This window comes from Alnus glutinosa, chromosome 2, assembly GCF_958979055.1.
Source record: "Alnus glutinosa chromosome 2, dhAlnGlut1.1, whole genome shotgun sequence".
Taxonomy (NCBI): domain Eukaryota; kingdom Viridiplantae; phylum Streptophyta; class Magnoliopsida; order Fagales; family Betulaceae; genus Alnus; species Alnus glutinosa.
The window spans coordinates 16,530,045-16,601,493 of record NC_084887.1 but is presented as its reverse complement, the minus strand read 5'-3'; the positions used below and the strand labels follow the sequence as shown (position 1 = coordinate 16,601,493).

At 38.8% G+C, this 71,449-nt stretch overlaps 2 protein-coding genes and 1 pseudogene across 12 annotated transcripts; all 3 read left to right on the top strand.

The window, feature by feature from the left end:
* Positions 1-3,464: 3,464 nt before the first annotated feature.
* On the top strand, positions 3,465-7,724 carry LOC133860319 (uncharacterized; annotated as a pseudogene).
* An 18,444-nt stretch (positions 7,725-26,168) lies between these two features.
* On the top strand, positions 26,169-56,946 carry LOC133861365 (serine/threonine-protein phosphatase 5). Of its 2 annotated transcripts, XM_062297148.1 has the most exons (14): positions 26,169-26,323; positions 31,788-31,957; positions 32,356-32,525; positions 32,610-32,681; positions 37,895-38,045; positions 52,641-52,847; positions 53,505-53,613; positions 53,709-53,826; positions 54,693-54,840; positions 55,245-55,493; positions 55,682-55,807; positions 55,905-56,005; positions 56,219-56,293; positions 56,391-56,946. In XM_062297148.1, the coding sequence occupies exons 2-14, from the start codon at positions 31,879-31,881 to the stop codon at positions 56,448-56,450; spliced, it is 1,665 nt and encodes a 554-aa protein (XP_062153132.1). In that variant the 5' UTR covers positions 26,169-26,323; positions 31,788-31,878; the 3' UTR covers positions 56,451-56,946. The 2 variants fall into 2 exon arrangements, with proteins under 2 accessions (XP_062153132.1, XP_062153133.1); XM_062297149.1 differs by lacking the exon at positions 52,641-52,847.
* A 1,268-nt stretch (positions 56,947-58,214) lies between these two features.
* Positions 58,215-68,787, top strand: LOC133861361 (protein MAIN-LIKE 2-like). 10 transcript variants are annotated; one of them, XM_062297137.1, is made up of 8 exons: positions 58,216-58,410; positions 59,185-59,343; positions 60,389-60,477; positions 65,527-65,652; positions 65,776-66,420; positions 66,525-66,692; positions 66,778-67,167; positions 67,259-68,449. In XM_062297137.1, exons 4-8 carry the CDS (start codon positions 65,545-65,547, stop codon positions 68,303-68,305), a joined length of 2,358 nt encoding a protein of 785 aa, XP_062153121.1. In that variant the 5' UTR covers positions 58,216-58,410; positions 59,185-59,343; positions 60,389-60,477; positions 65,527-65,544; the 3' UTR covers positions 68,306-68,449. The 10 variants fall into 10 exon arrangements, with proteins under 10 accessions (XP_062153128.1, XP_062153121.1, XP_062153120.1 ...); XM_062297136.1 differs by having other exon boundaries at positions 59,180-59,343; XM_062297142.1 differs by lacking the exon at positions 58,216-58,410 and adding an exon at positions 68,456-68,787 and having other exon boundaries at positions 58,453-59,343; positions 67,259-68,336.
* The last annotated feature ends 2,662 nt before the right edge of the window (positions 68,788-71,449 follow it).

Here is a 71,449-nt window from a genome sequence, read left to right as displayed (position 1 = left end):
GGGCATTGGGCAAAATTTCTGGATTTTGTGATTGTTGGGTTGATTTTTTATGTTTTTTTTTTCTGGTGAAATTCTGGGTTTGTTGAGAAGAACAACCAAATGGGTTGAAAAAAAAAAAAATGAATGGGTACAAAAGTTTCTTTGAAAATGTTGGATTTCTAATTGTGATATTTTGTTAGATTGTTTTTAGTACATTAAGTATAATTTTTAGGCTTGATTTCTTGATTTTTGTTTTGATTTGGGTTGTTTTGTGAAGATTTTCGGTAGAGAATCTGAATGGGTATTGTAAATTTTTTTGGATCGTTTTGTAGTGTTTGGGGTTAACTCTAACCGACTGGGTATTGAAATTTCTGAAGGATATCTTGTGGTAGTTAGAAATTTTCATGTACAAAACAATGCTTCTGATTACTGCTTGATGGATTTTAATATAAAGTAAAATGCCTAAATCTCAATTATCTTGGGTTGCTAACTGAATCCTTTTTTGGCCATTATGCACTATGTTGAAAATAATTAAGATTTTGAACTATCCTTGGTTTGTTTCTTTGGCTACAGCGTGGCTAGGCAATTTTTTTTTTCCTATTCAATAAGGGAAAAGGTTACAATAAAGGAGGGCAATTGGTTTAACATATATTAAAATGAGCTTTCTTTGGTGATTGTCCAATGTGACTGTTAATGGAGGACTATAAGTTGCCTCTACTAGACATTAGGAATTGTAAATGTACATAATTGTTCTGGAATAACTACTCAAATGGATATAAGCTTGCAGTTATTGAAGTATCTTATAGGAAAATGATGGGAACAAGTTGTTGCATCTCTTTCTTATTAAGGCACTAGGCAGGGTCTGAAAAAGAGGAAGAAGAAAAACAAGGAGAGCTGAAAATTTTCATATAGAAGAAGTCTGTTCAATGTTAAAATTTTATCTTAACTTTGGCTTGCGAATCCAGTTTATTTTCTTACTCCTATGTACTAATTAGATTTTTGTATGTCAATTATCTCACAGATTGTAGCCATTCTTTTCTCTTATTTTCTTTTATGGTGCCTTATTCATAGTGTTTGTTTTTCTGGGCGGAGGGGGATGGGGTCTTGATTTTGAGTGTTGGAAATATTCCTCTAGTATTGAGTTTCATACAAATATAATATTGCTGGGAAGTGTATCCTGTGGTTGTTGCTGATTTGTAGAAATTACAGGAATATATATTTTAGCTTATTGATGATGAAAATGTTCATTATTCCAAATAAGTATATCTTTTGACTTGTAGGTAAAGTGGACGTATTCTATTATGATCTCTGAATTAAGAGGAAGTAAAGGTAGTTTCACGCTCCTATATTATATAGCTTGCTGCTGCTTTTTGAATATATAGGGTTGACATTTTAATTGGTATTGAATTTGAGTGTGAAAGGCCTTGTCGTAGATGCTTGTGATCTAAATTAATGTCCCTGTCTGTATGTTTATTTCGTATTTTGAATTGTTTACTTTCTGCATTATCAATGTTAACATTTAGTTCTTTTTCCCTTTTCCCATCAGACAAGCTCTTTCACTGTGGGGGAAACTTTTGTTTCTCTCTTATTAATTTGATTACTTGGTTTAAGGACATAAGTAATTATCAGATATATGTCATTCATGTCTTATTTGGAATTCTCTGTCAATGATTTCATTAGTATCTGTACCATGTCTGCCTCTGTGGCACTTTGATTATAATTAAGAATTTTTCATTATGGTTGAAGCTAGTCAATACTTAACCACCACCACCACCACCCCCCCTCCCCCTAAAAATAAAATAAAATAAAATAAAGGAGAAGAAGCTGGTCAATGAGGAGCTATATTCGAAGTTAGGTTGGGGCCCTCATACATTAGAACAAAGTTTGGAGATAAACTGGGAACTAATTATCAGATATATGCCATTCATGTCTTATTTGGAATTCTCTGTCAATGATTTTATTAGTATCTGTACCATGTCTGCCTCTGTGGCACTTTTAGTATAATTAAGAATTTTTCATTATGGTTTAGGTCTTTATACATTTGAACAAAGTTTGGAGATAGTCAAACCACTGGGAACTACTTATTTCTCTTGCTGGACTGAAGCTGCTATTATCTCCACTGAAGAAGCATGTTCTTGATTTATTTGTAGTGTTATTTTCACAGCAAAAACAGATAGAGGATTACATGCTTTAGGATCTCTTTAGTGATGTTGGGATTATATTTATTTCTAATTAGTATGCAGACAATCCTCTGAGTCTGTCAGTATCTTGGAAGGCAAAGAGAAAGAATGAGGCAAACAATATTTTTGTTTATTTATTATATTGCATTAAGTTTATATTTAAATTGAAGCAGAAGTGAAATTTATATTTGATTGGACTTTTTTTATGATGATTTTATTGGTTCTTTATATGTTATCTGGACAATACATTGTATTGACTGTATTTACTTTGTTTGGATGTTATTTTGTTATTATTTCACTCTTCAATGCTCCTAAATTGAACTTTAAATCGAACTTTACTCCACATTGTTGCAGGGGAAATCTGAATCTTACAATTTTGCCAACATCTGATTTGCGCCTATCATTCATTGGGGATGATGGTCGGACAGAAAGATTGTTTACCTTAGGTAGTAAATCCCAGTGCGCTGCTGTAGCAGTGGATGAGATCCCAACAGATAATTCTGGCCGATCCTTCCTTATAAAGATTCCAGATGGCCAGGTTTTCTACTTCTGACATTTAGAATAGGTCACCATTTCGTGATTTATATCAAATGCCTTTTTTTTTTTTTTTTTTGGGTATCATAATAATTTATTATACTCTAGTTATATATAAAGTGTGCTTTCTTCAACTTTACAGAAAATTTTTAACGACAAGAAAGCAAGTACATGGATCCAAGAAGAAGAAGAAGAAGCAACTATGTATCAAATAATGTGGAATAATGTGTAATGATTGAGTGTAATTTATGTCCAATGTGAACTTTAGTTGCTAGGCTTGAACATATATATATTTCTTGTAATTCGTATTTTTAATTAAATGTAAATCATATTTTACTCAAAGAGAGTGGAATATTTTGTTTGGTGTAGGAATTTAATGGCAAATTTAGTATTGATAATAATATAAATAAAATTAAAAATTTAACAAAAATAAATAAATAAATATTATTAGCAACGATCTGAGATTGTTGCTAATAAGTTGTAATCAATGTGGATTATCAGCAACCACATAAGTGTCGTTGCTAATAACCCACTATCAGCAACGACATCAATGTCGTCACTAATAATTCACACTATTAGCAACGACATTTAACTCGTTGCTAATAAGTATACAATATCAGACAATATCAGCGACGGCACCGATTGCGACGACACCAAGCTTATTAGTAACGACAAAAAATCGTTGCTGATAAGGAGTTATTAGCGACAACACAAAGTCGTTGCTGATGAGTAACAAGGACCATCTTCTTGCAAGGACTTATCAGCAACGATATGGCGTCGCTAAAAAGAATTAGCAACGACTTGTACACTATTAGCAACGACAAATTGTCGTTGCTAAAGACCAAATTTCTTGTAGTGCCTAGACTTGACATCTCTAGATCCCGAAATTGAAAGAACTCTTAGGGAAAGGTTTAGAAATTCTGTTGAGATGGGAGATAACATGCATGCGGATGAGAATGAGAGGAATCGGGGAGAAAACGTTGATCATACTAGGACACTTAGCGATTTGTTTGCACCCGTTGCAACAAATTCTCCTTCATGTATAGTATTACCCCCAACCAATGCCACTCACTTTGACCTCAAGCCTCATGTCATCCAACTCCTACCCGCATTCCATGGCTTGGACCTCGAAGCCCTAGTTGTTAGCAAATCCCTGAATGCTGCCAATCCATTCCATGTTGACTGCTGTTCCATCTGTGCTAGTCCCATGCACTTAGCACAGACTTGCCCATCATTGCCGGCTTTTGTCAAGTCACCAATGGAGCAAGTGAACACTTTCAACGCTATAGGAAGCAAGCCAATGGACCTTTCTCCGAATCATACAATCCAGGGTGGCGGAACCACCCTAACTTTTCTTAGAAGCAGAACCAGCCTATGACTCAAGAGGGAGTTCCTCACCAATCCCATACTCAATACCCCCTAGATTTCATCAGCCGATTCACCATCAAAGCTGTCCATCCCACCAGCACCATCATACCAAGCCCCTACTCAAGCCCCTGCCTCTTCTTCACAGTCTTCTTTGGAAGACACTCTTAAAGCTTTCATCCAGCTCACAGGCCAATCCATCAATGACGTGAAGAATGCTACCATGGTGAACACTCAAGCTATTGCCAAGATGGAGACCCAGATCGGGCAAATTGCTAGTCACCTGGGGGAGAGAGAGAGAAGGGAAAGCTCCCTAGTCAGCCTGTGCCAAATCCAAAGTTGCAGTTCCATGAGGGAAGTTCATCCAATGCAGTGCATGGGCTAGAGCATGTGCAAGCCGTTGTCACACTGAGGTCAGGGAAACAAGTAGACAACCAAGTGGTTCACCCTGAGGAGAACCCTACTGCACAAGAAGAACAAGGAAGCGGGAGCATAGAGAAGAGAGATGTCGAGCCATCTACATTAGCTCCAACCATAGAGACTCCTCCTAGGTCGTTCATACCTAAGGCGCCATTCCCTGATAGACTTCTCGCGCCAAAGAAGGGAGGAAAGTTCGAGGACATTCTGGAGGTGTTCAAACAAGTGCAAATCAACATCCCGTTCTTGGATGCCATCCAGCAAGTGTCGTCTTACGCTAAATTCTTGAAGGATTTGGTAACTGTAAAATAGAAAACCAATGTCCCGAAAAGAGTTTGCTTGACCGAGCAAGTCAGCTCAATCCTCCAATGTAGGCTGCCTATCAAGTATAAGGACCCCGGATGTCCCACTATTTCCTGCACAATAGGCATCAGCCACATTGAGAAGGCACTGCTAGACCTTGGAGCCAGTGTCAATCTCCTGCCCTATTCAGTTTACCTGCAATTGGGGTTAGGAGAATTGAAGCCCACCTCCATGACACTGCAGTTGGCTGACCGGTCAGTTAAGATACCACGGGGAATAGTGGAGGATGTTTTGATTAAGGTGGACAAGTTTTATTTCCCCGTGGATTTTATAGTGCTAGATACTGAGCCGGTATAGGACGTTGGAGTTCAAATACCGGTGATCCTCGGGTGACCATTCTTAGCTACGGCTAACGCCCTGATCAACTGTAGGACGGGGGTAATGAAGATCTCCTTCGGCAATATGACAGTGGAGTTGAACATCTTTGACATCAGCAAGAGGCCGAGGGAGTGCGATGAAATTGGAAGTGCCTGCTTGATTGAGGAAATCATAGAGGAAGAATCAAGCACCAAAGATCCCCTGGAGGTATGCTTTGCTCAGTTCGGAGAGGATCTGGACTTGGATGAGTTACTTGAGCAAGCAAATGCTCTTTTAGAGTTTGCTCCTCTGGTGAGCAAGGAAGAAGAGGAGGGAACAGTACCTGAGCCTCCTAAGAATGAACTTAAGCCCCTGCCGGACAATCTTAAGTATAAATTCCTAGGTCCAGCCGAAACTTTGCCTGTAATCATAGCTTTGGATCTACATGCTTCTCAGGAGGAGAAATTGTTAGACGTGTTGAGAGAGCACAAAGAAGCTATAGACTGGACCATAGAGGATATTAAGGGAATCAGCCCCTCGGTGGTTATGCACAAGATATATCTGGAGGAAGACACCAAACCATCGAGGGAGCCACAGAGAAGGCTCAACCCGACCATGCAGGAAGTCTTCAGAGGAGAGGTAATCAAGTTATTGGATGCAGGAATCATCTACCCAATCTCTGACAGCAAATGGGTGAGCCCCATTCATGTCGTGCCCAAGCGAGCTGGAGTAACAGTCGTGCAGAACAAGGAAGGCGAGTTGGTCCCAACTCGAGTACAGTCTGGATGGAGAGTCTGCATCGACTACCGCAAGCTGAACACCGCCACCAGGAAAGATCACTTTCCTCTTCCGTTCATTGATCAAATGGTGGAGCGTTTGGCCGGGCACGAGTATTACTGTTTTTTGGATGGTTATTCTGGATATAACCAGGTCCCTGTGGACCCTGAAGACCAAGAGAAGACGACCTTCACTTGTCCGTTCGGGACGTTCGCCTACCGACGCATGCCCTTTGGCTTATGCAATGCACCCGCTACTTTTCAACGGTGCATGATCAGCATCTTTTCTGACATGGTGGAGCGTTTCCTGGAGATATTTATGGACGACTTCTCAGTTTTCGGGTCATCTTTTTAGGAGTGTTTGCACCACCTCACGTTAGTCTTGGTGAGGTGTAAAGAGAAGAACCTGGTGCTCAATTGGGAGAAGTGCCATTTTATGGTACAACAAGGAATTGTGCTCGGGCACGTCATCTCTCGTCGGGGGATAGAGGTAGATAAGGCGAAGGTAGACCTAATATCCAACCTTCTGCCCCCACGGACGGTGAAGGAGGTTTGCTCTTTTCGGAGCCATGCAGGATTTTATCGGCGATTCATCCAGGACTTCAGCAAAATCGCCCAACCCTTGTGCAAACTGTTGGTGAAGGAGGCCCCTTTCATTTTTGACGAGGACTGTAAGAAGGCATTTGGGGCCTTGAAGGCAATTCTAACGTCTACACCCATCATTCAGCCCCCGAACTGGGGTACACCTTTCGAGATCATATGTGACGCGTCCGATTACACCGTTGGAGCTATGTTGGGGCAGCGCATTGACAAACTTCCCCACGTCATTTACTATGCAAGTCGAACTCTGAACGATGCCTAGCTGAATTATTCGACCACTGAGAAGGAGCTGCTGGCAGTCATCATCTACTCAGATCATGCGGCATTGAAGTATCTTTTCTCCAAAAAGGATGCTAAATCTCGCCTCATCCGGTGGATTTTACTCTTACAAGAGTTTGACATTGAGATTCGGGACAAGAAGGGTTCTGAAAACGTGGTGGCTGATCATTTCTCGAGGATTACCGTGGACTTCACGGAAGAAGCCGTCCCCATTTCTGAGACCTTCCCTGATGAGCAGTTGATGCATATTGCTCATGCTCACTCACCATGGTTTGCTGACATAGTGAACTATCTTGTCACCGGTCAAATGCCTTTGCATTGGGGGCGGCAAGATAAGTCCAAATTCATGTCCGTGGTGAAGAATTTTTTCTGGGACAATCCTTACTTGTTCAAGTATTGTCCCGATCAAATCATTAGGAGATGCATTCCCGAGCCTGACCAATCCAGTGTCATCTCCTTCTGTCATGATCATGCCTGTGGAGGCCACTTCAGTGCAAAGAAGACAGCTGCAAAGATTTTGCAGTGCGGTTTTTACTAGCCAACCATCTTTCAAGACGCTCACACTTATTGTGTTTCATGTGAGCGCTATCAGAAGCTAGGGAGTATTTCACACCGAAATATGATGCCCCTCAACCCCATTCTTATTGTCGAGATCTTTGATGTGTGGAGCATCGATTTCATGGGACCTTTCCCACTCTCCTTCGGCTATCTGTACATTCTGGTTGCAGTGGACTACGAGTCCAAATGGGTGGAGGCGGTTGCCTGCAAGACCAATGACCACAGAGTTGTGGTTCAGTTTTTAAAAGACACTATATTTGCTCGTTTTGGTACTCCTTGAGCAATTATTAGTGATGGTGGAAAGCATTTCTGCAATCGGGTCTTCGAGCAGCTGATGAAGAAATATTGCATCACGTACAAGGTTGCCACTCCCTATCACCCTCAGACGAGTGGACAAGTGGAGGTTTCAAACAGAGAGATCAAGAGGATTTTAGGGAAGACGGTGAACCCGTCAAGGAAAGATAGGTCTCTCCGGTTGAACGATGTATTATGGGCGTACCGGACAACTTTCAAGACACTGATTGGCATGTCACCTTACCGTATCGTGTACAGGAAAGCATGCCACCTGCCTGTGGAGTTGGAGCACAGAGCCTACTGGGCCATTAAGCAGCTGAATTTCGATCTCACAAAGGCTGGCTCACAGAGGAAGCTCCAACTCAATGAATTGGAAGAGCTGAGGAACGATGCTTATGATTGTGCTAGGATGTACAAAGCACGGATGAAGAAGGTTCACGACTAGAACATATTGAGGCGATTCTTTGAGCCCGGTCAGAAAGTCCTTCTTTACAATTCACGTCTGCATCTGTTTCTAGGGAAGCTCTGATCTCGATGGACAGGCCCTTTCATAGTTGATCAGTGTTTTCTTATGGGGCCATTGAGATTAAGGATCCAAAAAATGGCAGCACGTTCAAGGTAAACGGGCAACGACTGAAGCCATTTTTGGAGTTACAGAGCTTGGAGGTTGAGACGACCCTTTTAGAGGATCCGAGTTACTCGGAGTGATTGTCGTCAGGATGGAAAGTTTGGCTGAAGACTGAAAACTTAGCGCTTGTGGGAGGCAACCCTCATCATTTTTCCTTATCATTTGATTTTATTCCTTGTGTTTTAGTTGTGATTTTCAGGACAGTGTCTGCCATTCAAGTTTGGGGGAGCGCTTCTCTTGTAGTGTGCCCAGCTTGCATCACCATTTCGGTATTGTATCTCTAGCCACATTGGGGACAATGTGTCATTCTAGTTTGGGGGTGGGGTAGATATTTCTGTCTGTTTTCATTTATGTTTGCTTTGTTAATACTTGTTAATATATATACTTTATTGTTAGTTGAGCATGGTTACATCTTACTATGGTTTGCATCTCATTGGTTTGTTTAACATGTTGAATTTTGCATATCATTAAAATCTGAGATCTTTTGACTCATCTTTGGATTAGAGAGACTTGACATGTTTAAATTGTTTATCATAAGCACATTAGCATTGTTTCTGTGGGGTATGAGATTTGAATTAAAAATTGTGTCTTGAGATTTGTAGGATGACTTGTTGATGAAACCTTGGCTTATTGTTATATATATATATATAAATAAGGGGTAATTACCTTTTTCCCCCATGAACTACCAAAAAATGCGCAATGCCCCCATGAACTACCAACTCGACCAAAATAGAGCATTCAACTACCAAAGACAACCATTTTCCCCCCTTCCGTCAGTCAAAGGGGTTAAAACAAACAGTCAACGGGTCATGTGCCATTTTATATGGGGGCACGTTGGAAGATGATGGTAGTTCATGGGGGGAAAAGAGGAAGATGGTAGTAGTTCATAGGGGGAAAAGAGGAAGAAAATGAGGGTAAAACGGCGTGTGACTGACGGAAGGGGGGAAAATGGTTATCTTTGGTAGTTGAATGCTCTATTTTGGTCGAGTTGGTAGTTCATGGGGGCATCGCGCATTTTTTGGTAGTTCATGGGGGGAAAAGGTAATTACCCCTAATAAATAAATAAATTTGCTTAGAATAATATCACCAATTTGACTTCTCATTGAGTAACCGGGCCCCTTGCCTCATTAAGCATTGGGTGTTCGCGTAAAAAGATGAGAATTTCAGCTTGGATGATTGTTTGGCTAGTTTGACTTCGTAGCCTTTTTGACTTGAGTAATTAAGCCCTTAGGGATGTTTTTACATCTAGTGCCCTAAAACCATCTGGTTTGGGAGTCACTGGCCCAACACTCGTTACATGGATCAATTAGAAAGCTTAATGGAGTCAAGCATTGCACAGCCGACACAAAAATAAATAAACAATAATAAACATAAGATAAGCCTTGGTTATTTGATGGAAGTCCTGCGAATTTTTGGATATATGTGCTTTGAGGAAAATTGAAACCCCATGACTCTATGTTATTCACACCTTACACTTTTGAACATGTGTTGTCTCAATTTTCCATCTATGAGTTGATCGATTTTTGATAATATGATAATATGATATTCATTTTGTTAAATATACTCATGATGTGTGAACCATGTGTTTGAATGATGATTTTTGCTCAATTGATAATTCAGTACTTTAATGTTTGTAGGTATCATTTCTGGCAAACCCTCACGAGACTTCACTCGTCCACTAGGGAGTCCTAGGGGTTTAAATGGCTTGTTGCATATGCTAAATGCAATCATTTCTCCCACGAAAGAGGATTTATGTTTCATGCTTTGATTTTGTTTTTCATTTTGTTTTGCTAAGGGACTAGCAAAATGTAAGTTTGGGGGTATTTGATGAGTGCCAAATATTGTGTATTTGGACCCCTTGATTTACATTAGTTAGACCTTTAGCCTTGTTATTTTCTGATGCTTTGGTTAGTTTTTGTGTTTTTATGTTTTGTAGGTCAATAAGTGAGGAATGGCAAAATTCATGAGGAATTGCTTGGAAAATTCGGAAGTTCTGAAGAACTCGATAAGTTCGATCGAATTTTGCCTGAAGTCGATCGATCGAAATTTCCCAGAACTTACTTTTGCAAAAGCGCACCAGAATACCCAATCAGGAGCTTCTCCATGACAAAAAACAGTTCTCCCTCTGATTTTCGTAGCAGAACACGCTGGTTTCGTGACCTTGGTTGTCTCTAGCAAGAGAGGAACCCTAGAGGGGGTTAGAGGAGTCATTTTACATGGGTTTCTAGCCCTAATTTCCTTCTATAAAAGCCATAGCCATACCTTCTTGTTGAGAGAGTTCAGAGAACAGTAGCTAGGTTTAATTTCGTACATTTTGTAGTGTATTCCAGTAGCTTTTGTTCTTAGACAATTTCTTTTTGTAAAGCTTTCCTTTTATTTCCATGGTTGTTCTTCATTTTCTTGTAGTGTTCTTAGTCATAGAAGGCTAGTAACCTCAACTAAGGTTGATGATGAAACTTTTCCATTGATGACACTCACACTCTTGTTATAATACTTGTACATTTGATGATATATCATATTTGTTATTCAAGTTCCATTCATTTAAATGCTTTATCTTTTGCAATGAATGTGGTTGTTGGTAGATATAGGACATTTAATGTGTTTCAACCGATGGATACATTATTTTATCGGTTTGAATGATGATATCCATTGTGATTTGTTCATTGAATGGATACATTGGATGATTTGATTTCAAATGGGTACTCTTTGTGATTTATCTTTGAGTTAGATTCATTTAATGGTTCTAGAGTATGTGGTTGAGAAACTTGAATGACACCCTAAACTTAATGTTCTTTGGGTGTTCAAGTGGAAACCAAGAGTGTGAGTTGTTGGATTTGGTTTGGTGGATTCCTTAGCCTTAGTTCCTTTAATTTGCATATTTCATTTCATCTCTTTTGTTTAGTCTTTTACTCTTGAATCAATCCTCCAACCTTTGGAACTAGGTTAAAATGAGGTTGATTAAACAAGACACTAATATTTGACCATTTCCCTGTGGATTCGACCTCGCACTTGCACACACTATATTGCAAACGATTCGTGCGCTTGCGAGTACTCATTAAAACACACATCAGGAGGCATTCCAACACCCTATAGACCATATTCATATTGCTATAGTCCTTACCACCATGTTAGAGATTGTTCTACTGATGGACAAGTTTCTAATTATTCATATGTGCATATGAATACATTGTTCTCTAGACTAAGGAATGACCCTTACTTTGATTCCTATGACCCAACATGGAGCAATCAGTCCAATATCTTGTGGCATACTCAAGTTCCTGAAAATTATGCTCCACAATTTCATTAACTGTACCATCAGGCATATCCGCAGTTCTATGATCAATCATATTCTCCTCAATATCAAGCAACTCCACAGCAGCAGTCTCAGGCTACACCATCTCCTCAGTCAGATTTCTGACGTTCAAGCTCAGATATTGAAACTTATGGGTGAGATCAATTAGAAATTCACTCAGACAATAAACTCTCACTCTTAATCCATTGCCAAGATAGAAGCTCACGAAGAGGAGCCATCACCTATCTACTAGCCTCCACAACAACAGTTTCAACAGGAACACTATACTCCTCAATTCTTCGCCGAGATAGGTGCCAAGATAAAAGCTCACATTGAACAAATCACCAACCACCTAAATAGAGAAGAAGAAGAAGAGCTTCAAAGTCAGCCGGTGGCCAATCTTGATGGACACTACATGATGGATGAGAGTACTTCCCATCACCACATTGAAGAATGGAGAAATGGTCGAAACTCACGTAGAAAGTAGGAAGGAGGAGCAAATTATGGCCCAAAATCTTTACATCGGGCAAAAGGCGAGGAAGTGAGCATTGAGGCTCCTTCATCATCCACTCTTATTCTCAAGACGCCATATGAACCCTAAGCCCTATTCCAGATAATCTAAAAATTTCATTTTTAGAGACAGATAACACTCTTTCGGTCATTATTGCTTATGACTTAACAAGAGGCAATGAGAGTAGTTTGTTAGGGCTGTTAGAGGAGCAAAAAAAGACCATCGAGGTAGAAAACTTCCTTGAGCATTCTCCTCATTTTACTTCAGTTCATAACTCCCTTCCAGATGATAAACTGTTTAAGAATACTAAAAGGGATCTACCTCGATATGCAGACATTCAGAATTACCTTTCTATAGGTCAAATTTATTCTCTTTGGTCCAAGAAAAGAAAAGATTGGTGCTTCAAATTTAAACTTAAGGGTCAAAGAGCACTGAGCACATCAAGGATGTGGATTCTGTTGGCTTGACAGATCCCACATTGTTAGTTTGTGATTGGCTGCATTCTGTTTGATAAAATCACTTTTATGTAATGTTGCTACATAATTAGGGATGTCGTTTATTTCAGAGTCTTTATTTCAGAAAATTATTTCAAGATGCTCAAAAGAAGATCTGTGCAGATTCCAATTCAGAGAAGTCGGATCCCAAGATTCCGTTAGGACGGCCTAGACATGCGTCCGGACGCCCATCAGTGTCTAAAAGATTTGAACTGTTCAAGGTTACATCCGTCTGGACGTCATGGCAACACGTTTGGACGCTCATCAAAGTTCGATAAGAAATCAGAATTCCTTCACACACAGATATGAGAAAGACAGCTGCATCTGTCCGGACGACTGGGCAACACCGTCCGGATGCTACCCTTGATAAGGCAAGACATAGAAAAGAATTGCAAAAGTCCGGACGTCAAGGCAACACCGTCTGGATGCTGTCCTTATTATGGTATTTACGTACATCAGAAGTGCAACCGTCCGGACGCTAGGGCAACACCGTCCAGACACGGCCCTATTATGGTATTGCGTGAAGTGTGTTATGGAAAGTCGGTTGCACAGTTGTCCGTCTAGACGGCCTCAACTTGCGTCCAAAGGCTGCCTAGAGAAAATCGAATTAGTGTCGATTTAGGTCTTTTGTAGCGTATAAATAGAGGTCTCCAGGCATGTATTATTTACAGAATTCGGTATTGAATTTTTTAGAGCTTAGAGAGTATATTTTAGGGAGAAATTGTGAAGATCTGCTAACTTTTTAGCCGTTGCCGTTGTTCTGTTGCTGTGCTCATCATTGAAGTCTATCTTAGGGAGGAGCCCTAAGGTAAAGAAATCCATAAAAGACCCTTTCAAGTAGGAGACTTGGTTGGGAGGCGTTCACATTGGGTTACGTGTCAAAGTGCTAGATATGATTGCTGCATCAGGTATATGAGTTTTACTGTCTATGTACTAGCTTTGTCTTCTAATAGTGGATTTCTTGGGTTTGGCTGCCCCGGAATTACTTATTTATAATATTTTGTTACACATTGTGCACACACACAGAGTAAAGCATTCAAAACTCAATAAATATGGATAAATAAAAAGATCCGCTGCTTATTATGCTATAAATTTGTTCTTAAACTTGTCCCTAAAGAAACAGTCAATAACCAAATTATTGCAAAAACAGACGGTCATTAAAGGACTAAGTAAAAGAAAAAGTGTTGCAGCTTAGGGGGAGTGTATCAGATGAGGGTGGCTAGGCCCTAGTAAAATAAGGTTTGACTTTTGACTGATCTATCATTGATTTTCTCTCTTGTTTATAAAATTCAGCTGCTTTAAGTCATATCATTTCAGTGAACTTCATACCTTATTGAGAAAGCTTTCACACACACACACCCATTGCATGAGTTGAGTAATCTATTTAAATTTTCTATCTGCATGGAAATTTGTGTTTATTGAATACTTAACTTTCAATTATATCTTTGCATATTTTTGAAATGATATTTGACTACCTTATCAGTTGATTATACATGCATGTTATCTGCAAATTTTCCTCTAGTTTCAAATTTTCAGTGTGAAGTGTCCTGACAGTCCTCCTTTTGGGTTCGGACGCGTGCGGCTCAGTCGTCCGGATGGTTAAGTGACACGTCTGGACTCGCAGGGTTCTGCCGAGTGCTGATCTGGCAGTGGCCATCTGGACGGGTAAGTTGCGCGTCTAGACGAGTACCCTTCAGGTTTTAAAAAATCGTGTCTCTTTTCCTGGCCGCCGCACCTCTCCTTTTCTCACTTACTTTTTGGCCTTTTATGCGGTTTTCTCATGTTTTTTCTCATGAGTTTTTCATCCTATTTTGTCATTTTGTGCTTTTTCTCTCCATTCCAGGTATTTTGCTCTATCTTTTGCATTCTTTTTAGTTCTTTTTAACTATTAGATTTTTAAGATATATTTAGGAATATATTTGAGATGAATATTGCATAATATTGATTATTTTCTCTGCTGCTGAGATTGGGATATTTGTTCTGTCATTTATTTGGACTATGTTGGGATATTTATTATGTATGTATTTTTTTGGGAAAGTCCAAATTACTGCCATTATAATGCCAAATTTCTTTTAGGGACTAATAATCTTTCATTGGGATTATTTTTGGCAACCTTTTGGGTTATTTTTTTGCATAACCATGTCTGCTGGCAGTTCTCAGCGCAGAGTCCGTCAAAGGACGGAAGCAGGCTTAGCTGCTACCAGGGCCAGAATTAAGAATAGGCAAACAATCCCATAGAGGAATGTGATCCGAGCAAATGTCATGGTGGCACCTCTGGACATCATTGATGATATTGTTCAGACCTATCATTGGGGTTACCTCTACAATTGTCCTTGCATTGTGCTTCCCAAGTTGGTGAGAGAATTCTATGGGCAACTGAAGGTGGTTCAGGATGATGACAGTGGCATTATTCTTCAGTCCACTGTTCAATGGCATATTTTCCAAATTGATCCTCAATTCATCAGCAGGATTCTTGGTGTACCTGTACTTCACATTTCAGCAAATCCCTTCAATGAGGTTATGGAGCCTCCTACTTTGGATTAGCTTAGGGATTTCTTTCATGCTCATCCACAGAGCGAGGATCAAGCACATGCTCACATCAAGATTGGTGCTTTTTCTCCCCCGTAGTGCCTACTCGCAAAGATTGTTCAGCACAATCTATGGCCCACTGTTCATAAGAGTGAGCTTGTTTTGAAGATGACTCAATTTTTGTATGCTCTGTGTATGAGGATGGCTTTCTGCTTGTGAAAGCACATCCTCAACCGTATGCTGGAGATGAGAGATGATCACTCTACAAGGCTTCCTTTTGTGTGCTTGGTCACAAAGATCATTCTTCAGTCTGAGCTAGACGTCTCTACAAAGCCCAAGATGAGAATACAGGACCCCGTTGGCAATTAGACTCTCATGAAGTCCAGTGCCCAGCTGAGGCATGAAGGTCAAGATGAAGCTCCTCAGCCTCCACCTGTTCAGTTTCTTAGAGCTTCCTCTTTTCAGACCACTCTTCAACCTCCACAGTATGATGCAGGCTTTGCTCAAATTCTGGCTGCCTTGGAGTCTATTCAGGGTTGGATTAATTAGGCACCGGTTTTAGCCAAAAAGTCAACTGTCGCCAAATTAAATTCTGACTTCACAAGATTCAAGTATAAACTTTATATATACAATATTGAGTAATTATAAGCCATAAAAACATATTTATCAAGCCTAAATTTAGATGTCAAAGTTCAACCAAAAGTGCCACTTGGCACCTAAATTGTCAACTATAAATCCAAAAAGTCAACTAGTGGACTTTTCACCAAATTTTACCATGTGATAGATATTTCTATTGTGAGCACAATGGTCTTTGAATCAACTAAATTTGAGTCTGTTTGACCTGTTTTCGGTTCAATCAAAGTTTAAAGCTTAAATGTTACTTTTAGGTTTTTAAGGGTTTTTATGTTTTGATTTTTAAGTTTTCAAAACAACTTTAAGTTTGCTTATAAAAACCTATGGATATTGTCTCCTCAACAATATCAATGATTTCTTAAGAGCTTGAAATTACTGAGCGTTACATAGATAGTAACATTCACATACCCGATGCAGTGATCGTATCTAGCACTCTGACACGTAACCCAACGTGAACGCCTCCTAACCAAGTCTCCTACTTGAAAGGGTCTTTTATGGACTCATTTACCTTAAGGCTCCTCCCTAAGATAGACTTCAATGATAAGCACGACAACAACACAACGGAAACAACTAGAGAGTTAGCAGATATTCACAATTTCTCCTTCAAATATACTCTCTAAGCTTTAAAGAATTCAATACCGAATTCTGTAAATAATACATGCCTAGAGACCTCTATTTATAGGCTACAGAAGACCTAAATCGACACTAATTTGGTTTTCTCTAGGCGGCATCTGAATGCAAGTTGAGACCGTTCGGACGGACAACTATGCAATCTGCTTTCCATAATGCGCTTCACGCAATACCATAATAGGGCCATGTCCGGGCGGTGTTGCCTTAGCGTCTAGACGGCTGCACTTTTGCTGCACTTTTGCTGCACGTAAATACCATAATAAGGATTGTGTCCAGACGGTTACACTTCTTCTCCACGTCTTGCCTTATCAAGGATAGCGTCCAGACGGTGTTGCCCTGTCGTCCGGACGGATGCAGCTGTCTTCTCATATCTGTATCTGTGAAGGAAATCCAATTTCTTGTCGAACTCTGATGAGCGTCCAGATGTGTTGCCATGATGTCCGGATGGATGCGACCTTGAACAAAACATGACTTTTTTGTTCAATTTGGCGACAATTAACTTTTTTGCTCAGATCCTCCAACCGCCTTTGTAGAATAGCACGATTCTTCCCAAAACTGGACCACGTCCGGACAATTTGGCCGAGCGTCCGAACGATCTTCATTGTCACTCCTTTTCGCATTCAAAAAGGAAACCCGAAATATTCTGGAATGCTGGGTAGCGTCCGGACGTGTTGCCACGTTGTCCGGACGTCTTGTAGAAACTTCCCAAATAAGTGTCGACAGAAATCAAACTCTATGTAGAAATTGGAGAAGCTTGACCTAGTGTCCGGACGGTGTTGCCCTGACATCTGGATGTCTTCAACTTTGAACCTTCTAGACACTGCAGGGTGTCTAGATGCCTTCAAAGGCCTGTCTGAATAGTTGCACAGGAACCGGCTAGCTAACTTGGAATTTGCATGGAATTTTCATGAATATCTTCTAGAAACTTGTGACAAGGCACATGGCTTGAAATAAACACTGCCCATATAACTTAAAGATTCTGAATAAGACCGATAATCCTGTTTAAATAGCAACCATTACATAAAGTGTTTTCGTCATTCAGAATGTAGCCAACATAAAATACTAACAGAGTCAATCACATATCCATTTTATGCCGATGCTTACGTTCAGGAAGACCATTTTGTTGAGCAGTGTAAGGGCAAGAAATACAATGTTGAATACAATGGAGAGAAAGAAAGGATTGAAATTGATAAGAAGTGTACTTTCCACCACCATCCGATTGTAGTTGCTTAATTTTGTTGGAAAATTGATTTTCAACCAAAGTTTGAATTTTATAGAAACAACAAATACTTCAGATTTACGATGGAGAGGATACAACCAAAAAAAGCGAGAAAAATATCGACAAAAAGAACGTAGTAACGGCAACCACTATTGGATTTAATAGAACAGACCAAACATCACTATGAATTAAACCTAGGGGACATGATGAAACACGAATTGAAACAAGAAAGGGTAAATGTTTGCTCTTGCCAAGTTGATAAGGTTCACAAATAGTTTTTGTTCCTTTAGATCTTACAACAGGGAGAACATTTTTATTAATAACTAAGGACACAATAGAAGATGAAGCATGGCCTAATCTAGAGTGCCATATGCTAAAAGGGACCTTGACTCCAAGGAAAGCAACCAAAGCTCGTTGTTTATTGATGGAAAATGTTTGCAGCCATAGAGGATAAAGACCAACGTCACTCCAGCCTTCCAGAATTGTCGCCCCCGCGGGTGAATCCTTGATAAAATAGTGGGAATATGTTAAAATAAAAAAGCAATTATTATCATGGCAAAATTGATTAATACAAAGAAGGTTTGCAAAGCTTGAGGGCAATGAAGAACACAGTGAAGATGAAGTGTGGAGAGAGGAGTGTGAAAGGAAAGATCGAGAAACCAGTGTTTTGAATTTGCAAACCTACACCATTACCCACAGCAACATTGTCAGACCCGATGTAAGGCTCTTGCAAGGTGATGCTCAAGGTTAGCAGTGATGTGTTGATTTGCCTCGCTATCAGCAAACCGAGTTTGATAGTCTTGAGAGGAGGGGCTATAAGCAGTCATGTCAGAGAGTTGAGCAGGTGGGAGACGACCTTGGTATGAATTTTCCATGCGGTGAAAACAACCAAGAGTAGAGTGACTGAGCTTACCACAAATCTGACAAGAGGGCCTTGGTGAAGAGAATGGAAATTGCATGTGTTGCTGAAATGATGGCTTGACCGAAGATGTAGGAAGGAGGCCACCCATGCTATTAGGCTGATATGGGTAAGGAGACTGAAGAGTATTAGGTTGATACTGGCGATTGTGTTGAAGATGTCGAGGAGCTTGAAAGTGTCTCGGTGCATACTTTGGCTCACGGTTGGAGAAGGAAGTGGGAGCCCTGGGAGTAAACATAGCAAGTGGGGAATATCCTGTAGTGACTGACTACTGCTTTGGAGAAAACATAGCAAATTGTTGTGCGTCTGAAGTAATCGATTGATGTTGATTTTCGAGTAGCAATTCATAAGAAAGTAACTCGGTCTGAAAGTTTTCAAGGGAAAAAGTAGCACCAACTCGGGAAACAACAGACAATGAGGCAATAAAAGGGTTAAAAGATGCATTCAACCCACTAACATGCTCGATTAAGTCATCATTGTCAATGGGTTTACCTACAGTACCAAGTTGGGCTGCCCATTTCTTGGCAGTGTCAAGAAGTTTGGTGCAGCTCTTGGATCCTTGATGCAAAGTTGTAATTGAAGTTTAAGGTGAGTAATATGGGACCTGGATTTGAGGCAAAGAGATTTGCAAGAGAGACTCAAACCTATCTTGTAGTGTTGAGACCCACCACAGTGTAGAGAACCTTCTCTTTCAGAGTTGCATTGAGCACACTAAGAACAAAATGGTCCTTTTTATGCTAGAGGAGATAAGAGGGATCAATGGTGGAGGTAAGTTTACCTTCTTCCATGCAAAACTTGGCTGGGCACGGTTTTGAACCGTCCACAAAACCCATCAAGTCGTGACTACGAAAAACAGGATCAAATTAATGAGTCCTTACGAGATAGTTGGAGGCTTCCAATTTCGTGGGGAGAAGAGGATTGGCGTTGGGAGGTGCATAGGTAGTCTTTGCAGCAGTGCTTGAAGAGGCCATTAAGATTGAATAAGAGGATTGAGGGAGAGGTCTGATAATAATAGAGGATTGTAGTAGAGAAATAGATCGAAGATTGTAATAGAGAAGCAGAAAGAAAGGAGGCAGGATCGAAAAGAAAAGAGAAGTAGAAAGAAATGAGGCAGGATCAAAAAGAAAAGAGCGTTAGTAGTAATGCTCTTATACCATGAAAGAATGAATACAGAGTACAGGAAATATGATTTTATAGAATACTTTTACAGTGATACAAGCTTCTTTATATAGACCTACGACTATGAGCTATACAACAGCTATAAGCTATACAAGGAGTGATAGCATGATTTGTGGGATTATGTTTGTGCAATCAATCAGATATAGTAACATGCCTTTTTGGATGTTTATCCTTTCTCTTTGAGATCGTGATGCAAGCTGTAGTGTGGAATTGCCTTAACAAGCTGATTGCATTCCTTAGGTCCGTTTGGGTTTGCGATTCTAAAAAGTGCGATTTAAAATCACGATTTTAAAATGTGCAATTTGACAAAAAGTGATTTTTAAAAACGTAGTTAAGCGTTTGGTAAAATCGCAGTTTAACATTTAAAATCGAAAATTAGCCTTTAAAGTTTTGCGTTTTCAAAAAAACACTATCTTACCTGCGATTTGAAAAAGCAGATTTTCTGCAATTTTAAATCGCAATTTTTAAAAACCTAGTTTCCAAACGATTTATGTTCTGCAATTTGGTTTAAAATCGCACTTATTGTCTACGAAATCGCAATCCCAAACACATCCTTAGGTGGTTGAGCAGAGGAGTTTGTGCAAGGAGAGCTGCTTTTTCCTTTTGTGGCTTTGTTGCCTTATGTGTCTATGGTCGAAGGGTCCAGTGAAGGTGAGGTTACATACGTATGGTTAACATGTGATGCATGAGAGATAAATAAAATAAAAAAGGAAGAAAGAGAAAATTTTAATAGTTTTTTATTGATTTAGTGAGGGAACAATACTAACTATTATTAATGAGTACTGTTCACTCACCAATTTTTTTTAACCAAATTGGTAAGGCTACTAGGGACTCATTTTGGACAATTTCAGCAAATTAGCTCACCAAAATAATAGCTAAAAAGCTATTTTGGTAAGTCTACTAAGAATGCTCTAATGTTATGAAAATTCTCCCACATGTAGTCCTAACAAGTTTCATAAGAAGTAAATGAAAAGGATATGATTTATTATATCAATGACACGTGTGTGGAGAAGGTTATTTTGGCCTTAGAGATATTCATATATGTATGAGCTTGGTATAGTTGCTCAAGATGAAAGCACAACCATTGAAGGACGTTGAGAATGTGGTAATTCATCTCTATGTCATGCTAAGTGCACTTTGATTAATTAGCTTGTAACGCCCCGCTTTTACAAAAAGCGTAAGTGAAAATTTTTCGAATTTCCACAAAACATTACTAACTTATTAGAGGTAATTATTGGCAACGGAATAAATGTAATATAAATTGGGAATAGGTTGACACCTCAGAGCTACTACTGAAATACCTCAAAATATATAATAAGCCAGTCAGCATAATTATACAAACAGTAATACCAGTCATGCCTCACAGGGCTAGATAATTACAAGCCAAATATCTACATATAACTGGAGAATTATAAGTACTGTCTTAAGTTAGGCTAATGAACTACAACAGGGTAGTCCCAAAAGGTAGGCTATCCAGCCTTACAAAAACTGAACTAGGAACCATCTATGTATCGGGATAGTCCTGATAATCCTCTTCTTCTTCATAGCCTGAACCATTACAAATACCATACAAAGAGAAGAAAACAACATAAACACTAAAGTGAGTCCGCTATTTCCAATAATAATATGAGTGCTGATTTATTTAATTAATGCAACACAATGCAATGGCCATATAATCACATGTATATACAAAATATAATCTATGATCGCGAATCATAGACATAAAGTGAACATAAACGTATTCATAAGGCAATGACAGTTTTAAGTGTAGAGTTTTAGGTATTTCCCTTTTTCCACTACTCTGTTGGCCTTGGCACGGTTAGCGTGTTATTTGAAACCTTGATTTCCTCACTTAACTTTTAATTATAATCTTTGGGAGCCTTGGCTCCTGGAAACCTTGGTTTCCCTGGTGACCTTGGTACACCAGTTTTTGTATTTATTATTCTTTTCAGGTACCTCCTCATTCAATAAGAACCTTGGAACTCATGTGAAGCCTCGCATACCCACCGTGGATCTTGATCCAACAGCTTGTTATTAGACAGGTTATTAAAAATAATAAAATATGCAAAATCACATGCGCAAACAAGTAAATAAAACAGTAAACATAATATTATAGGAAAAGTCAACCAGCTTCGTCCTCAGTAAATATAGAGATACTTACTAGTTTCTGCTCCAAAAATCTTTCTCTACAACTGCATAATTCCAATCATATAGTAATACTAAATTAGTGAAAAGATGCTACAATATGTTTACTATATTTATCCTTAAAGTATCATTTTAACCGTTGTCCTAATACTTCCGTTTTTGGTTCTCTTAATCAAGATATTGAATGCCATCTTAGGTTATTGAATAATGAAACTAAGACATCCTCTTTTACTAGTCATTAACTCCAACTAGTATGTTGATATATAACTCTCATTCATACCCATATGTAGCCAAAATAATACTTTCTACACACACACACATTAGCCATATACCCATATACACTTACTTACTAAGTTTATACTTTAATATTCTCATTCATGCAGGGAATTCCAGCATACAACACACACACACATTCACTTCACACATTCCTTTTCATTAATCAAAACTCCTCTATTTCAGCAACTCATTCCCACACAAAAGTATTAAAGCAAAGCTACTATCTTGCTTGTTTAAAGCTTCATGAGTGTAATTCTTTTAAGAGGAGAAACTACCCATGATCCTAAGGAACACATACTGAATTTTAGAGAGTAGAAAGGAAGATTTACTTACCAAAATTCGCACCCAACAGGTTGGATAGAAGGAAGGGGTCTAACTCCAAAACAAAGTGCTTGAAATGAGTTGGAAGTTGCTGGTTTTTGAGCTAGAATCAGAGAGAGATTTCAGATGCTGATTTCTGGTGTTTTGTTGAGAAACAAGAGGAGATTTAAGGCTTCATTTCTGGCTATAAGCGCTGGCTTTCACAGAAGAATGAGAGAGATTTTCCATGGGAGATTCAGCACCAAAACAGTGAAGGGAAGATGAGCTTACGTGAGTGGTATGGGGAGAGCTTAGGCTGGTTTTTGATGTACCATGCATGCTATATATAATAACTTCAAATGGCTAAGATCAATCCAGCACAAATTCTTCCAATGGTCGGATCTTTGACAGCAAGAGAGAGAAATATCCATGCAAGATCATCTAATATCCAAGATTAGATTTTCTTCCATATCTAGTGTCATGATTAAATTGTACCACCATATCTAGTTCAATTTCAACCAAACTAAGCTAACTTAGGCTAACTAAATAAGTTTCAATCATTTGGAGCCGTCCATAAGCAATGGGTTCAAAATCAAAGGTAGAAAATCACTTCTCTGCTGTTTACCCGTAAGCTGCGTCGCACTGGATAAAATCGCTCGATCGAAACTTAGTCGATCGATCGACATCGACCTATAATCGCTCGATCGACCAGAAAGTCGCTCGATCAATTTCAACTTTACTGATCTATTTCTTTACATGCATAAATACATAATTTTTATTAGACTATATAACAATTCTTAAGCCTTGTACTCATGCACATATCTTAATAACTTAAGTAGGGTGTCTTTCCCGGGTATTACATAGCTGACGGGCAGGTCTGCGGCCACAGTCATTACCATGGTCACAAGGATTGTGCAACCCTAATACACATAGCGTAATAGTGTACATGACCCCAAAATGAGGAATTTTATCTATAAGCAAATATTTATATGATTTAAGTGTCTGAGAAATAATAGATTTATATCTTTTTGAGATTTATAGAGTAAGAGTGCTACATGTACAGCTTTAAAATAAATGAATTTAACTCAACCGTTTTTGCATGGAATTCACCATAATAAGTGCACTAGCACATAACTTATTTTTTCATTGGGTTTTTATTTATGTTGTTGAACATAAATGTTATTTAAGACAATCGTATGATTCAAAAAAAAAATAAAAAATAAGACAATCGTTTCTGCATTTATTGAGGTTTTGAATTAAAACAATGTTTTTTTACTTTAATAATTCAGCATGTTAGTTAAATTCTTTGGCAGACCTTAATGATTATTTGAGTCTCTGAATAAGTAAATGGACAAACCTAGCCTTAACAGTCTGGGGGTGTTACAGAAGATCGCATCGCCCATACAATTAGTGAAGTTGGTAACTTGCTTGCAAATAATTTAATTACTGTATTAGATAATCTTAGCAAGACAATTATTAGGACGTTAGCACTTAAGAATAGATTAAAAGTTATCAATGAGCTATAAAAAATAATTGTTCTTAGTAGTAGGGATCATTTCAAAGTAGCAAGATCGAATGTTCGTCAGCCCGATCTATTCTTCAGCATTCTAGATGATGACAATGAAGAATTAGTGTGTGGAATTATTAATGACACATGAAAAGCTGTTGAAAATAAGCTATTTTTAGTTTACATTTATGTTTAATTTTTTTAATTAAGAACTTGTGCTATACCATTTTTGGATGGTTAAGACATTTGGTGAGCTATAAGTGATTTTGTGTTTTTTTTTTTTTTTTTTAAATAAAATTATTGCGTATTATGAGATAATTTGGTGATGTGCATTAACAGTAACTTTATTTTAATTGATGTAATTTTCTTTCATTATTATGACGCCTTCCTACAAAACAATACCAAGTTAGTTGATGTACATGTCATAGGTTTTTTTTTGTTTTTAATTTTTTTATACATCATTTTGTAGCGTAATTGTTTATGAAATAAGAAATGAACTTGATGGAGTAAAAAAAGAAGAAGAAAGAAGTTATATTATAATCGTTTATGTTTCAAAAATAAAGAAAAAAAAATGTTCTTAAGAATGTAAATTGTATTTGTATTATAAGGGTGTTGCACTGTACCAAACAAATTAATACATATTTAGTGTTCGATTTAAGCGTTACAACCAAATTAAGGAATTTGAATAGATATTCCATTTCATATTGCTTTATTCACAGTAATAGCTATTCAATTTCTTAATGGAATAGCCATTTTGCGAACCACACGAGAACTTATAATTTAGTGTATTATAATATATAAAACTCGTAAATAGAAAATATTTTAATATCATTTAAATTTAAAATATACAAAAAAATAATAATATCTTTTTCATATATTTTACCTCAATTGTCTATAGTGAGAAGTCATCCCTCCCTTTTTCTTCATAAAGTTTTTACCCACTCCATTTCTGTCGGTGTTTTTCTTCTAATCCAAACACATTGAAAAAAGAAAGAAAGAAAAAGAAATTAAAAAAAGGGGGGTGGAGATGGCATGATCTACATGATCTTGTTGAAACTCTATAAAAACAAGGGGGCAAAAGGAGAATAACGAAATCGAATGGATAGACGTCTCTGTCAAGCCACAACCTTAAGTGATCTTCATTTCAGATATTTTTCGGTCCATGATAAAAATTGACTCATGAAGTCATAACCCCACTCTCTCCACTTTATGCTTGCAATGTAGTTTAACAATATCATATCTTTGCCCTCTAGAAAGAGGAGTACATATGTAATTTTTTTTTTCTTTTATTTATTTATTATCAATGAAGTTACAAAATATTTATCACGTATTTTACATAAAAAAAAAATTAGTAAAAAAAAAAGGACCTTATTTGATAATGGTTTTAAAAACCCTTTTTTAATTTTGTACTTAAAAAATATATATTTTTAAAAATTTATTAACAAATTATTCAAAAAACAAAAAAAGAAAAAAAAAACTTTTCAATTATGAATTCCACGAAAAACACTTCTCACTTTTATACCAATTCAAAACACTTTTTCAAACTAAGGATCTGTTTGTTTCGACATAAAATGTGTTTTATTAGAAAATATTTTCAGCTAAATTATTCTTTAAGAAAATAATTTTAAATGAAAATATTTTTCAGTATTTGACTCGTACAAAAATTCAGCGATGCCCGACAACCTTCGGCTGTGGCAACCAAAAAGGGCCAACGACTTTCAGCAATCTTTGGCAAACTCCAATGTTGGTCGGAGACTCTTTGGCAAACTTTGGTGTCCTCAAGTGGTAGTGGTTGGAGACTTGGGGCGAGCTTCAGTGACTTCTAATGACCTTCGACGGCGGTGAAGAATGAATTGTGAGAGAGAGAGAGTGCATACAAAAAAGAGAAGCATGATCTCAAAAAAATGATTTATGTTAGTAAAGAAGAAAAACCATTTTACGTAGCTTAAAATAGGTGTTCTTGGTTAACTGAAAATGTTTTCGGTTTGACCAAGATTTATGCGTATCAAACACCAAAAAATAGATCAAACATTTTCTAAAAATATGTTTTGTATCGAAACAAACGGACCAAAATCAAAAATACATTTTTCAAAATTACTATGACAAACTAAAACAAACAAAAGAGAAATAAAAATTTATTTGTTTATTTGTTTTTTCTTCAAGTTGATGCTTTCTTTTGGCCTACAAGAACAAGACCAAGGAGCTATAAATTAATAAATATATTTAGATTCCAGACCCTTTCCATACATATCCAAATATATTCAACTTCCAACACCCTCCAAACTAAGCCCCAAACAAATGTACATATATAATATTATTTACTTCGCAGAACTAGGGTTTTTCCTTTCCCTCCAACTCTCTCTCACTGTGTCTGGCGAGATCGGATTGTCTGAGCTAATGCAATAGGTTCTTCTCTCAGGTACTTTGTTGTCGCTGTCCTGACTATTTTCCTTCCCACTAACTTAATTCTCTGTTTGGTTTCTAAGAGAAGTGAGGGAAAATAAAAGAAACAGTACGTTTTTGGTTTCATTGCATTATATTTTCCTTCGATTTCTCGCCAACTTAACAGGAGACAACTGCTTTTGGTTGCTGAGATAGGGAATGGATAAAAAGATTGAATTTTCATTCTTAAGGGTCATGTGGGATTGGAATTTTCAGTAAAAAGGTGACCTTCAGCGGCCTAGCCGCCTAGTTATTAGAGTTAATTTAGTTGGAAGTGCTTACTTTCTCAGTTCCCAGATAATAGAAAAATCCACTCTTCAATTGTTTTTTGGCTCTACTGCATAGAGCATTAGTGCAAAATTTAGTTCTGGTTTAAACTAGTATTGATCGTGTTTTTTAGTTTACGAAAATAATGTGATGCTTATGAAATTTGATCACCAATTTATGTTTTATCAAAATGAAAATTGTACTGTTTGTGTACATTTTGGGATTTCAGCCTGCATTAAGCTTCAATTGTTTGAGTTATTTGTGTCATACAGAAGTGTGGTGAGAAAACAGTAATCAAAATTTCATGCATTTGCAAATAAGTATATCTTGTTTAAATACATGTTTTTGGTTTGTTTTAAGCACATTTAGTATGCCTGTATTCATGCCATGTCTGGTACAGTGCTGGTATGTAATCATAGGTTTTGGTATCTTCTTTCGTTCATGCTTTGCATTCCCTACGGCTAGATTTGTAGGCAAATTATTTCGAAGCCATTGAAGGTGGTCAGTTTACATTATCAAAAGTCTTCAGATGATCCAAATGTTTGTTCTTGGAAATTTTCTTATAGAGCTACTTTTTTGTTTTTTCTAATTACAACAGACATTCAATAGAGACCTATTTTTTTTTTTTGGTGAATTAAAAGGGAAAAAAGAAAAGAAAGGAGAGCTTTGTTTCCTGAGAGAATGCTTGGTTATAATAGCAGTGGAAGTAGTGATTTTGAATACTGCTTCCCAAGTTGGCTATATATCTTCACTTTCATTGTTATATGAATGGAACAAAAAAAATTTGTGACACCATACATATCCTGTGTGTGTGTGTATTCTTTCTCCTGAAAAATAATTTTCCTGAAATTTCCTGAAAAATAAGTTGCTTTCTGGCTTGTGCTCAGAAGAGTTGGACCTTTTCATGAGTTGACTTTCTGACACTAACTTTTCCTTGGCTAGTGCTTTCTTATTCTTGTAAAACCGTTAATTTGCGTATGGACACTTAAGAGAGGAAGTCATGTTGGTCATACTTATATATATATAGATTGTGAACGGTATCAGGATTTTTGAGCCAAGTGCTGTGAATGATTTACAACATTTTTGCAAACCTTAATTTATCACTCATTTTTTAGTGCTGAATGTAACACCTGATATAGTTTTAAAGCTGTTTATTGTCTGAAGTAGATAGATGCATATATATCGCTAGTGTGATTCCCAAAGGATTAGTTAGTTTCCCATGGAGTAATATTTGGAGCTCCTAGAAAGCCTTTTTTTTTTTTTTTGTGTGTGTGTGTGTGTGGATGCTGCTTGGCATAAAGTTGATAGTAGATAACCTTATGAGGTGCCAAAATATAGCAGACTAGTGTTGCATGTATAAAACTCTGGGGAAATAGTTAGTTATCATCTACTGCATTGTTTAGTGGCTAGAGAATTGTGTTTTCTAGTGTTCTCTTTGTTCGAGTTCCAGTGGGTGATGCTAAAGACAACTTATGAGCTGTTTTGAATGATAGGAAGGGAAGTTTGGCCGCAATTATAGTTTTAACATTTGAAAAGCAGGTGCCTTTTGTGTAATATTTGGATGGAACACAACAACCAAATTTTTGGGAGGTTGGAGCATATTATTTTGTTGCTTAAATCTTCTTTATTGAGGGCGTTTGTATTGTTGGATGTCTACTCTTAATGGTTCCTGATGCTCATCTTCTTGATTGTGAGCCTTAGATTATGATTCTTTAAGGGATCTCGTGTACACTTCTTGTACTAGAGTTCGACATCACTTATGTCACGCATAAATCCATCGAGGCTCGAGCCCTACTGCATACTTAAAGTTATGCCCTCTACTTCCAATCAATGCTTGCCATGGCCTGTGCTTCCTTGTTCATATCTCCATAGAAAGCTAACCGCACTTTCTACTATGGCCTTTTGCCATTCGTTAACTTCATTTACCCTTCACCTATTCCTGAGAAGTCTTTTTGGCAATAAAATCTCCTTTGATCCCCCTGGGTCTTATGGGGTGGGGCTATGGAAGAATATATGGAGGGGGTGAAGTTCATTTTGTAGCCATACTAGATTTGAGCTGGGAGATGGGTTCAAGATCAGGTTTTGGGATGATGTGTGGTGTGGAGAGATGACCCTCAAGGAAGCTTTCCCGGTTTTATATGGCATTGCTCGAGATAAGGATGCGCTTGTTGCAGCTCACTTGGACTCTACTAGTGGTTCCCTTCAGTGGGATGTTAGCTTTATTCGAGTGGCCCACGGCTAGGAGGTGGACGTCTTGGCTTCCTTCTTCACTTGTTGTATTCCATTAGAGCGAGAAGGGAAGGGGAAGACAAGCTTTGGTTCCATTCTCTTTTCTCTTGGACTGCTGCGTTTCTAGCTTCCTTGGGCCTTGTTTGGTTCGTAGAATAGACTACTGGAATAGAATGATTTTTTCTATGAAATAATCATTACTTTGTTTGATAGGGGTCTATTAATTAGAATAGTTATTCCCATTGGAATAACTATTCCATTACGAAGATGAATACCTATTCTTCTAAAAAAATAGAGGAATAGCTATTTCTAAAGGAATAAACTATATTTTTTAGAAAAAATACTCTTTTATTTTTCTATTTTCTCTCAATTTTTTTTTTATTTTTTTTTTAATTTTTTTTTTTTTTAAAAAAAAAAAAAAAAAAAAACCAAAACCAAAACTCCCTCTTTACAGAATGGGTAGTTGGCCAGCCACATATGGAGCCGGGGGTTGTCGCATCACCCCTGGAGCATTTGGGGGTGGCCCAAGTTTTCAATATATATATATATATAATTTGAGTTTTTTTGTAGCTTTTTTTTTAAAAGAAAATAATGTGGGGGGTTTTTTAGTAATTTTGATTGGATTCCAATTAAAGTATATGAGTTGTTGCCAAACTAAAGAGTAGGAATAGCCATTCCATTCGACTCTCTTTTATTCCCGGTAATAACTATTCAATTTTCCAATGGAATACTCATTCTGCAAACCTAACGAGGCCTTAGTGATTAGCTTTAATGATTTTATTGTTCTATTTTCTTCTCCTTTGACGATTATCATGTATACTCTCTGTGTACTTGGTTATGCTTTGCGTTTTTTATGATATTACTCTTACTTATATATAAAAAAATATATATTAAGAAAAAAATCATCCAAAAGGATTGAACATTTGTTGGCCATATATGTGGACGCATCTGGAAGAAAATTGCTGCATGTAGTGAGCCTGTACCTTGCAAAGTGAACTTGTACCTTGCAGTGTCAAACTGTGCTGTTACATGTTGTGTGATATGATCATAATTATTAGATATTTTCCGTGTCAAGTAGAAACTAATAAGGAGTAAATCTCCATTTATTTCCAGCCTTTTATTTCCTAGTCTAATAAGGAAGAGATATTCCCAATAAGGATGTAGGCTATTCGTAAGGATCGTTCCTTACTACTTATTGATGGCTAAACCTAGTTTAGCCCTTGTAACATGTAGCTTTTATTCCTCTATTTAAGAGAATGACAATGAATAAGAATGCATGCTTGAGTATTATCAAAACCTAGAACATCTTTTGGTGTCTTGGAGGTCATGGCTCTCTCAAAGTAGCCCATTTCCTTTTCCCTTAGTTCTTGTGCTATTTTGTTTACATCAAGTTGTATCAGAGCGAGAGTTCCTCTTGTTAACAAGCAATTGTTAGTCATAGAGGCCCAATTGATTGTTTTCTACAGCAATCACCGATCCACATCATCACCATGTCTTTCCAAATTTTATTGAGTACAGAGCAACAAGCAAGGCTAGAAATGATGCGATCAAAATTCCTTGCGTGGAATGAAAAATTCACCAAAAAGATGGAGGAGCATATGAGAAAAATTAAAAGTTTGTCTTCACCACACCTCTATCCAGCAAGCCAATCTTTGCACATAACACCTACCCCACCGGCTGCCACTGTCACAGAAAAGAGGAAGAAAAGAGCTGTTGAAGCAACAAAAATCCATCTACACCGGCATCTCACCAAACCACCGTTGATTGGCCACAGATCAGCCCACCTCAGTTGCAAATTTAGAAAGCACTAGACCCAACCTTCCAAACGCGCCGTTATCAACTCACGCGGCGCCTCCAAGCCTCTGGAAGATGGTTTTGTTATTGGTGCGAGAGAAAAGACTGAAGGCGTCTTTGTTTGGCTCATAAGGAGAAAGAGGAAACAAAAATGGCAAAAAAAAAAAATAAAAATAGAAAGAAAAGAAAAGAAAAAGAAGTTGGTCAAGAGAAGGAAAACGAGCACCATGTGGACTTCAAAGGGACAACCACATGATAAAGTCAAGAACATGGCATGTGTCGTTTTTTTATTTAGATTAGTTTTAGAATGTTTCCTTGGGGACAAGGAAATTGTTAGATGAAGGGAATGATATGATGAGAATTATTAGATATTTTCCGTATCAAGTAGAAACTAATAAGGAGTAAATCTCCATTTATTTCCAGCCTTTTATTTCCTAGTCTAATAAAGAACAGATATTCCCAATAAGGATGTAGGCTATTCGTAAGGATCTTTCCTTACTAGTTATTGATGGCCAAACCTAGTTTAGCCCTTGTAACATGTAGCTTTTATTCCTCTATTTAAGAGAATGACAATGAATAAGAATGCATGCTTGAGTATTATCAAATCCTAGAACATTTTTTGGTGTCTCGGAGTTCACGGCTCCCTCGAAGTAGCCCATATCCTTTTCCCTTAGTTATTTTGCTGTTTAATTCACATCATTGTGCCTATGTTTGCAGTACTTATCAAAAAAAATTGTGCCTATGTTTGCAGTGGTTTTGACAACTTCCTTCTTCTAGAGGTGCAAATTTCTTGCATGAAACTTATGACCTGTGATTCAGTTTAATCACATAATGGTTGGATGAACGGCACTTTAGTATTGTATATTTGTTTGTTTTATAGTTCCTTTTCACCACTGATTTTGTGCCAAGTTGACATTGACATTTGTTTTTTAGTATTTAGCAAGTCCAAGTTGACATTGGCAACTTGATAGTGTATGGTTGATTGCAGCTACTATGTTTGCTTTTAATTCATAGTTTACTGGTCATTGATGCCTTGATTGGATTCTTATATATTATCTAAAATTATACTGGTTACTCCAGTGCTCCCTAGCATATAGGGAAATGCAAAATAGTTAGTTAATTTATTGTTTCTTATTTTTCTTATGGAGCAGGTTAAGCATTATAGACAGAGGATGATAGGGATGGTCATGGAAGTTTTTATCTACTAAAATTCAACCTGACTTCTTGTAGACGCCAAAGGTTATGTCCAATATGGATACTGAAAATTCTAACATTTCACGTGCTGAAGAAGTAAAGGTCCTAGCAAATGAAGCATTCAAAGGTATAAATGTTTCTGTAATCTGCTTCTTAATAGTATGTGGTATTAAAATGAAAGTGTGTATTGCAGCAATGCACGGTCCTCTTAATATCTTTGTTTTTATAAAAAATAAATAGAATATCAAGGCAATCTAAACTCATTGAATTGGATTCAAATTTTACGAGCATCCCTTTTAGCTGCACTTAAATATGGTTTCCTCAACTTATGAACAAGTAATTTCGAGTAGAACCACTCTTGAGACGGATTCCTATTTCTTTCAGCAGCGTACACTCTCTTTTTCATAACTGTTTTAACAGCGTTCTGTTGGTTAAGAACAGTCTGCTGCCTCTGCCATGTTTTTTTGTTTTGTTTTGTTTTGTTTTGTTTTTGATATGTTCTAATCCTGTCAATTTGCTTTTCAGCCCACAAATATGCCCAAGCTATTGATCTATACACGCAAGCCATTGCACTGGACAGTCAGAATGCTGTATACTGGGCCAACCGTGCATTTGCACACATTAAACTTGAGGAATACGGCAGTGCCATACAGGATGCGTCAAAGGCTGTTGAAGTTGAGCCTAAATATTCAAAGGCATGCTTGGCATCCTAAAATCTAAGTGGCAGCTATGCAATTTAATATTTGTGATAGTATTATGATTGGTATCTATTCTTACAGGGCTATTACAGGCGTGGTGCCGCTTATCTTTCCATGGGGAAATTCAAAGAAGCACTTAAAGATTTTCAGCAGGTATTTTGTTTGCAACGTGCTTCAATCATCATCATATGAAGATGTTTGCTTCATTTTTATTTTTTGGTTGTTGACTTGTTTGGAGATGCTTGTTTCAATGTTTCACCCAATAAATATTTGAAAGATTGTTACTTATCAAAAAAAAAAAATAAAAAAATTTGAAAGATTGTTCGATTATCTTGTAAAATATTTCATTTCAATGTTATTGGCCCCAAAACACTTTTTTCAGTTAGGTATGATACCTTTGTGTTTCGTTTTATGAAAGTAGTTAAGTTTCTACTACCTTGAATCTTGTGCAAGAAGCTGATTCTGTACCTTTTGTTTCTTGTTTGTGTTACCAAAGAAGTTTCTTTCTCAACAGAGCAGTACTCTGTCACAATAAACATGGTTCTCATCACTATCATATGTAATGATGATGATACAAATTTCCATGCGTAGTTCTTTGACCTAAGCATGGAACTTAACTAATTCGCATGTCGAGTTCTATTGTTTTGAATTTTATGCAAGAAAAGCTGATTCTGTAATGCGTGTTCTTGTTGCTTTTACAAATGTAACTGCTTGCTCAATACAGCTCTATTATATCAGAATAAACATGGTTCTCATCACTATCATATATAATCGTTGATGTTACTAGCCTTGATTGACAACGCTTTTTTGGGAAGCTTTTTAGTAAAAAAGCATAAGTATTAACAAATAATTCTAAACACAAAACACTCAACATTACTTTTATCTTTATGTTACATCATAACACATTTTCAAACAAAAAGCACCCTCTAAAAAGCTTTATCAAATGAACCCACTAATTTCCATGCCGGGTTCAACCTCTGCATAGAACTTGATAAATCACTGCAACCCCTTTGCTTATACGTGAAGGATTTGAGTTTTTATATTGTCTTCTTCTTCTTCTTCTTCTTTTTTTTTTTTTTTTTTTTTTTTTTTTTTTTTTTTTCCTTTTTTTTTTGTGTTTGGTTTTATATGGGTAGTGCGATTTCTAAGAATTCCTTGGTTATTGTTTATTCATTTATAAAATGTGTACCCTCTGCATCCAACAACCAGTGTTTTTTCCTTTATTGTTTGTGCCAGAATGAGTGACCTTTATCCAAAAGTCTAAGCATTAATATATTTTCACTTTCCCATTTTATTTCAAAATTTAAATGTTCTTATTTAGTAACTTTCAGCATCAAAGCAGGGAATTTTTGGTTAAACAATACTAAAAGCGAAGTGTCCGTGCATATATTGTTTATCTTTAGTAATTGTGCGTTTTGCAAAGAAGACACATATTAGGGATGGAATATATGTGTATGTGGTAATATATAGTCATTTGTTCCTCATATTTTGAAGTTTGTGTCTATCAATGTCTTCACGCCCCTTACCAGTAGACAAGTTTGGAATCTTGGTGCTCCTTTCAAATCAAAAGCCATTTGGGATGGGGTAGTCGAGAAAATGGAAAAAAGTTGGCTAGTTGGAAGATATACTTGTCTAAAGGGGGCGCCTTTCTCATCAGGAGTACACTATCCAGCATTCCTTCATACTTCTTATCCCTCTTCCCTTTACTAGTAGACATAGCTAGAAGATTGGAACTCCTTCAGAGAGATTTTCTTTGGGATGGTCCAGGCAGGGAACCCATATTGCACCTGGTGAATTGTAAGACTGTATGCTGCCCAGTTCCTAGAGGGGGGTTGGGTATTAAAAATCTCATGTTGTTCGACAAAGCTCTCATTGGTAAATGGCTTTGGAGATTTGGGCATGAGGAAAATTCTTTATGGAGGTGATTGTTATGAAGTACGGGATCCATAAAGGGGGTTGGTGTTCAAAGGAAGCTTGAGGACCTTAAGGGGTGAGTTTTTGGAGGAATATTAGAAACAGTTGGGATTCTTTTTCCAACTTTGTTTCCTACAGGGTTGGGGACAGTTCTCACACTCGCTTTTGACATGACATGTGGTGCAGAGAAGGGGCTCTTAAGTAATCATCTTCAAAATTCTATTCCATAGCCCGTAACAAGGTGGCCTTAGTGTCAAACTATTTTGACCTCTCTAGTTCTCCAATCCATTGGAATCCAAGCTTCATTAGGGCAGCTCATGATTGCAAACTAGAATCTCTTGACTCCTTTCCCAATCTATTTTACTCTTCGAATACAAATCCGGGAGAGGTGGATAGTATGTTGTGGACACCATCTAGTAGGCACGGCTTCGCAGTGAAGAGCTTTTATATATGTTAACAGTTAGGTGAGCATAGTTCATTCCCTTGGAAAAGTACTTGGAAGGCTAAGGCCCCACCTCGCATTGCCTTCTTATGGACAACAGTAATGGGTAGAATCCTCGCAGTGACCTTAGAAGGCGGGGTTTCCATCTAGCTCACTATTGTTGCCTTTGTAAAAGAATAAGGAAACTATTAATCATATTCTCATCCATTGCGAGTATATTGTTGTTCTCTACCACTTGGTTCTTAACATTTTCGGGTTTCTTGGGTCATGCCTAGTAACATTCTAGAGCTTTTTCATTGCTGGAAATTTCAAGGGCGGGGACACCCCAAAAAGGCAATCTGGAAAGTTATTCCTACTCTCTTAATGTGAAGCATTTGGAGAGAAATGAATTAGCGTCTCTTTGAGGATAGCCAGGCCAATGTTCTTTTTGAAAAATCCTCATTTCTAAGATCTCTTTTTGATTAGGTTATTATAAATGTTCCTAATTTTGACTCAAAGAATTTGGTAGATTTTTTATTTGTTTTTTAAATTGTAGTTGCCTTTTAAGTATTCGGTTTTCTTGAAGTCTTCACACTCATACCCACCAAAAAAAAGAAGGGAAGTTTCATGCCCTTGAAACATCAGTAGGTTGTGTCAGAATATGAAATACCAAGACATATCAGAGTGGGAGTGATGATGAAGCTTACATATAGAGGCTTGAGTAAGGGTTGAGCAGAGAGAGTTTGAGAAATACCCATAGTTAGAAACACATTGAAGACAGTGTCTTGATAATTGGATAGAAGAGAGAAAGTGCCATACCTGATGCAATGAATGGAGGGAGAAGCTGAATAATGAATTTTCGACGCAACTGTGTGCTTCTGGAGACAATTACAATCTCATCTGTTTAGATGTAGACCCTAAATGCCTAAGATTCTGCTGATTCAGGGTTTTCTCTTTCTCAATCTTTGCCTGAGATGGGTTCGCCAAAAGGTAGGGTTTCTCCAATATTATCCTTGGAAGATTCCGCGCCTAAGACTCTGATTCAGTATAAGCGCAAATGCAAGGACATGAGGAAGCTGAAGTTGGTTGTGGGTTAAGGCGAGCACGATGATGTGGGATTTCTTAGGTGGGAGTTTCTCAAGTTGAGCTCGTCCTCTCCTTCTTTTGGCAGATCGCGGTGATTCTGAGTCGTCCCACTTCTCTAGTTCGTTGCTTGATGCTCCTTTGATGCTAGATGGTAGTTTTTGGGAAAGATTGGTCGAGTCTGTGGGTGGTGTCCAGCCTTTGTCTCCTTTGGAGTGGTCTCTGTTATGTTCCACGGTGGGGTTCAGGTCCAAGGGGCAATAGGATAATACTGTGGCTTTCGGCTCTACCCTTGGTGAGGAGCATATTTGGGAGGATAAGCTTGTGGGTTGAGTTCTTTAGGGGCTAAGGGGCTTTGGTGTGTTTTGTGGAATGTTGTTTGGGGCGGGTCGGTGTTGAGGTGTTTGTTTCTCGTATACTTTGTGTGTACTAGGGGCACCTTACGCTGTTATTTATAAAATTTGCATTTAATTATCAAAAAAAAGATATAGACCCTATATGCTTTAGGTTAAACAGATTCCACTAGATAATCTAGCTCTACCTCCAAAGTTATTTAACATGTAGAGATCTATTATTAGACGCAACATTCTTCTAAATCTACAGCCCTCTTCTTTATGGCAATAAATTTATCCCAGGGCCTGCAGTGATATGTTTTACCCTTCTCTATCTCATCCTACCAAAACTTTCTGACTGTTGTTTTTACTAGCAACCTTGATTAGATTAAATTTAGATGCAATGTCCTAGAATGTCATTGTAGGTGTTTTTATTAGTGCCATTGTGTTGTTAGAGGGATCCATACCATTTTGGCATTTTTATGAGGCCAGATGAATACTGCGTTACTCCACAACTGGGTCCCTGGATTTGAGAGCTGACACATTACTCCTTAAAGGAATCTGAGCTTTCCAAGATGTTTAGTAGTTTACTTTGCCTTGATGCACCTATTTGGACTGTTGTATCTATCTTCGTACATTTGTTTGTTACTAATGTACCAATGGTCATTATTTAACCAGGTGGCATCTCCTTCCCACATAAATTATCAAGCTGGCAATGCTTACAGTCAGTTTCATGTGCTTTATATGTTCAATTCCTTCATTTTCTTACCCTTCTGGATCTGCATTCCATTTACGTGAAGTAGTTACATGCATGTTAATCTTTAATTGTATCTGACGTGTGAACCTACTAAATTTCTTTGCTGCGTACTGTGAACAAAACACTTCTAGTTTCTATTGAAGGAAGCCGTTCAATCCGGCTGAAAAAGTTTCTTGCTTTTGTCATCTACCCCTTTGACTCAGAAACATGTCTTCAATATAGAAGTCTCTTATTTTTAAGGAAACAATTGAAGTGAGTTTTCAAATGAATGTTTCCTTCATTTTGTGAAAACTTGCAACCTCCTAATTGGTGTTTTTGGCCTATAATCTACATATACATATAGAACCTAGTTGGGCTATGTATATATTTTTCTTAATTATTGCTATCGATATTTTCTAGGGACTCGCATTATGTATTAATGTGTCACAAAAGATCTGTAGACTAAGCAACATTGTTGTAAATGCACATCTGGTTTCTATAAGATCATGTGGTTCCTGTCATGTAGATTTTGCTGTTGTAAATCCAAATATTAATCTTATTCGCAATCCATGGTTTTTTGTCATGTGATCTCTCTCTCTCTCTCAAAATTCAGAAAATTGATAGCCACTTGCTTTTTTAAAGTTGCACAAAAGTTCAAATTATAGTGTACAACCCCTGTTTCTTTCTCATTTCTTTGTCAATTGTGCATTACATGTCAATCCACTGGTCTATTATTTGTTTATTTGTTATGCGATTCTATTTTTTTTTTGCTTTATTTGTTTGGGGCAAATAAATGCAAGCTATTTAACAACTTACTGCCTTTAACAAATATAATTTTCATGTGAAAATATGTAGCTCATCTTTCATTCATTAAACTTAGGTCAAGAAAATCTCTCCAAATGATCCTGATGCTACCAGGAAATTGAAGGAATGTGAGAAAGCTGTGATGAAACTTAAATTTGAAGAAGCAATTGCTGTTCCTGACTCTCAAAGGCGTTCTGTAGCTGATTCTATAGATTATCATTCTATAGGTATTATTTATTTTATTTTATTTCAGTTATTTCAGTTTATCTCCTTTCTACACTTGAATCATAGTCTGTGGTTCCTAATTGTTTCCTAGTTCATAATGACCACTGCTATATTGCTCTTGATATATTTATGCTCATTGGCATGGGCTGAACGTGTAAATTCAAAACATGGAAAGGTAGTAAAAAAAATAGGTGCTGTTAGAGGAGTACATGATATAGGGGGCTGATCTAAATCTTATATTCTCTTGGGCTGGAAGATCCGCTAACTGTGGGGTTGGCTTGTTGCCAATGTAGGTGTCTTTGCAAAGAAATGTATGACGGCATTGGGTTTCACTTCATGTGATTTTGCTCACCTTACCCAAATTTATTGTATTTCAAATATTCATTCCTTGCAGGAATTATGGATATGGTTGTTGATCCCTTGTAGAAACCTTTCTTTCTCAGCTAAATTAACTATTGCAAAAATACTAGTCTCTATGCTGCAATGGATTTCCAAGCATGAGTTAGTGTGAATGTTGTCTATTACTTGTTACTAATGTACGCAGATGTTAAAGCATTACCAGTATAGATTGGTTGAATATTTGAACAATCTCTTCTCTCTCTTCTTTTCTTTCTCGGCTTTTCTCTGTCTTTTTCTCCCCAGCGGTGGCGCGTGTAGGCGCATCCTGCTAGGGTTTCATTCTCTCGAGTTCTCTAGAGGATGGCTTTGGAGAGGCGTTTCTTCGTGGAGGCCAAATCTTTCCTCTTCTCTGTGGAGGAAGGCAAGTCTATGCTGAAAATGGAGGAGAGAAGTAAAGGCTTCTTAGGGGTTGTGCTATTGGGTTTGTAGTGTACTGCTTGGGTTGTCGCAGCGGTGAAGGAGGCATTGCGGTCTCAGGGGGTCGAGGATTTTGTCAAATCCTTCCGAGAATATTCGAAGGCTTGGATTGTTTCGAAAGGTTGTAATAAGGATGGCCTTTTCTTGGAGTTGGCGGTCTATGCAGTGGGTGGCAGGAGAGGGTTCATCTTATTCCCGGAGGGAGGGGATGGAACAAAGTGGCTGATGAGTTGTGGAAGGTGTTGGTTTTCCTGGAAACAACGTCTGGGTCTTCTCCCGTTGGTGTGCCGTCTCCGGTGGAGAAGAAGGATGGGAAGAAGGTTTTGGGTTTGAAGGTCTCCTCACCTAGCTCGGGTGGGGCTTGGCCCCTTTTGGGTGGTGCTCTTCTGTTGTTCGTGGAGGTGGTGAGGTCAGAGGGTCCTTTCAAGTTACAGATTTCGTAGGTTGAGAGGCGTGACCTTGATCTTCTCTTGGCAGTGAGACCAACAGCTTCGGAGGTGAGGTTGGCCTTGGACTGCTCTGTGTTGGAGAAAAAACCGGTGGGTAAGGACTTGCTACTGAATCTGCAAGGCAAGGATCATCACACGCGTCTTCTCTCTACCCAAGGCGCACCAGGTTCAGTGAGGAAGTCTTTGCCTCGTTTGAATTTGCAGACATGGAGAAACATTCTAGTGAGATTTGTGGGTCAGATCGTTGGGTCGTTGATGGGTCGTTCACTTGCTTTTGGGTTGGGTCTTAAACCCATTTTCAGTTTTAAAGGTGCCGGGTTTTGACGAACCCCAAACCTAAGATGTGACCTGGAGCTACGGGTCAAGGGCTCCCTTTGGAGCTTGAAACGGGTTTTGAGATCTTTGTGGATTTTGGGTCTTCATCGGGTCTTCAACGGCTGGAGGTAATGACAACGGTTGACATGGGTGGCGGGTTGTCTGATCCGACCAATTCTAAGGTGTCAATAGGTGTTGAAGAGTTCTCCTTTCCTCCTGAAGGCTCCGATTCTTGCTTGATCACGTTGCTGGCCACTGATCTCTCTGCTTCCGAGGGTGCTGCGCTTTCTCTTCTGTTGCCGGCAAGGTCTGGGCGGTTTCTTCTATTTCGGAATCTTCTATGTGCGCCTCCTATCTAGTGCAAGCTTCTGCGTTTACAGGTGTGTCCCCTTTGGCATTAGCCTCCTCTACCTCTCCTCCAGCAGAAGTGTGTGTTCCCTTTGGGGGCTAGGTTTTGGATTCTAAGGGGTTTTCTTAGGGGTTTTCTCCGACACTCGAGTTCTTTGAAGTTGGGTCAGATTTCAGTCTCTTCTTTGGGGGCGGTTGCTTTGGGAGAAAGGCTTCACTTTTCTCTTTTGGTGATGTCGGAGAGTGGGGCTCCCATCTACTCGATCGAGTCCAAATTGGTTATGAGATACATTGGAAATCGAAGGCAAAATTTGCTCAGATGGGTACTTCTCTATTTGATGAGGTAGTGACAGCTCTCAGTGCTCCGACAACGCCGTTTTTGGGTGCTACTCAAGCCTTGGGCGGGACCGTGGTCCGCTGCTCGCCGAATCTAGGTGGGGGAGTGGTCGATAAGTCTCCTCCGTGTAGCTTTCTTCGGCGATGATTCCTTCTCTCGAGTGTTCCCTCCCTTTTGAGTGGTTGCGCTTCTCCAATCACTGATAAGGATGTGATCTTCAGGTCGGATGGCTTGATCCAATCTCAAAAGTGGCCGGTAGGTTTTGGCCCGTCTAGGAAGATTGTTGTGTGGGATTAGGGGGATGAGGTTTGGGTTGGGGAGAAAGGAGACTCCCCTTACCACTTGGGTGTTTGTCCTCCCACCATGCCCTTGGATTGGGTGTCGGATGGTGTTGAGGATGAAGATACGTCCTTTGCGTTGTTGGATGCCATCGAAGAGGATTTCTATCGAGTTAAAAAGGGTAAGTGTCTTAAGATTAAAGGGAGGAGAGGTGTTGAATCTGAAAAGTTCTGTCAACTACGACAATGCGAGTGTGCCCTCTAGGAGTGGGAAAGGAAAGGCTCAGGTGCTGTAGCGTTGAGTGTTCCTTGTGGGTTTTCAGGTTTAAAGGTAGGTCCTTGTGGATTTGTTTGGTTTTTTTTTTTTTTTTTTTTGGTTGCTTTGAGTGCTCGTTGTGGGTTTTGAGTTTAAGGGCTTAGGTCCTTGTGGGTTTGTTTGGGTTTCTTTTTGTGGGTTGGTTTTGGTCGTTCCTGTGTATACTCCCTGTGTACTTAAGGGTGCCTTACACTTTTTAATAAAACTTTTCTTACTTATAAAATAAAAAAGTATTTGAACAATGATGCAGATGAAGTAGGACTTCCATTTAACATTGGAAAATCAAAAAAGGAAGCTTTCCAAGCTATACTTGCAAGAGTTTTAGGGAAAATTGAAGGTTGGCGTGCCAAAACTCTATCCCAAAAAATAGTTGCTTCCAATCCCTAACTTGGATTGGAGCTCTCTCCCTCTCTACATCCTTGACCTAGCGTCGGCGTGTGAGAGCGCGTCAAGCTAGGAGACCCTCTCTCTTCGCTTCCTTCTCTTTGTTGTGAAGTTGGGGTGTGAGTTCCGTCTTTCTGGTTCTTGGGTATCCTTTGTATCGCGCGTAGGGGCATCAACTAGTGGTTTCTCTCTATGGGCTCCTTTCCGCTGGCGACTATGTAACGTTCTCTGGGTCGGCTGTTCTGCGTTTTGGGGGTGTCTTGAGATGGAGAAAAGTTTTCTCGTGGAGTCGAAGATTTTTGTCTTCTCGGTTCTGGATGGGGCGTTAAGGCTGAGGGTGGGGTAGAAGAGAAAAATTTTTTCCGGCAAAATCGTCATCAGTCCACAGTGCTCGAAGTGGCTTGCATTGATGCTGGAGATTCTATTGGGTTTCTCGGAAGATCAAGAGTTCATCAAATCCTTCAGGGAAGGGTCGGAAATTTTGATTGCTCGGAGAGGTAGTAACCATGGTGGCCGTTTCCTTGAGGCAGCAGTATTCGGGTTGGGTGGTCGGAAAGGGCTCATTTTGATCCTGGAAGGCCGTGGTGGGTGGGGTTGGCTCAAATTCTCAGACGAGCTGAGAAAGGCCGCTGTTTTCCTTTTTGCCAAAATGGATTGCGGAGCTAAGTCCTCGTATGTGTCGGTCAATAATGAGGGGAAGGAAGAAGAGGCAAAGATGGGAATGTTTCCTTGCTGGAAGGGTCCCTCCTTTGTGGAGGTGTTTCGGTGCCTTTCGTAGGGGGTAGTCATTCCAGGTTGAGCGCTGCGTCGGCGGAGCCATGTGTTCTGGATTTTCTCCCGTCAGTGAGGCATGCAGAGGACAATTTGAGAACGGCAGTGAATTGCTTCTCTTTGGAATCACCTCCGCTTGAACTGTTTGACAAAGACCGGCTTATCTGTCCTCTGGGTAAGAAGCTTCTCTCACATTTGAATTTGAAATTCGAATTTTCAAAACGTAGCACATGGAGAAAGCTGGGCAATGGGTCTAACTTGGCTCTGGGCCGGGTTGTAAGGAATATTTTGGACTGTTTTGTCGGGACTGGGCTGGGTCGTAAACGTTCGGGTTTCCGGTTAGCCCGATTCCTCCCGAAACTTTTAGCCTCCCGTCCGTCGAGAATCATGCCGGAGATGTCACCGGAGATTTCTTCTAGGATTCCTTTGGTCCGTCCTTCTTCTGGTGGCTTGGAGGATGCTTCGTTGGATACCATAGAGGGTGTGGGTATGTCGTTGTCGGGTTTGCTTGGGTGTCCTCTTTTGTCGGAGACGATGGAGGTGGTTCCAGAAACAGTCGATACAAGGACTGGACCTTTGGGTGTTAGTGTTGTACGAATGGATAAGAATGGGGTTGAACCAGAGGGCTCCGATGGTGTCTTTGGGGGCTTGAGGAAGGCTAGAGAGGAGCTTGCTCCTGGGGTTTCTCTGGCTTTGTCTTCTTCCAGGGGTGGTTTTGTTGCCGGGCAAAGTTTTCCTTCAGTATTCCCTGGGTTTTCGGGTTCTGTGGTTGGACTTTCTGAGACTTCTTCTCTTCTTTCAGCACTGGAGACGTCTTCCACCCATACAAATTCCTTCTCTTCGGCTGAGATGGATGAGAATTTGACGTTGGAGTGGGAGATAGATGTTAGGAAGAAGGTTGCAGGGTTTTGGGAGAGGTTGTCCCAGGAGTATGCGGGGAATGTGTCTGAGGAGCATAACGAGAGGTTCAGGGCTATTACATAAGAAATGATTAAGCGTTAGAAGACTAAGGGCAAGAAAGAGCTTTTGAATCTGCAAAGCTCCGTTAATTATGGCGGCTCTAAAATTTCTTCTAGGTGTAGGAAAGGCAAGACCAATGTGATGTAGGGTTGTTTGCCTTGGGGTTTTTTGTGGTTTGTTTCTCGGGGCCTTAAGGTTGTGTTGTTTTGTGGGCTTCTTCTTGTCGGGTCAGTGGTGAGGCTTTTGCATCTTGTATACTCCGTGTACTAGGGGCGCCTTACGCTGTTTTTTTTAATAAAATTGCAATTACTTATAAGAAAAAAAAACAATGATGTAGATGAAGTGTAGTGGAATTTCTTAGCAATTCTGTCACATGTGACATTTTATTTTGTTGATGTAAATAACGAACATATATGCTTGATTAATGGATGTTTTAGAAAATTCAGGGAAGGGTATATTAAAGCATGAGTGTTTATTGGAGAATTTATAAGGCATTAGAGGAAGATTGTAAATGATTGCTTGGTGAAGCTACTAATAGGGCGTACTGCTGGATTTTTAAGAGTTCAACAAATATGGTGCAAATTTTGGGTTAGACATGTATATTCTAGATGCTTGGTTTCTGTAGCAATTTTATAAACTTGATGGCAGAGTTGTATGGAAAATAAATCCTATACGAGTTATTTCTTGTAGCAAATATTTGCATTATACCTTAAGAGGTTTTGCACTTGCAATAGCTTGAACTAGGGATAAATATGAAGATTTAAACTCCTAATTTCAATTTTGTGGCGATGGTTTCATGCTTTTTATCCTCTAGGTGGGGGAAAGGTAAGACTCATGCTCTCTCGCGTTGAGTGCCTCAGGGGGTTTTTGGGCTTTGTTGTTTTGTGGGTTTCTGAGGGCTTGTCGGGTGTGGGCCTTGTGGGTGTTCTTGTTGTATCGGTTGGGTTTCTTCTACTCGTGTGGAGCCTCATGTATACTGTTTGTGTACTTAGGGACGCCTTATGCTTTTTAATAAATTAAATTACTTATTAAAAAAAAAAAAATTTGTGGCGATGGTTGCCCTGTTGGCTAAAGATTGAACTTTGAGAATCATTGGTGGTTTTGAATGCTCTAATGTTAAATCTGGTGATGGGTAGTACTAGTAGTGACATTGATCTTATAGTGGTCTCTTAAGCAATGGGTCAACTTGCATAATTTCTTGCTTGTGTGCATATTTTCTAGTTGAGATTTTTGGACTCAATTTTGATAGAGAAATTAATTTAAAGTTAGATTGAGTTCATTGGTGGTTTTGTCTATTGGATCACTTATAAGCAGGCAAATGAGGTTGGCTTAGGTGTGGGATGCTGGGTCTAAGCTTCGGGTATCTTTTGAATAGTTCTTTCCTGTCTCCTGAGGTGGTCTTATTGCTAGGCTCGCCTGATTGATATTAATGTATTTATTTCTATAAATTATAGGTATATATTAGCTAAGGTTATTTATTATTAATTATTACATTAACTAGCTTGTTTCTTTCTCCAGATATAGGTAGGTGTCACTGCTCCAGTAGTTGAACTTTCTAGTATATGTTTACTTTCGGATCCTTGCTCCCTTTCTCAAGTTTTTTAATTCTATCCAAGATTGGTTGGTAGTAGTCCATTATAAGTCCCAGAGTATGCTCTCTTTCTCTTCTCCCTCTCATCGGCGCGTGTAGGAGCGTGCCGGCATTTCTTCTTCTGTGATTTTTGTGTCTCTTCACTGGTGTTGGCGTGCTTGTTGCTTTTGGTTGATGATGCGTTATGTCTTTTTTTTTTTGGGTTAAATACCTAACACCCCCCCGTAGTTTAAAAATTTTATTTTTTGCCCCCCTCAATTTTCATTTTTTTTTATAGGTGGTACCTGTGCTATGGGAAAAGACGGAGATGGTACCTCTGTCTATTTTTCCGTTCAAAACTGATGGATTTTTACATCAGCGGCACGTGGCAACATTAATATATATTTTTTAATTTTTATTTAATTTTATTTTTTTTCTTGGCCACCCCCAAGGCCAGTTTTGGGGGCATTGGCCTTGGGGGTAGCGAACCAAAAAAAGAAAAAAGAAAAAATTAGGTTTTTTCCCTTGGCGACCTCCATTTTGGCCCAAGGGCCATGGGGTGGTTCAACGACCCCCAAAATTGGCCTTGGGGGTGGCTAAGCCAACCCTATATATATATTTTTTAAAAAACCTTTGAAAAAAATTGTGCAGCCACATGTCTCAATTTTAATGGTGCCACGTGTCGCTGACGTGGAAATCTGTCAATTTTGGACGGAAAAATGGACGGAGGTACCATCTCCATCTTTTCCTATAGTACAAATACGACCTTCGAAGAAAATGAAAACTGAAGGAGCAAAAAATAAAGTTTTTAAACCACTGGGGGCAAAAGGGTATTTAACCCTTTTTCTTTTTCCTTTTTTGTTAAGACCCAAGTTTTTGAGCTTTTGGTGGTTGAAGGGGGATCTAATCTTCGTTTGGTTGAGAGGAGGCAAGGGGCATTGCTATTGTGTCGTTAGGTAAAAGAAGTGCAGTCTGGCTTATAAACACAATGGAGATGCTGGTTTGCACGTCAGAGTCTACAGAGTTCTTCAAATCGTTAGGGAGGGGAATAAGTGCTTCATTGTGCATAGAGGTTCTAAACAATTAGGCTGGTTTCTAGAGGTGGTCAAGTATGCGGTGGGTGGCCATAGGGGTCTCCTAGTAATGCCGAAGGGGTGAGAAGGTTGGGGTTGGAAATATTTTGTCACCAAGTTGGGAAAGGTGGTGGCTTTCTTCGAATCCTCTCTCGGTAAGGAGAGTAACACCTTGCTTTCACGTCATTAGTTTGGTGGCTTGCTGCCAGTAGCTGAGGGAGGTGGTAGAAAGACGTTTGCGGAGGTGGTGGGTAAGAAGTCTGTGATGTGTGTGCTCCTTATGTACCGTTGGGTATTGCTAAGCCTTTTCTCCTTCTGATCGCCATTTCTGGTCCTTTGGGTCAGAACACCACTGCTCGAGGCTCTGCTATCCCCGTTTCACGCTGAAGGAGGTGACGAGGAAGGAAAAGATGGTGATGTCGAGAAACTTCAAAGCTAGAGGTGTCAAATGGAGTCTACTAAAATGGAGGTGGATCAGGCGCTTTACTTCAATGCTGGAGGTGTCAGTTGGAGTCCACTAAAATGGAGGTTGATTAGGCGCTTTTGAGGGTTGCTGAGGGCCTTACCGTTTTTTAGGCTAGAGGGTTCTAAGGCCCATTCCATTTTCAAAAGCCCAACCCCGAAAGTTAAAGCCCAAGCTTTTAAGATGTTCAACCCTTTTCTACGCTTGAAACACGTGTTTCATAAGTCCATTTCCAAGTGGGTTCTGAAGAAATGGGTTGGGGAGGGTTCGTTTTCGGGCTTTGAACTGGTTTTCGATTTGGGTCCGAAAGACTCGAGTTTTTATTCAGATCCTAAAGACCTGATTTATGTTTCCAATCTTGTTAGCTCCTTCAGTTTGGCTGGTGGCGCCCCAGTGGTTGTCACTCCTTGGTCTATTGCAATGCTAGTCTTACAAACTTCTCTAGTGGTCTCGCTGGTGGTAGGAAGTAGTTGCATTCTGGTGGACTTGTCGACGATTGTAGCGAAGCTAGGTGTAGTGTTACAGACTTTACTAGTGGGCTCGCTGGCGGCCAGGATGCTTTAGTCCACATTGGTTCCCCCAGTTTTTTGGTTGGAGAATGTTGTCTTCCCTCCTCTCCTTTTAGTTTTTGCCGATGAGGTGGTTGATTGGGTACCCTTCTCTCTTGGGCTTGGTGAGCCTCTTTGGGATTGGTAAGGTGCTTCAGTATCGAGGGAGGTGCTCTCCAATTTTTTTGTGGACTATCCTTTTGAGGAGGTGCTCTCCTCCAAGCCCTGCTCTCTTCCAGCCGACCCATAGTGGGCTTTTGCTATTGGGTTGGGGGAGGGGGTGGGGGGGGGGGGGGGGGGGTGGGGGGCTGTGCAATAAAAGGTGGTGCAGGGGGTTCATGCTGGGGATAAGAAGGATAAAGGCATTGCTGCCCTTGTAACCCAACCTTGTTTGGAGGTGCAAATGTTCTCGGAGGAGCTCACTCTGTTGAACTTCTGTCCAGCAGGTACTAGTAAGATTAAAGCAGGAGAAAACTTCACTTACCATCCCAGATCTTTATCACTTTTGCAATCATACTCTTAAACTTTAAAAAATGCCAATTTAATATATCTATTTTTCAATTTTTTTCAATGTCACTCATCCGTTAGGATTCTCCATTAAATTCTATTGAAATTTCAAAATACCCCCGTTTGTTTTTTTTTCTTTTTTTAAAAAAAATATAATTTTTTTTCAAAGAATCAAGCATGAGTATTTTTTCAAATTTCGTTAAATCCTAACTAACTAATGCCTAAATCCTTGCAATTTTATTTTATTTTATTTATTTATTTTCCCTGTATTCTAGGAATTTTGACCCTCCGCCCGTAGGATTTAACAGTAAATTCTAACGGAGGGGTGAAATTGAAAAATAGATACACTAAATTGACACATTTTAAAGTTTATGGGTATGATTGCAAAAGTGATAAAATATCAAATGTGGTAAGTGAAGTTTTCCTTAAAAGCAGAGCCTTTTGCCTTCAGCCTGGGTTTTGCAAAAAGTGACGGAGATTTGCCATTTTGGGGGACTTTCGTGCGAGGGATTTGAAGAGGAGCTCCTGGCCTTGTTTGCGGCCATTGGAACGAGCAAATTTGAGAAGGCGTCGAGTTCTTTTTTGAATTTGGGAAAAAAGCGTATTAGAACCAAGAAGGTTATCTTGTTCCATTAATTATGATGCAAACAATGGTAGTGCTAGTCGTTGTAGGGGGAAGGGGAAGGTTGCAAGTGGTTTTATATGAAGCCCAAGTTGCTATTTTGGTATGTGAGAGGGTGGAATGAGGGTGACGGCCGTTTGAGAGTAAGAAATCTCCTTAGGTAGTGGAAGACGAATATTATTTGTTTGCGGAAAACTAAGCTAGAGCTCTAGGCTTGGCAATTCGGGTTAGCGGGTTAGGTTCGTGTTGACCTAACTGACCCGATTACATATTTGGGTCCAACATTAACCCGACCCGATTATTAATCGGGTTGAGTTATGGAACCCGAACACGACCCACTTGCCAACCGTGTTACCCGAATATGACCCGGGTAACCCGGTGTGACAATCGCCCGAAGAAGAAGAAGAAGAAGGATGAAGGATCGTCCAGTCGAGAGAAGCAAACAACACAATCTGGCGAGAGAAGCAATCCAAAGGTTGTGGAAGAGCTTTTTCTGTCTCTCTCTGAACAACACAATCCCGTTTCCATTGCATTTCCAAATTGTAGCTAAACCGCACACAAATCACAATCCTCACTCACTGCCTCTCTATGAACAAACCCCAGTTTCCAAAACCCTCCACCTTGAGCACGAGCAGCCCATCGCATCCTACAAGAGGGAGGCGGAGGCCAAGTTTAAGCAGATTTCGGCCTACGACGTGCTCAGCGACCCTCAAAAGCGTCAGATCTACGACATCTACGGCAAGGAGGGGCTTCTGGCGGCGAAGGTGGAGGCCAAGTCTAAGTAGATCTCGGCCTACAACGTGCTCAGCGACCCTCAAAAGTGTCAGATCTATGACGTCTACGGCGAGGAGGGGCTTCTGGCGGCGGAGTTCACGAGCCCTAACTCTGCCGAGGGGTCCTCGGGGTTTAGGTGGAATCCTAGCTCTAGGCCAGGCATTCATGCGGAGTTTTTTTATTGGAAATTTGGAATCCCAGGGTTCAAGCTTTCAGCCCAGCGTTTCTGCTTTCTCGAATTTTCCATTTTGTTGGCGGGTCAAACACGATTATAATCGGGTTGACCCGCTTATGACCCGAACCCATTAATAACAAACTCAAACCCGATTTTTTCGTGTCGTGTTCGTGCCGGGTTTGCAGATCGTATCAAAAATTGCCAAGCCTATAGAGCTCCTTTCTAGCAATTTTGTGCAAAGTTTTTGTGGGGGTGTCGTCATCTAGATTGGTGTTACTTAGCTTCTAGAGGGGCCTATGGTGGTATCTTGCTTATGTGAGATAGGAGGGTTGTGGAGAAGATGGAAGAGTGTGTGGGGAAGTTTTCTATTGCCTGTTCTTTTAGAAATGCTTTTAGAAGTGTAAAATATGGCTTTTTTTGGGCTTTCACAGGGGTTTATGGGCCTAATTCTCTGATAGCGTTAAAAGGTCTTTATGGGAGGAGTTGGCTAGCCTGATTAGTTGGTGGAATATGCTGTGGTGCATTGCGATGATTTCAACGTCACTCGTTTTCCTAGTGAAAAATCGGGTGAAGTTCATTCTTGTCTTGCTATGATGAAGTTTTCTAATTTTATTTTTTAGTAGGGCCTTATGGAGCTTCTCCTTGTAGGGGGCCTTTTATGTGGTCTAATAATCGGGATTCCTCTTGGTCAAGACTTGATAGATTTATTGCCTCTCCGGAGTTGGATGCTAAGTATCTCGATCTGTTCCAAAAAGGGCTGCATAGATTGTGCTCATATCATTTCCCCATTCTCCTTGATTGTGGTGGCATTCAGGGGGGCAAAAGGCCTTTTAAGTTCGAAAATATGTGGTTAAAGGATGAATGTTTTGTGGATAAGGTGAGGCAGTGGTGGTCTCCTTTCGCTTTCAAGGCTTTCCCAGCTTCATTTTGGCTAGTAAACTTAAGGCCTTGAAAGCTAATTTAAAAATTTGGAATGAGCAAGTGTTTGGTAATGTGGAGTTCCTTAAAAAAGCTCTTTTGGAAGAGTTGGGAATTTTTTATGGGTTGGAGGAAAAGTGAGATCTAGTTGCTGAAGAGAAGTTGAGGAAAAGCTTGGTTATCAACGAGCTTGAAAAAGCTACTTTATTGGAGATTAGTCGAAGACAAAAGTCAAGCGTTCATTGGCTGAAAGAGGGTGATAAATGTACGAAGTTTTTCATCGGGTGGCCAACTTGAATATGAGGAACAACTCTATCGAATCGTTGTCTATAAACGGCTCATTTTCTTTTGCCTAGCCTGTTGTATGGGACTATGCTCAAAATAGTTCAGTTGACAGCCTAAGCTAGATGGCCTTGCTTATGACTCTATTGATGAGGAGGCCTCTTGGTTAGAGCATCCATTTGAGGAGAGAGAGGTCTTAGAGGTGGTGAAAGGTATGAATAGTGATAGGGCTCCAAGTCCTGATGGTTTTGCTATGGCTTTCTTTCATGTTTTGCTGGGATGTGCTCAAGGCAGACATATGGGGGTGTTCCATGACTTTTATGCTAGTAGTAAGTTTGAAAAAAAGCCTTAATGCCATGTTCATTGCCCTCATTCCAAATAAATCTGTGGCTATTGATCTTAAGGACTTCCGCTTATTAGTCTTGTAAGTGTAGTTTATAAGATCATTGCCAAAGTCCTTGTTAACAAGTTGAGAAGGGTAGTGGAGATGATTATTTCGAAGCCCCCAGAATGCCTTTGTTGAAGGTAGGCAAACACTTGATTCTGTGCTCATAGCCAATGAATGTTTGGATAGTAGGATCAGATCCGGTGAACCAGGAGTGGTTTGTAAGTTGGATATTGGGAAGGCTTATAATCATGCCAACCTGGCGTTCTTACTGTATTTGTTGAAAAGGTGGTTTTGGGGAGAAATGACGCTCTTGGATAGTGTATTGTATCTTTTGGTGAATGGCAATTTGTCTAGTTTCTTCAGTAGCTCCCGTGGTTTGAGATAGGAGATCCTTTGCCTCTTTTTCTGTTTGTTATTGTCATAGAGGCCTTAAGTACAGCTTTCTACAACTGTTGATGGGAGTTTTATCTCAAGCTTTTCTATGAGGTTTAGGCACTCTGGTGTGGTTAATATATCACTAGTTTGCGGACGACACTTTCGCTTTTTGTGGGGCCAATCCTTAGACCTTCGTTATCTGTGGGCTTTATTCTTATGTTTTGAAGCTGTTTCAAGTTTGAAGGTTAACCCGGTTAAGTTAGACTTGGTTCAGCCGTTGGAGATTTCTTTGGGTTTGTCTTCTTTCGGGGGTGGGCCTAGCTGTCAGCACGTTGATCCAGACAGAGATGTGGGCTCGGGTCCGACGGAGATTCAGCCGGAGATTCAGTCGGAGATTTCTTTGGGGTCAGAATCTGGGGTGGATGAGAAGTTGACGTCGGAGTGGGAGATAGATGTCAGGAAGAAGGCTGCTGGGATTTGGGAGATGTTGTCCCAGGAGTTTGCATGGACGGTGTCTGAGGAGCATGGCAAGAGGATCAGGGCTATTACGGATGAAATGATTAAGCGTCAGAAGACTAAGGGCAAAAAGGAGCTGCTGAATCTGCAAAGCTCCGTTAATTATGGCGATTTTAAAACTTCTTCTAGGAGTAGGAAAGGTAAGACCCATGTGATGTAGGGTTGTATGCCTTGGGGGTTTTTGTGGTTTGTTTCTCGGGTCCTTGGGTTTACTTTTCCTGTTGTTTTGGTTGTTGGTTGGGTTTTCTGGTTAGCTTTGCTTCTCCTTTGTATACCACCTGTGTACTTAGGGGCGCTTTACGCTTCTTTTCTCAATAAAACTTTAATTACCTATAAAAAAAAAAGTTAAGAGTTGGTTCATGTGGTAATGTTGATAATGTGGATGGGTTGGCTGTAATTTTGGGGTGCATGGTTTCTTCTTGGCCTTTGAAGTATCTTGGTATTTCGTTGGGGGCCTTCTATAAGTCCAAGTCTATTTGGGACGGTGTTGTTGAAAAGATAGAACGTCAGTTGGCTAATTGAAAAATGATGTATTGTCTAAGGGTGGCTGGGTTACACTTATTAAGAGCACCCTTTCAAATTTACGTATGTACTTCATATCAAACCTCATAGAGAAACTTCATCGAGATTTTTTATGAGGTGGGATAGGTGAAGAGTTCAAATTTCACCTAATTAGCTTTCTGGGAGAGGGGTGGGGGTTCAAATCCTAGGGAAGTTTAATTGTGCTCTTTTAGGGAAAATGGTTATGGCACTATGTGCATTAGGGAGGGGCATGGTGGAGAGTTGTTGTGGATGCTAAATACGGCATTTCGTGGGGGGATGGTGTTCTATTGAACCCTCTGGGTCTTTTGGGGGGGGGGACCAAAGTTGAGCTGAGAGATGGCTTCAAGATTAGATTTTTGCATGATGTGTGGTGTTGGGGGATGGCCCTAAGGAAGTTTTTCTGGATTTATTTAATATCGCTTGCGTGAAGGATGCTTTAGTAGCAATTCATTTGGAGCTTTCTAGTGGTTCCCCCCTTAGTGGAACGTTATGCCTATTCGGGTAGTTGAGTTGTTCGCTTGCCGGTGGACGGGTGTTAGTACTCGGAGTGCAGTTGTGTGGAAGATGGTGCCTTATTGCCTTCTTTGGTGCCTGTGGAGGGAAAGGAAAGTTCGAATTTTCGAGGACCGTGAGATGACGTTGGATGAGTGTAAGTCCCTTTTCTTTTGTTCTCTTTATATTTGGACAGCTGCATTTGTAGCTTTTTGGAGATTAGTTTTCATGATTTTCCTATTCCTTTTTCTCTTAGTTAGGTGTTTCTCTTGTATACTTCATGTGTACTTGGGTTGCGCTTTCGTTTTTGATGATATTTCGATTACTTATCCAAAAAAGAAAGTATTAATTATTACTATTTTTATATATTATTATAGGAACGGGCCCTAGTTCATCATCAGTGCCCACTGAAGTGGCTGTAGCAGCAGTGGCAGTAGCAGTTGTGGCAGCAGTGATGATGATAGTGGGAACAACAGTGGCCACAGTGGTAGCAATAATGGTGGTGGTGCTGGTGGTCTTTGGGGCACGTTGGTGGGGTGGCTGCAGTGGTGGTGTCTTTCATGAGGGTCAAATACATGACCTAGGTTTGAGCTCATAGTCAATAAAGTACTCGAAGAATGGCCATCAATCTAATAATTTCCAAAAGTCAGAAATTTTTTACCCTTAAAAAAGTGCAATCGGTAAAGTCATTCACTTCATTTGGGGTTTTGCCTTGAAATGTTAGCAACCATCATGCGGTTTCATAATAATTCAAGGGGTGAAACAAAAGACTTCCCTGGAAGAAAAAAAAATATTTAATGCCTTTATTTTAGAACCGTGTGACATTATGCACCAAATGATATCTCAATTAATTATTAAAAAAATAAAAAATTATGCACCAAATGGAAAGTTTAGCCTTTTCTGCTGGCATGTTACCCTAGAGTAGTGTATTAGTGGAGATTTGCTTTGTTGCTCATTTGCATTAGGCTACTTATGAGGTATGTCATTTAGTTTTATCTAAACAGTCATTTAGTAGAGTCTTACATGGACTTTCCTTGTAAGGATATGTGTAGCTGACCCGAGCAGTTTGATAAAGATAAAGCTTTGAGTTGGACTTGACTATAGTTTTTTAACTTGTGCTTAATTGTGAATTGCTTTGGATTGTCTATGATTTGGTTGTAAAGACTGATTGTTTATAATTTTCAATATAGTTGCTTTTATCTCCCAGGCCTAATGAAATTTCTTTTCCATTTCAAAAATAGATGTGGAGCCACAATATTCTGGTGCAAGAATAGAGGAAGATGTAGTTACTCTGGATTTTGTGAAAAAAATGATGGATGATTTCAAGAATCAGAAGTGCTTACATAAACGGTATGTGTAGCAAATGTGATAGTCAGTTTTATGAATGTGGTTCAAAAATTGTTCCTCTAATCTCTTCATTCTGCATTTTGGTATTGACATTGTAGATACGCCTGTCAGATTGTCTTGCAAACAAGAGACATGTTGCGAGCTTTGCCTTCTCTTGTTGATATAAATGTTCCTGAAGGCAATCATTTCACCGTTTGCGGTGATGTACATGGTCAGGTAGTTACATTAACTTCATATCCTTACAATACTTGAATGGGTGCTTGGTTTTGAGTTAATGTTGAATATGCCATTCTTGAGAAGAAAGGCCAAATGATAGCTGATCAGGATTAAGTGACAGAGAATGAGACTGCATTGAACATTAACCTGTTGTCTGCTAGGTAATCCAACAATTATTTGTATGGCACGCAGTTGTAGATGATAAAAGCATAAGAGGGATAGAAACTGATTGCTATATATGCTTCAGGGCATAACAAACAAAAAAAGCAAATACAGGACCTCCTCCACGATTACTCTACTGCAACAATGTGGATACTCAATCTTTTAAAACCCCAAGCAGTTGTCTTTGATGCCATATCACTTTTAGCATTTCTGAATGCGGATTGTATACAATTCATTTAAAGTGGGAGAAATTGTTGGAATTCCATTGAAGTCTTGGGAGCACTCGAACAAAAAAAAATATATCATTTCTGGAATTCAGTTAACAAAATAGTGCTTGTTTTTACATAAGCACTTGAAGCATCTATTTAGGTGCCACCCGGAAAGAAAACTAGAGCGGTCCCTTTATGCTTTCATTAATCAATATTAGCTGGTCAAAATAGACCGGTAACACTATTGGCCCACCTGCAAATTATCATCTGTGTTTTCTCTTGCTTCTTGATTTAGACCTCACTGTTGCTTTTCATTATACGAGATGCAGGCATCTTTCTAACCTTCACTGTGTTTGAAACTTTATATTGACATGTATGATGTTGGTAAGGTCATTTCGTGAAACTGCCTCATATTGCTTCAAGGCAATTTTTTTTTTTTTTTGCCTTTTGATTCTGTGGCTAATTCATTATTTATATATTTTATAATGCCTGCAGTTCTATGATCTCCTAAATATTTTTGAGCTTAATGGGCTTCCCTCAGACGAGAATCCATATCTTTTCAATGGTGACTTTGTGGACAGAGGATCATTTTCTGTGGAGGTCATACTCACTTTGTTTGCATTTAAGTGCATGTCTCCCTCAGGTGAACATTCATTAACTCTTCATCTGTTTATGGGCCCTTTTGTCATTTAACTTCAGCACTTCTGGTTCACAATTTTTCTGCTATCCGTCATGTGTACTTGGGTTGCACCCCTTGCGCTTTTAATGAATTTGCTTTACTTATCCAAAAAAAAAAAAAAAAAAACAAAAAAAACAATTTTTCTGCCACCAGCAATTTTTGTAGAGTTATGGCAGTAATATTCATAGCGACGTTTAATTCATACTCCAAATGTGTAACTGCTTGTTACTTTTTGACATTTTTTGTGACTTATTTTTTTCCACATCTGTTTCTGGAATGTACTGCTTCTTAATGTCTTCATTTAATTCAATGTTAAATATGTTAACTCGTGATATTATATCTTTTTGACCTGTTCATATTACTTGCAGCCATATATCTTGCTAGAGGAAATCACGAGAGCAAGGGCATGAACAAGATATACGGTTTTGAGGGCGAGGTCCGATCCAAGTTGAGCGAAAAATTTGTTGAACTATTTGCAGAAGTGTTCTGCTGTTTGCCTTTGGCCCATGTAATAAATGAGAAGGTTTTTGTAGTTCATGGAGGTCTCTTTAGTGTTGATGGGGTGAAACTCTCTGAGATAAGAGCAATTGACCGGTTTTGTGAGCCACCTGAGGAAGGTGAGTGGCGTTTGTTGCCCCCATCCCCCCACCCATATGTTTATCTTCACTCTGAATGACCTTGACCATTGTGTTCATAACAAGATGAAGTTAAAAAAGCATCTCACTTATGTTACTATAAGCTGTCTCTATATAGCTTTATTAATTTTTATCGCTAGGCTTATATTTACTCTGCTGAATTTCATCAGGTTTGATGTGTGAATTGTTATGGAGTGATCCACAACCTTACCTAGGAAGAGGTCCTAGCAAGCGTGGCGTTGGTCTTTCGTTTGGTGCAGATGTGACAAAGAGGTTTCTGCAGGAAAATAACCTAGGTATATTTCTCTAAGTTTGAATTGTTTCTTGTTCTCCGGTGACTGATCTTTTCTTGTTACCAAGTCAGTGACTTCATATGCTTTATTCAATTGACAGATTTGGTTGTGAGATCTCATGAAGTAAAGGATGAGGGTTATGAAATTGAGCATGATGGTAAACTTATAACCGTATTTTCTGCCCCAAATTACTGTGATCAGGTAATTTAGTAGCCATGGCCGATCCTTTTTTTATTCTGTGTATATCACTTTTGTGTGTAATATAACTCAACGAGTAGCATGTTTTGGAAATTGAAGAATCTGCTATTTGTTGTGTTGGTCCTGTATTTGTGATCCCGACGTAGTAATTTCAAAATATCCCGAGCATAGTGCCCAAGTGGAGTATAATGTTGGACTGTAATTTGTGTGTTGCAGATGGGTAACAAGGGTGCCTTTATTCGTTTCGAAGCACCTGATTTGAAGCCTAACATTGTTACATTCTCAGCAGTGGTCTGTAACTCCTGTTTCAAATGGATCTCCCATTTTCTTTCTCGTATTTACGTAAGTTTTGAATTATTTTTTCTCACCAGTTTTAATAAATATGCAGCCACACCCTGACGTCAAGCCAATGGCATATGCAAACAACTTCCTGCGAATGTTTTCATAGTTTATGTAGCCGAGTGGAATGGCCAATGGTATATTCTTTTGTTCAATATCCTTTAATACTCAAAAGTGCAAGAGGCTTCGGGTGGTGGCGGGCCAGAGAAGAGCGAAGAGCAAAGAGCAAAGAGCCGGTGCATGCTGACAAAAAAGCAATTATATGTTGTGATGAATATTTATTTTTCGGAGGAACTTTTTTGTATTGTTGGGCAAGAATGTGTTTCGTGGTTACGCAGGCCAAGGTCAACCCTGAAAGTGAGAGAGGCAGTCTAGATGGAAAGCTGTTCTCCATGTAATGCTATTTTTTGAGTGGTGCAAAAGTCTTGCCAAATAAATTTGCAATCTCATTACATTGCCGACTGATAAGTAGTGATAATGATTTTGTGTGCGCTTCTCTGACAGAGTTTCCCATGCTCGCTGCGCGCACGAGTGGCTATTCTTCTTGTTTGCTCTTTGCTACATTTTCCATGTTTGAACTTGTTATGAATGAACTTAATTTGCTACGTGGTGTTTGGTTTCTTGTCTACTCTTTTTGTTCAGGTATATATTATGGAAGAAATAAATAATTCATACAAGATTCGTGGGACCAAAACATTCTTGCAAATTTTATCAAATCAAAGATGAGCATCAATATAATTACATTCTCGGCAACTCACAAATATTCTCTCAAACCTATTTTGAAAATGGGCCAATTCATATGCTGCCTTACTCTATGTCGTTAAGAATAATAATAGCCAATTTATAGCTTCTTTTTATTTTTTATTTTTTAAAAATTTCCCTGCAAATTTGCATCCGTTCATATTTTTTGAAAATGACTGTCACGTTTGACGTACATGGTAAGTTCTACATCAGTTTATTTGTATATATAGTAAATGTCATATAGATTGTCACATGACAGATTATATTTAGTAACTAACGTCGCAAGTGTCACATTATAAGAGCATTCTTAGTAGTCTCATAATTTTAGTTATTTCGGTGAACCAATTTGGTGAAATTGTCCAAAATAACTCTCTAGCAGTCTCATCAAATTGGTGAAAAAAAAAATTTGGTGAGTGATCTATTAAAATTTTTTCCTTTTTTTTTTTTTTTTTAAGTTTCTCTCATGCGTCACACATCCTCCGTTTTAAAAATAATTATTTAAATAGAGTAGTGATAGTAAATAGCTAAAACAATGAAGCTGTTAAGATGTTTTAAAAGAGTGGATGACTAAAATAAAGAAAAATGGTTTATTTGACTATTTTGAATAGCAAAATTTGATGAGGCTACGAAGAGTACTCTAAGAACTTGTAGTAAAAATTGTAGTATAGCATTCATCCTAAAAATTGTTGATGAAAAAAAAAAAGGAACAAAAACTAATTGCTTTTGCAAGGTGGGATTTCGAGGAGAAGCTGACGTCCGAAGTATGTGAAACAAGCAGGTTTGTTGAAAGTTTGGGTTTTCAATTCTAATACTTTCTTTCAATAATATTTAGTTTTTAATTTTTAATTGTAATTTTTTTTTTGGGGGGTGGGGGGTGGAAGTTCCATTAGATGCCTATGGGTGGGTGTCCTATCGGAATTACGCCGAAAAAAAGAAAAAGAAAAAAATGAAAAAAGAAAAAAGAAAGGAGGTTACCAGTTTATAGGATTCACAACGAAAATAGCTCTCTTATCAAATCATCTCATAACCCTCTCTTTTAATTACAAGTGGACGAAATTTGGTCTCAAATTCTTTTATTACAACAAAAAAGCAGTTTTTTTTTCCCCCAATCTGACCATTCCTTAAACCTTGAACCTTGAAGGCCCAGGTTGCATTTAACCGGGTCGGGTTACACAAAAGATTTCATTTTTTTTTTTTTTTTAATCCCAATCGTAACGCTATCCTTACGCTACGACGCCTCAATCGTCGTTTCAAGGTTTTCCTCGTCTCGTTCAGTGCTCGTCGAACTCGCTGCTCTCCGGCGTCGTTTTGCTCATTCGCTTTTCCAGGTTCCTTTCTTAACTTTCTAAATTGCCCCCTCTCCTCCTGTGCTTCCTTTTTGTTTCTCAATTTTATATCTTATCTGCTTAGGCCTGTTTGGTTTCCGAGAAAATGTGGGGAACTATAAGAAAAGGAATGAAATTCAATAACGTCCTCAACCTCAATCTTCCATTTTCCACGGCCATACCTGGCGTTATACCACTCCTGAGTTTGAAACGTAAAAACTTTTTTTTTTTTTTTTTTCATTCTTTTCCCCTATTTTCCTGGAATCTAAACATCGATTTTCCTTTTGGTGCTCAGATTATAATCAGGATTATTCAGTATGTGGCTCAACCACACCGAGAGTTTGCCCATTTTAGTTGTTTTTTCTTTTCAATTAAGGCATTTTAGTCTGAACTTTTGTGAAAAAAGTTAGGCGTTGTGTGGCAATTGGACCTTGAGTTTGCTTGATTTCTTTCTTAATAATTTTTAAGGGTTTTGAGTTCTGTAACTTATTCGAAAGGCTCTGTTTTGGTGGAAAATTTATTCTCTGGGAGAACTGTGTTTGTGAGAGAAATGGAAATTCGACGGGAGAAAGAGCGGTACTTTTTTTTTTACTTAGTGAAGTGTTATGTTAAGATATTGTGATAGTCAGTGTGATAAGGCTTTGTTTGTTTTGATGGAAAAATTTTGCAGACTAAGATTTTCCTAAGGTTCAGTTTGGTTATATTATTATCACCATATTTTGGTCATGGAAATTGTTTACACAGTTTCTGAACGGTGACGTGTTGATCGTAGGGTAGTCCTTCTAACGGTGAGAGCCTGAAGACGATTGTTGGGCCGATGGACTTGGAATATGCAAAACAGAAAAAAGGGTTCGCCGGTGACGCTTCCTCCGATGATTAAGTTAGTCGCTTTTTTTGTGAAGAGAAAGGAGAATAATAATTAATGTCACTGGCCAGGTTAGGTGTTACCCATTTATGACTTCTATTTATACCACATTCTTTTTGTGAACTCGCACGTGTGAATTTCGCACTGCCGGCGGACCAAGTAGAAATTGGATTTGACATGATTAATGATCGTTTATGGTATTCTGACCATTAGCATGATGAGCCAGCCTAAGTAGCGGCGCAATGCGCTGTTGTTCCCTCTGTACCCAGTCATGATTGGATTGGCTGATCTCATGTATAATAAATGGTTATAGATCTTCATAAATGAGGAGATCTTCCCCTTCAAATATGTCTGAATACCTTGATTAGTCATCTGAGTGTCCAAGCATTACTCGCTTAGATCCTCGGCACTATTTGTTCCTCTTAAAGGAGTCTTTGGTCACATCGAACTCTTTTGATCGATGGGCCCATTCCGCCAGGGGCGGATCTCTTTTAGGCGTGGCCCCTGCTGGCTTCTAAAACAAAAGAAAATTACTACTTATTTTTGTCTTGCAAACTTGCACTCTCGTAGTTGGCCCCATCAAAGTACTATTTAGACTTTAGTCTACTCTCTACTTTCCACCCAAGAGTCAAGATGAGTCTTAGATGTCAAAGCAACAATTAAAGTCCCAAGTCAGAGTCACGTTCAACTTTTTTTTTTCCTCCAGTGGTCCATACAACAATCCGGTCCATCCCCATAGCCATACACCATACTTCTAGGCTCTAGCTTAGCGTGACAGTCGACAAGACGACTGGTGGACAGCACCCCAACGGCTCAAGAAGATAGGAAATAAGAAAATAAGAAATGACATATAGACCTCGTGAAAAAGAAAAAAAAGAAAAGAACTTCTAAAAGAAAAAGAGACATAGTCACGTACTCACAAAGACGAAACATAAAAACTTCTAGTGTGGGTGTAGGGTGCTACTTAAGTCTCCGGCTGGGAGTGAAATTGTGGAAATTAAACTAACATTTAGTGCATTACAGGGAAGGTTTTTTTTTTTTGAGTGTTCTATGAGAAGGTTTATTTTTTTATTTTTTTATTTTTTTTTGTTTTTAAGTTGGTTTTGATGTTTGTAGGTGTTGAAGAGAGAAGAGGTTTTTCATCGTTTTTGGACACTGCTTCTCCACTAAGCTCAGTAGGCAGTAGTGCTGGTTTTGTCTATGAGGTAATCTTAAATCTCTTTGTTCAAAAGCGTATCATGGTTTAGAGTTGTGATGATTCCACTCAATCAAATTTTTGCTGGTTGTGAAGATACTATATATGATCATATATTAGGTTAAGGTGTGGAAGACTAGAAGAAATGGTTTTTTAGATTTTTTTAGTTTTGGATTATAACTTTTTTTATTTTTTTTTTAATTTGGCCCCTCCAAATTCTCAAGGTTGGGTCCGCCACTAATTCCGCATTGCCCCATTCATGGTACTGGTCCATCCTCGAGGCCCAATCCAATAACTCAAAGTATAATTACCCAACAGAAATTTTTCTTAAGAAAGAAGATTTAAGGTGTAAAACAAGTTCTATCTCTTTACATAAGAATGTATACAAAAGTAGTGATCTCTTGAAACAAATTTAAGATGCTTAGATACAAAATGAGTTCTCTAGTTTCTCAGTAAAAAACACTTAAATCATGAGTAAAGCTTGAAAGACTTTCTTTAGATTGAAATAAATAAAGGATAAAAAGATAGGAACCATTATGCCAGAAGCAAAGAGATAAAACATTCATGGCTATAAATTGATATTTTGTAATGAAACCAATTAATGTCTTGAGAGCAGGCACTAAGGTTAAGTTTGGTACGCGGAATGATTATTCTATTAGAAAAAATGAATAACCTTCGTTGGAAATAAAAGAATGTAGAATGGAATAGTCATTCTCATGTTTCATGAAGGAATGACTATTCCTTAAATTGAGGTATAGTTATTCCTCTCAAATATCTTCTTCTATTCTTAGTAAAGGCTATTCTTTTTCTTTTCTTTTCTTTTTCTTTTTTTTTTTTCCTAATAGAATAACCATTTTGGAATAGTCATTCTCATGTCTCATGAGGTAATCACTATTCCTTTGAGGTATAGTTATTCCTCTCAAATATCTTCTTCTATTCTTAATAAAAGCTATTCTTTTTTTTTTTTTTTTTTTCTAATAGAATAACTATTTTGCGTACTAAACGTACCCTAAACAAAAATGTTGAAGTATAGGATTGTAACTAAGGTATTGTAGGACACAACTTAAGTTGGACTCATACTTTTTTTTTGATAAGTAAGAGTAATATCATTAATAACACAAAGCGCAATCAAGTACACAAGGAGTATACAAGAAAGGCATCTGAAAAGAAGAAGAAAACAAAACAAGGAAATCATTAAGGCTAATCACTAAAGGTGCGAGGAACGCAGCCGTCCAAGAGTACAAAGAATGAAAGAAAAGGAAATGAGATCCTCTATGGTTCTTTCTTTGTCCTCGATTTGTCTGTCATTGCATTCCTTCCACAAGCACTACAAAAGACAACAAGGAACCATCTTCCACACGACTACACTTCGGGAGCTACCACCTGTCCACCAGCAAGCGAATAAATCTACCACCCGAAAAGGCATAACCCAAGACAGACTGAAGCGACTAAAGATGGCATTCCATAGAGTGCGTGTGACCTCGCAGTGGAAAAGAAGGTGATCCACAGACTCTATTCATTTTGCACATGCAACATCTATCAATTATAATGACACATTTTTTTTCTGAGATTGTCTAAGGTAAGGATCTTCTCTAACACTACCGCCCAAGCGAAGAAAGCCACTTTAAAGGGAACCTTGGTCCGCCAAATACTTTTCCAGGGAAAATGAATAGCCTCTTTGCAAGCAAGAGCTTTATAGAAAGATCTAACATCAAATTTCCCTTTGTGAGAAGGAGATCACCAAAGCTGGTCTTCCCCTTCACGATCCACTCTGGAGGAATACAATAAGAGAAGAATGGAGCCAAGACGTCCACCTCCCAGTCATGGGCTGCTTGAAAGAAGCTAACATCCCACTGATAGGACCCGTTCACCACAACCAAGTGGTCTGCAACATGTGCATCCTTGTTATGAGCTATGTCATAAAAAACTAGGAAAGCTTCCTTAACGGGCATCTCACCACACCACACATCATCCCAAAATCGAATCCTAGATCCAATTCTCAAAATAGGTCTAGTATGGCTACGTAACAAACTCCACCCCTTCCTAATGTTCTTCCAAAGCCCCACTCCGTGAGACCCAGGGGGGTCTAAGGAACATCAACCAGCCCAAGAAGAACTATACTTTGCATCCACAACAGATTTCCACCAAGCCTCTCTCTCATGGGCATAACGCCACAATCACTTTCCTAAGAGAGCCTTATTGAAGATCCTCAAATTTCGGATGCCCAAACCTTCTTCTGAAATAGGGGAACAAACCTTGGACCAACAAACCCATGAATTCTTGTATTTGGGGTATTGTTGAGTGTGGATTTTGGGGGTATTGTTTGGGGGTTTTCTTGGGTTTGGGGGGTTTATTGTATGAGGGGGGGTTACTTTGTATCTTGGGTTTTATTGTATCATGGGGGGTTCTTTTGTATCTTGGGTGTTTGATGGGGGCTTTCTTTTGAATCTTGGGTTTTATTGTATTATGGGGGATTACTTTGTATCTTGGGTGTTGGATGGAGGGTTCTATTGGGTTTTATTTTATTATGGGGGTTACTTTGTATCTTGGGTGTTTGTTGGAGGGTTTCTATTGTATCTTAGGTTTCATGTGGGTTTTGGGTGTTGTGGGTATGTAGTTTCTTATGGGTTTTTCATGTGGGCTAGCTGAGTTGCTCCTGTGTATACTTCTTGTGTACTTAGGGGCACTTTACGCTTTTTTAATGAAATTTTCTTACTTATAAAAAAAAAATATTTGAATTCTTCACCTATGCCTCCTCACAAGAAATCTTGATGCAGCTTCTCTTTACGACTAGCAACACTAGATGGAATAGGGAAAAGAGAAAGAAAGTACGTAGGAAGATTGGAGAGAGTGCTCTTATACAGCTGCCCTTCGACAAATACAACCGCTTCCAGCTAGCCAACTGCCTCTCAATCTTACCAACAGCCTCATCCCAATTGGACTTAGCCTTAAAAGGGGCCCCCAACGGAAGACCAAGATACTTTAAAGGAAGAGAGGAAACTCCACAGCCCAAGATACCAGCCAATTCATCGATATTATCCACATGACCCATAGGAACCAAAACTGATTTAGCCAAATGAATCTTCAAACCTGAAACAGTTTCAAAGGACAAGAATAACAGACGTAGATAATGAAGATGATTAGGATTAGCCCCCCAAAAGACTAAAGTATCGTCTGCGAACAACAGATGAGAAAGGTTAATCACTCCATTGTTGCCAGAACCCATAGAGAAACCTGAAAGGAAGCCCCTATGAACAGTAGCAGAGAGCAACTTACTAAAGGCCTCCATCACGATGACAAACAAGAGAGGCGACGGATGATCGCCTTTGTCTAAGACCTCGAGAGTTGCTGAAAAACCCAGATGGGGTACCATTCACCAACACTGAGAAACGCACCGAAGAGATACAATGCGCTATCCAAGATAGGGTGCCATTCATACTCAGTAATGACCCTTCTTAGGCTAAATAAAAATACATGAAGTTTTTATTTTTTTTTATCTTTTTCAAGCCTCAAAATGTATCAACTGAAATAAATGGATCCCTCCCCTGTGTTGGGTTTTTGGAGAGTGCAGGGGAAGGGGATTAAGATTGCTTATAATGTTCGTGAAGTTTAAGAAAGGACCAAACAGCATGCATGTAACATATTTAGCAGAATAATTTTCCATTTGGAAATTTATAAAATATTACCCTCTCGTTCTTGAAAAGTATAAAGGAAGAGAAAGGAAACTAGTTCAAAGCGACTTCCTTTCTTGAGTACATTCGTGTAAATACTTTCTGATAGAGTCATTACTTTTGTAGCTTTCCCGGTAATGATTTTAGTCTTTATTTCTGGAAATATTGGTGTAAGAATTTGGAGACAAGTTGTATAGTGAGACTTTTTTCAATTGCTGAAAAGTTCTATAAGTTTTCATAGGAAAAGTTTTTCCCCTGCATCCATTTGTCTTAAGAAGGTTTCCAAGATAAATAGAGCACCAGAAGGATTTTTTTATTATTATTTTTAGAAATTTTTCAGGGAATCATTTTTTATGGAATCGAAAGGAGCTAATTTAGGAAGAAAAATTGTGATGTTACGAGATAATTTTTCTTGATAAGAATTTAGGATACATAATAAATTTGCTTGTCTTTCAATATTTCAAGCTCATAATCGGAGAGTAGAATGCAAGGAGCTTTGAAGATCGAGAGGTTTTGATGTTAGAGTTGAGAAATTTGTTGCTCCAATCACTCTACACATGGATAGCAGTGTTCAATTTTTTGCCCATTTCCAGTTTTTCTAAGTTCTTGAATTTTTGTTCCTCTTTTCCCATATAGTAGGGAGTTTTTCTTATATACTTCTTATGTACTAGAGTTGCATTTTTCTGCGCTTTTAATGAAATTGAATTACTTATATATAAATAAATAAATAAATCAGAGCCTTACTCTTATTTGCAATATCCCCCCAAACTTTGTGCAATGTCCTGCCCAAACTACTATTGGGATTGCAATATCCCCCTTTTGTGCAAAAAAATTAGGAACTTTTTTTTTTTTGTGCGCCGGGGGGGGGGTAAATGTACTTTCCCTTTCTGTTTCCTATATTCTCTGCTGTTGGATGTATTGGAAAGAGCAGGACTTGATTTTCAATCTAGGTCCTAAATATATTATCCTATTGGTTTTCTCTAAAAGCAATACTTTACTTTAATGCAAGCTCATATTACACTTGATTCTACATGAAAGTTATTTCGATTAACCTCAAGGGATAGCACAGTTGGCTACTAACCATGCCTCATAAAGTGGAGGTCAATGTTTCGAATCTCTCTACCATCTTCCCTTCAGGTTAGGGGGGAAAATAAAGTCAAGTGGATCTGAGTTCTAGCTTAGCCACATATTGTAAACTTGAGCTTGAGAGAAGTTTGAGCCAAGTTCAAAACATTGAATGACTTCCTCTTTTAGATAAAAATTCTCCCCGGTTAGATGTATTATAATTCATTTTGATGTTGATTCTTATAATTGCATCAATCAGATTATATATGTTGACATGAGCTTAAAGTTAATTCATGGGTCTAATGTTTTCATTTTTGCTTCAGTTTTTGTGGGTGGTACTGATGGAAGTAGTAGTGATGGACCCCTATGCGACCAATCCTGGACCAGTTGATAGTTCCATACTCTATGATCAGGAGAAACATGTTTCATCAGCAGTTTGGGAAGGGCAGGTACAGCTTACCATTACAAAAGGCTTGATTAATTTTATCTTTTTACTTGTGTTTTTTCATCAGAGAAATATTTTCAGTAGTGTACTTACTGTATGTAATAATGCTTCATTAATTCATCAACAGGAGCGTGGTGCACTTAGATGTCATGAGCACACTTCAAAGCTTGATCAATGGACACTTACAGCAAAACAGATTGAGTTGGTAGAGAAGGCTGGATTTGGCTACTTGAAATTGATTCCAGCAATTAGTCTAGACAACCCTCTTATCTCTGCACTAGTTGAGAGATGGAGGAGAGAAACCAATACATTTCACTTGAATGTTGGAGAAATGACCGTAACCCTTAAAGATGTTGCGCTCTTGCTTGGTTTGGCAATTGATGGAGAACCTGTAATAGGCATAACGCATACCACGTGCAGCTCGGTTTGTGAAAAGTATCTTGGGAGAGCTCCAGAGTCTGGTTACACTAGTGGTGGAATGGTGAAGCTAAGTTGGTTGAAAGAGTTCTTTTCTCAATGTCCTGAAGATGCACCAATTGAAGTGATTGAGCAGCATACACGTGCTTACCTTCTATATCTTGTAGGCAGCACAATATTTTCCACTACTACTGGAAATAAAGTCCCTGTCATGTATCTTCCATTGTTTGGGAATTTTGAGCAATGTGGAAATTATGCATGGGGGGCAGCTGCACTGGCATTCTTGTATAGGGCCCTTGGAAATGCCTCCCTTAGATCTCAAAGTACTATCAGCGGCTGTTTGACGCTACTACAGGTTATTTTCATGTGCCTGTCCTTTTTTCATGTCCCGCTCCTTCATTGGTGCCTTTGGCCTTTAATGCAATATGCTGCCCTTGATAAATTGTAATACTTATGCAGTGTTGGAGTTACTTTCACCTGAATGTTGGGAGACCAAAGCTCAATCATGATCCGATGCATGATCGTTTTCCATTTGTATTAAGGTGGAAAGGAAAACAAAGTGGCCCAACAGCAAACCGTGATGTAGTTTTTTACCGTAAGGCTTTGGATTCGCTGAAAAATTGTGATGTAAGTTTTCATATATGTTGCTAATCTAATACCCTTGTTGAATACCTAGAAAATATTATGCAATTGGTATGGTTTTAACATATAGGTGGAGTGGCTCCCGTACAAAAATATGGACAGTATGGTAATTCCTGAAGATATTAAAAGTACTCTAATTCTTGGGAGGTCAAGGACAATGTTGATATGCTTTGACAAGGCAGAAAGACATCTTCCAAATCGCTGCCTAAGGCAATATGGCATGCTTCAATCAATTCCAGAAGATGTGCAGCGATGGGAGAGAAAAAGTCGTGGCGTTGATGGTGGGGTTGACTTGTCAGGTAAAATGGAGTTGGAGCTTAAAGAATGGTTGGACCGACGACTCCATATTGTGGAAGGTGATGATGGTGCAGATGAGAGTGAGTACATGCAATGGTATCTGGGAATCACTCGTAAATTTGTAGGAAGGCCTATTTCTCTTTCATCTGAGTTTCAAAGAACAGTAAGTCTCTGCTGTATCAGTTTCTTTATGTTTGTGAGCAATTGTAAATAAATCTTATATGTTTAAATTATTTTTTCAAAAACTTTTGCAGAATGCTGGTTTGAGGGATATTGCGCACATAGCAGATACGTTCTCGACAAAAGGGTTGGATCCCCAACAAATTGATTCAATTTCAAGGATCAGGTATATTGCACATGAATGTCTGAGGGACCAAATTGGAGGCCCAGTCATAGTTTCAGCAAGCCCAGAAACTGAACTTGGGAAAAGGGTAAGAGGAAAAGAGAGGGTAAGGAGGAAGGGTAGTGGAAAACGTCTCCGGAAGGATGATCTAGTGCAGAATAATGAAGCTAGTGATGAAGATCAATCACAGTTTGGTGGTGCTGCCATGGAGGTTGATCAACTACAATTAACCCATGCTGATAGAGAGGTGGATCAGTTGCAGATATGTCCCATAGATAGTGAAGTCAATGATTTGCAGCTAATTCATGCAACAGATGAGGGTGATAATGCACAGCTTTGCAATGCAGATACTGAGGTTGAACATTCGGAGCCAAGCCATGCTTCAGGTGAGGAAGAAAATGTAGAACTAAATCATGCAGCTAGTAAGGAAGAAAACGGAGAGCTAAGCCATGCAGCTGGTCTCGAAGAAAACGCAGAACTAAGCCATGCAGCTGGTAAGGAAGAAAATGCAGAGCTAAGCCATTCAGCTGTTAAGGTTGATGATAAGCAGCATCCTGAAGCACCTAAGGAGGTTGAGGACTTGCAGCTTTCTGAAGGAACGAAGCTGATGAACGGCTCTCAACTTTGTAATGCAACTAAAGAGATTGGTGACTCACAGCTTGATGACGTAACTAAGGAGGTTACTGAAACACAGCTGTCCGTTGCAAGTAATGAGGTTGGTGACGAAACTAAGGACGTTGAATCGCAGCACTCTCTTGCAGCTAATGAATTAGGTGATGCAACTAAAAAGTTTATTGAATCAGAGCTTTCTGTTCCAACGAATGAGGTAGATTATTCACAGTTTTCAAGTGAGAGTGATCCACAGACTGATAAAGAAGCATTAGATGTTGTTCCACCGTCATCTCCTGAAAATCATGAAGACACTGCAAAGCAGGGTGATTGCAGCGTAGTAGTATAAAATGAAGACCCTACCATGTGATTTTGTAGAGGTATTCCTGTCTCGATATGTAAAAGGTGTCCATATATAATGTGATCATTATAGATATTCTCTCTTGTGCGTGACTGCACCTACAGCTCGTGAATATAAAATTCCATTTTATCATGACAGGCTGCCCAAGACTAACCATAGCAGTTCCTCTAAAGTAGCTAGACATTCGGGGCAAGAGGCTTCTTCGTATGTGACTAGATAGGCTAAATCCGGTTATGTTGATCAGCGGAATGTTATAATGTTGTGTTATTTGAGTGTTTATGACATCCGATCTGATCTGCTCTTGTGTGTTTTTTAGAATTAGCTTTCATTAGTGTGGAGATTATTGGATAATGTTTCATTAGAGAAGTGAGTTATGTTCCAGAAAACTTTAGATGTAAAAGTTGGCTTTTATGCTGGTATTGAGACATGCAGATTATATGCTGCAATGGCTTTTGGAGTTCCCTCACAAACCATGGCTGTTCTCCCTCAACAATATACCGCAACCGGTTAGTAGTTGATTAATTTTTGGTGGATCCATGCATTATGTAGAACTCTATAACGTACTTCTTAGAAGGAACACCATTTTGCATTGACTGCCAGAAAACATAAAACGACTAAGAAATGCAAGACAAAAAGGGACTCATAAATCTGAATGCCAAGGGGCTCTTTTTCTCAGATGTTAAGAATCCTCTGCTCCTTTTGTCTAGGGTAATCCAGTTTAGAAACAGGAGCTGCTCCCTTTATCATGTAAAATGACAAATCCAAGCCATTGATGAGGTGCCCTACTTGGGAGTCACTGAGTCAGAAGTCTGTTTCACGTGGTGAATGGGATTCAATATGCTCCCCACCTATTTGCTCATCACTCCCATTCAAACCAAAACCTACCTATTCCAACCCTTACTTTTCATTTGAATTTGGTCTCGACTCTTCTTCAGCTTCTTTTTTCTCAAAGGATGGGAATACCCCAAAGCATCAACTAGTTTATCTTCAATTCAGACCATGATCTCAGCAATTCATTACTTTAAGTGCAGCACTTCAAGGTTTTTATATTTCATGTCACATAATTTTTTTTTTTTTTTTTTTTTTTTTTTGTGATAAATGGATGTAACGAGTAGCATTACTTCTTCTTCTTCTTCTTCTTCTTCTTCTTCTTCTTCTTCTTTTTTTAATTTTTTTTATTGTGATGGGTTACTGTGAAATTAAAAGCTTTTGTTACTAATTAAAAATTTGAAAAACATTTTAACTGAAATTGAGGTCGAGAACATACAAGAATTACAATTACCTTTGAGAAAATTACACTTTACCCCCTAATGTATCCACATATTGGCGATCTAACGCCCAATGTTCAAAAATTGATAGATGACCCCCCTGACGTTAACACGTGTCAAAGTAGACCTTCCGTCCACCTGCTTGTCACTTTGGACGGAAAAGAGGTCACATGCATCACACGTGACCTTTTAAGCAAATATTAAGACCATTTTGCCCTTCTTCCATTCAGAAAAATATTCAACGCTTTTTCAGCCCTGACTTTTAGCTCTCTGACCGTACACCTGATCACCTTTCCTTCTTCACCCTCCATCACCACCCTCTCAATCCCCTCCCTGACGAAGACTCATTTTGCTCCTTCCACCGCCGGCTTAACCGGCACTCCAACTGCCACTCCACCACACAATGAAGAAACAGGGCCGGCTCAATATATTTTGAGGCCTTAGGCGAGAAGTTTGAGTGAGGCCTTTTATTTAAAATTAAATATTATTTAATTTAAAATTATCTTTTTATTTAAAATTCATTCTTCTCTCTTTTTTGAGATGCAAAATTACTTATTAAGTTTTTATATTCTAGTTTTTTTTAACATTTTCTTTTTAATTGATAATATGGCTAATCCATTTAATCTTTCTTGTGACATTGTTGATCTTAAGTAGGATTTTATTAATTATAATTTTGAAAAAACTTCTTTTTGCATAAGCAACTGTAACATGTATTGTCAATAAAATGCTATAAGCGATACTTGCATTAGGAAAAGAATCAAGTCTTTTTATATAATTTAATTTGCTAATTGGAGCACTTTTTTCTATTTGTAAAATTTATGTTAAAACTTTTAATCCTGAAAATAAAAATTTCTAGAATGATTTTAAGGAATTGAATGGTAACTTATTGGAAAATAATGGAAACGGAGAAGAAGAGAGAAATTCAAATTCGAATAAGACTTGAATAAGCAAAGTGAGATAAAAAATGGAAACTTATAAAGAGTATGATTTTTGATAGGATCTTATAAAAAGTAGGATTTGAAATGGAAACTTAGAGTCTCTCCATCTTCTTAGCATTTATTTATTTATTTATTTCATTCTATTTTGTATTTGAACGTTGGACTTAACTTAAAAGCCTTCAATTTTGATAATTAAGGCCTTCATGATTTTTGAAACTTTCCATATCTTCTTAGCATTTTTTTTTTCATTCTATTTTGTCTTTGAACTTTAAACTTAACTTAAGACCTTCAATTTTGATAATTAACCTTCATGACTTCTGAAACTTTCTATATCTTCTTAGCATTTTTTTAATTTTAATGCCTTTCTTAAATTAATTTTTACCATAATTTGGGACCTTATTAAAGTGTATTGATGATAATTAAAGCTTTTTTTTTTTTAAATAATGTTTTTTTTTTTAATTGGGAATCAGCCTAAGACTCCAGCCGGCCTGTGAGGAAATTCCACATTGAAGCGATAATAATTCCTCTTGTGGATCTAAACCAGTCATCGGGTTGAAGAAGATTGGTTGAACACTTGAACTTGAAGACGACACTTTTTCTTTTGATAAAAACGCACCGTTTTGTTTTTAACAAAACGTTCGTTTGAGTCGTTGATGGTCAAGTGGTACAGCAAGAAGCCTAGGTGGAGAGGGGCAAGTGATAGTGCATTTATCTGTTGGTAGCGCGCGGGCCCACTAGTGGGCCAGTTTTGTACCTAGTGCAAAGTGGCGCAAGTTAGTCTAAAAAAAGGACACGATCTTCATGCAAAACCAACAAAACAGACCTTAAATGCCACCCGGCTCGCTACCATCCAAATCCTCCACGCTCTAAAATGTGTTCTAAGGCCCGACCATTTTCACCATCCCTACTCCCTAGCTCTGCTTCTT

Bases quoted from the DNA above. Each gene is read 5' to 3' on its own strand.
- LOC133861365 (XM_062297148.1), top strand. From the start codon at position 31,879: ATGTCCAATATGGATACTGAAAATTCTAACATTTCACGTGCTGAAGAA. The intron at 32,526-32,609 runs GCATGCTTGGCA...CTATTCTTACAG, and splicing joins TTGAGCCTAAATATTCAAAG to GGCTATTACAGGCGTGGTGC. The intron at 54,841-55,244 runs GTGAACATTCAT...TATTACTTGCAG, and splicing joins TAAGTGCATGTCTCCCTCAG to CCATATATCTTGCTAGAGGA.
- LOC133861361 (XM_062297142.1), top strand. From the start codon at position 65,545: ATGGAAGTAGTAGTGATGGACCCCTATGCGACCAATCCTGGACCAGTT. The intron at 66,693-66,777 runs GTAAGTTTTCAT...TTTAACATATAG, and splicing joins ATTCGCTGAAAAATTGTGAT to GTGGAGTGGCTCCCGTACAA. The intron at 67,168-67,258 runs GTAAGTCTCTGC...AAACTTTTGCAG, and splicing joins CATCTGAGTTTCAAAGAACA to AATGCTGGTTTGAGGGATAT.